The following is a 72,089-nucleotide window of genomic DNA, read 5'->3' on the forward strand; positions in this document are numbered from 1 at the left end:
CTCCTCCTGGTAATACTTGAGAAGCTGAGCTCCTCTCCGCTGAGACTCCTCGATATCGATGAAAATCCCGGGAAAGCGTCGGATCCAGCAGTTCTTATAATACGAGGTCGGTGAGCACCTCGACTCAGTGTGGCACACCAGACTCAAAACCGTCAGCAAACCCCATGTGACATTCATCGCGCGTGATGGAAATCAGACCATGTTAAATTACAATCTGGGCAAAGCATCGACATATCTGTGGAGCTGATTGCTTGGAGGTGACAGGCATGAAGTGGAGCCAGTGGTCTGGTTTTACTGGTGCCAGTCTCTCTTCAGGTGTGTCACAGCTACGCACCTGGAGGAGGAGGAGACCGGTGTTGCGCGTAAAGCTCAGCCACGGCAACAGATCAGGCTGTCTCTCTGACAGAAAGGCACCAACTACTGTAGGATTTTTAATAATTAGTCAAATTTTATGACTATAACAAACAGCACACAAAATCTGCCTCATATTCATACAAATGTAGGACTATCATATGATTATACAGGGGTGGGACACAAAACAGTAACACCTTTAGTAGGCTATAATAAAGTCAAATATCTCTCAGAATATAATCTCCTTCTGAAGTTGATCATATCACACAATCGTCCTCAGCAGGTGGAAACTTTCCATTTTTATTTTATTCTGAGCACTTTAAAGAGATAGTGCACCCAAAAATGAAAATTCAGCCATTATCTACTCACCCATATGCCGAGGGAGGCTCAGGTGAAGTTTTAGAGTCCTCACATCCCTTATGGAGATCCAAGGGGGGAGGGGGTAGCAACACAACTCCACCTAATGCAGGCTGACGGCGCCCCAGATTCAAACGTCCAAAAACACATAATTGAAACCACAAAATATCTCCATACTGCTCGTCCGTAATGATCCAAGTGTCCTGAAGCCCCGACATAAGAAGTTGTTTGGAAAAACTTCATTTAAACAGAGAGCAGTTAGAGCTGCAGGCTACAATGAGGCTAAAAACAGAGTTCAAATGACGTTTTTCCAAACAACTTTTTATGTCGGGGCTTCAGGACACTTGGATCACTACAGACGAGCAGTATGGAGATATTTTGTGGTTTCAATTATGTGTTTTTGGCCCCCATTAGGTGGAGTTGTGTTGCTACCCCCTCTCCCATTGGATCTCCACAAGTGTGGTGAGGACTTTGAAACTTCACCAGAGCCTCCCTCGGCACATGGGTGAGTAGATATTGGCTGAATTTGCATTTTTGGGTGCACTATCACTTTAAGGACTTGTTTCCTTGTTGGCTTAACAACTGAGACTGGAAGTTCATTCTTGACTTGGAAAACATCAGTCGACAAAAAGACTAGCTCTTTAACATTTGTCATATTTTTCAAACACAATTTAATTGTATAAGGTCAGGAATGAACTTCCAGATATTTGACTTTATTATACCCTACTAAAGGTGTTACTGTTTTGTGTCCCACCCCCGTATACCCTCCCGAGACCTGAACTTTTGTTAAGTATGCATTTTTAAAACTTCCTAGCTATTTGCCTGTGGATATTCTCATTTATCCAGGTCATAGTTATCTCAAGGCAACTGAATCGAACGCAACTGGACTTAGTTTTGTCTTAGAAGACGTTTCACCTCTTATCCAAGAGGCTTCATCAGTTCATGCTTGTCTGACTAGGCTGGAACTAGTCTGACAAACTGGTGTGGAAAAACCCAGGTATTTAGCCTCTGAGGAGGTCTTCACAAGGCCAATGATGTCACTGGTTCGTTAGTGCTCCAATGGTGTGTCAATGACAGTCGTTGAAACTCCTGGATGAGTGGTGTAGGAGAAAGTACACTCCTTTGAAGACAGCAGTGTGCACATTTTTGACAGGGAAGACAGATGGTTTGAAAGAGGTGTAAAAGAAGCCATCTATGTGAAATTGGAAAAACCATCTCTCAATAGAGAAGGAGGTCTGCGACACCACCTATCCCCCACCCATAATGCTGTCCTTTCATCCTTGCCCAGGAGATGTAACAGCTTAACCTCTAAAAACAACGATCGTTCACAAATGGCCTCATGTGACTCTAACGACTCCATCGACCACCGTTGCAGCAGGAGTTTCAACGACCGTCGTTGACACATCATTGGAGCACTGACGAACCAGTGACATCATTGGCCTTGTGAAGACCTCCTCAGAGGTTAAATACCTGGGTGCTTCCACACCAGTTTGTCAGACTAGTTCCAGCCTAGTCAGACAAGCATGAACTGATGAAGCCTCTTGGATAAGAGGTGAAACGTCTTCTAAGACAAAACCAAGTCCTGTTGCGTTTGATTCAATTGCCTTGAGATTCCTAGCTATCTGGCATCAGTATGACCTTATAAGTATAAAAAACTAAATATTGTCAATGATAATTAAGTCCCAGTGTCTTCAAACGAGATAACAATAAAGTCCCAATGTCCCCAAATGAGATGATAATAAAGTCCTAATGTAAAAGGAGTACTTCCTAATTAACAGCTTCTTATCTTGTTACTCTTGCTAACATTGGTCAAATTGGTTGCCATGTCAAACTACAAACATTATCAATCATAAATAAACAAGATTAAACCATAAAATCTGATCGCATTTTGTCCACTTTTGTGTAGTGCTGTTGTGTTTTGTGCAGACTGACTTGGCAGAGATGGCTGCCATCTTGTTTGTACATGTATTAGTGTGCTGTGTTCTTGCTACCACCGGACGGCACAAAAAGTGTCCACGAACGAAGACAACAAGTCTAAGTGAAGTAGAATGACGTATAAGGTCATGTAAACCCAAAATGTGACGTCTTCATTCAATTTTATTTATAAAGCCCAATACAGTATATTCTATGCTTTACAGTACATGACATCCCTCTGTCCTCGGACCGTCACAGCGGATAAGGAAAAACTCCCCAAATCACTCACACTAACTAACTCACATACATCTGAAGGCAGGGGAGGGAGGAGGTGTGTAATGTTAACGTCCTCAATGACTTGTCTCTCTTCTTTCTGGAAAAAGAGTTTTGGTGTTTTGAAATTAAAATACAGGAAGATGTTCCTGTAATTCTGTCCACTCCTGTGTATGTGTGCATTTTGGGCATAACAAGGCAAGACCTCTAGACTGCTGACCGTCTGTAACATGTAGGACAAAGTCTCACTCTTTGATTAGGCCTGTGAATATTCCTGTCAATGGGTTTGGATGCAGGTATTACTGAACCACACAGTGACTCACTGTAAAGTAATTCTTGCTCAGGAACCAGGCTGTAACTCTTCTCTCTTTGAAAAAACAGACGATCTGTTTCCAGCGAGGTCAGACACCTGAGAGTGGATTGCCATAACTGGAGCAATCTGACTGAATTCTTTCAATTGGGATTATCAGAATAAGCCTTCAGCTCCTTGGTTTGGGATTTGTTACACCTGTTAGGCTGTTTGTCTCACCTTTTGTGAGCCTGTCTCTCCGTCACTGTGTGCCACGTTCTCGGTTTACACCTGGAAGTTGAAAGCACCTTTCTGAGTAAAGAGCTTATGGAGTGAAGAGTGTGTAGGATATGATTTACGGGTAAACTATTCTGTGGAAATAGATTCAAATAGAAATCATTCATACTCCAATGGACAGATATGCTTTTAATCAGATTCCATATTTTCGGTAGTTTGATTTTCTCTCATTTGTATGAACAAAAAATGTCTAAAAGATGACACATCCCACAAATATCAGTATAGTGACTTAGACTGAAGAGTAAAGACAGTGTAAACCTTACACCAAAACTCATTTGGTTTGGAACAAACATTGGTGGATTGTATATTATATTGAATTATACCAGCATGGCCTCAAAGAAAGAGTGTCATGAATGTTAAACTCAAGTAACCAGCCTGAGAATTAGCGCATCATCAACCCAGTCTAAAGTTTCATCATCAAAATTGCAAAGTTGATGTCGACAGGAAAAGAGTAGTAATGTCTCAGCACCACCAGATGGCAGTGTTCACCTCCATTAAACAGTAGCTGAGTCCCACTAACAGTTCACAATATGTACCATACACTTATGGGGTACTTTTTTCCATTAAAATTCAATTCAAAATATCAATATATTTTTGTGCTAACATAATAATATGAAACTCTGGAATGATACTGCCAATTAAACATCACAAAGAGGGACTTTCTGACAGGGTTAGCTGAGACTGACAGAAACTGATTCACCAACTGTTCCATTAATGGTATCAATTAATCGTAACAGTCATTTATCAGCTTTCTCCACTCTCTTAAATGTGAGGATTTGCTACTCATACTGGAATACCTTTAACTTTGTTCAAACGAAATGAGCAATCAAAAGACATCTCCTTAAACTCTGGGACCTTGCAACAGGATTTCTTTCCCATTTTTTGACATTGTACAGTCTAACAATTTGACAAGATTAATCAACACATCAACCAGTATTGAAAATAATTGTAAGCTGCAGTTCTGTATGCTTACCTTTTTGTTTTCTGACATCTTCTTGGAGCTGTAGCACCTCCATCTGCAATCAGATTTAATGTCTTGCAGCTGGAAGCCTTCACTTCCTTTGTGTGCATTGCATTGTGGGACAATCAACAGCACTCTCAACAATTGAGCAGATTCAGTATAGGTGACTTTTGTCACCTCTTCAAAAACCTGCTTACCATTAGTATGTAGCTAGTGTGAAATTAGGACAGAGCTTACATGCTGCTGTGAAACTGCGCCTACTTAGGGCAACAAAAAAGTTTATTTTGGGTGTGTCCGTGCGATGGACAACCAAGAAAGGACAGCAGAGGACCCACACATCAATACAATAAAAAGTGCACTGATGATAGTCAAGGACTGAAACATTTGCTGCTGTGTATTAATTTCTGCACTTTGAGCACCCCTCTTTTCGTGCACGGCTGTTCTAAATAAATTGACTTTTTTTTTTTTTGCATTGATCTCAGCCTGTGAACCTTTTTGGTGGCTGTCCATCCCAGTTGTATTGGTGTGCCGGTATCTATGGAGTTAGATTTGTGTCTTTATTACATGCGAGAAAATAATTGATATGAGAGAAAAAAAAATGTTTGAGAGAAAAGTTTTCACACTGATAGCAAAAAATAATAATATGAGACTAAAAAAAGTTTTGAGAGAAAGTATTTTGTCATAGAATAAAAAAAAATAATAATTTGAGATTTAAAAAATGATTTCCGGGAAAAAAAAAAACTCTTAAAAAACTTTTTTTTTACTCTCAAATATAATTTTTTTTCTATCAGTGTGAAAACATTTTCTCTCTCAAAAAAAAAAAGTTTCTCTCAAAACATTTTTCTTCTCTCTCTCAAAACCCAAGTCTTTGCTCTCGTGTCAGGATTTTGCTTTTTCTGCGAAAATAATGTCATAGACAGGGCCACGTTCCTATTGGCCAGCTTCAATCGAATTGACAGCTGGGTGAGGATCGTCTTGGGAGTCGAATTCGACTGAATCATTCATCCACCATGGTCGATTCACCGGCATAGATGCGCTGCGTTATTTGGGAGGGGAGACTCCAGTGTTTGGGTAAGATGATGACACAGATGATGAATGATTCAGTTGAATTCGACTCCCAAGACGATCCTCACCCAGCTGTCAATTCGATTGAGACTGGCCAATGGGAACGTGGCCCCGCCCATGACATTAAGCAAAATCCTGACACGAGAGCAAAGACTTGGGTTTTGAGAGAGACAAGAAAAATGTTTTGAGAGAAACAATTTTTTTGAGAGAGAGAAAATGTTTTCACACTGATAGAAAAAAAAAAATATTTGAGAGTAAAAAAAGTTTTTGAGAGTTTTTTTTTCTCGGAAATTATTTTTAATATCTCAAATTATTTTTTTTATATTCTATGACAAAATACTTTCTCTCAAAACTTTTTTTAGTCTCAAATATTATTATTTTTTGCTATCAGTGTGAAAACTTTTTCTCTCAAATATTTTTTTTTCTCTCATATCATTTATTTTCTCGCATGTAATAAAGACACAAATCTAACTCCACAGTATCACCTCTGCCATCCTTTCTTGGATGACAACACCCTGCCCATCATGTACATACTGTTATAAGTGTGCTACATATTGCAGTCAGTTGAACAGATGGCAAAAAAACTCAGCGACAGAGGAGTTATGTAAAACACTTGTATTTTCATCTGACACTTCAGGGCAAGTTATGGTTACAGTCAACCTCTGTAATCAGCTTACAGATCTAAATCTGGTTCAAGTTAGCAGTGTTATTATGTGCCTTTTGTTGTAGTCAGATCATTTTCAATCAAAAACAGTGAGACAATACGAGAAACATTTAACATTAAACATCAAACAAAGTGAATACAATAGCTCTTTTAAATCATTTTAGCCTCTTTATCTTCATAACTCTGTGTAGAGGAGATGGATGTGGCACTGTACATAATTACTCAAATAACACAAACGATTGGCACCAAAAACAGTGATATTTTATGGATGTGCAAAGGAGGGATTCTCAGTCTACTTTTATTATCATCTCTTCCCATTGTATTTCATATTTAAGTCACTAGGTGGCACCCTGAGGCAGCCAAACTCCTCCTCAAACATCCCCTGCACATGCATGTGTGTAAAAGAATCTAAATCAAAAACAAGCACTAGTAAAATGAGATGAAAAACACCACCAATTACAACTTTCTCATGCAGGTCTTGTTGGCTAGGTTTGGCTCCTTTGGTATAGAGACCACAGCGCATCATGGTCCTCTTCTTCTTTTTTTTCCTTGCCACTTTTCACACAAAGGCTGTTTCAGCTTCCACAATCCCAAATCCACCTCTTCCTCAGCAGTAGTAGTGTTCCTGGGCATGCTGACAGAGCCAGCTGTTCTCTGGGCGTCTGACCGAGTTGTATGGTTTCAGCTTTAAGCTTACGGAGGAAGTAGTTCATTGTTTAGTGTTGTTGCTCACTGAGGTGCTACAATGGGTCTAGAGCAGGTGAGTTCCAACTGTGTCAGTCTTTGACTAGCCTGTAAATATGATGCTGTGCGCCGTGCTCACTGGTGGACACCTCGAAGACGTAGGCTATGCACAGGAGGGTTTCCAGTGTGTCCCTGTTAGTCACCACCTGTGGACAAACACAGAGGGTTCTGATCAGTCAAACTGTGGGGGTTAAAAGAAGAATCACGAGTGTTTTATGCAACCAATTTTATTTTGAGGAAATCTTACCTAGGACTTAACGAAAATCTTAACTTGAGGTGTTTTGTTCAACCGGCCCCAAATTTTTAACCCAAGCTTTATTTGTTATAAACATTATTATAAATCTGTTGGTAGGTGTTCAGTGATCTTTTCTGTACCAACACTTTGTGCAGGCTGTTAACAAAAGCAAAATAAAAAAATTATCCCATTTTGTATGCCTTGGACTTTTTTCTTTTTGTCATGATGTCAGAAGACATAATGAATATCTATTTTTAAAACCAGTATTGTATCAAAGTGTAAAATTTCTGTGAAAGTTCTTAACCTTTTTTTACTATGACGCCTGTTTATACACTATGTTGTACATGCCTTTAAATTGTATTCAAATGTAAAAGAAAAAAGCAATGTCAATAAAGCAAATGTGTTATATAAATTTAATTAAAATTTACTGACAGTATATGATTCAATTTCTTTGCTCTCAAACATAATTCAGCTACTTCTTTAAAAGCAGCTCTTTAAATTCAGTCACCTTTTACAGCATGATTCATTACCATTAAGATCATTTTTCCCCTTAAAGGAGCATTGTGAAAATTTAGTGGCATCTAGCAGAGAGGATTGCAGATTGCAACCAGCTGAAACTTCTCCCAAGTGCCAAGCATGAACTCCCAGTTAAGATTTCTTAAGTGTTTATTGTTCAGGAGGTTTTTACTGGGAGCTGCATTACTTTCATTCAAGCAGTTTCACGTTACAAATCAGTGTTTTTTCTATGCTGTCCGGCATGTCAGAGACAGGCTGCTAGCCCAGCACCTGCTAAAGCTTGATCACCTTTTGTCTCTGATAACTTAAGATCCAGACATTCAGGACGTTTTTACCAGGAGCCCAATACTAGGAACAGAGGTTTTTTCCTCTCGAAAACAAATGGAAAAGGTGAATTAAACCATTAAAAACACTGAAAAAAGCAGTTTTACATTAAAAAACTAACAAAAAACAACATTTTTTTCACTGGTTGCAGTGGGGCTGCTAACTATGATGAGCAACACGGACATGCAAATGGCCCTATCTACAGCCAGTGTTTAGTTTGTCCTTTCTGGGCTACTCTAGAAACGTGGCAGGGCAACAACTCTGCGGATGGGGACCCATTCTCTATGTAGGTATAAATGGCTCATTGTAAGATAATGAAACACAGCAATTCTCATTTTTTGGTGATTCCAGGAAATATACTCATTATATTATATTCCATTTCTGCCTCGCGAGGGGGCTGGGATAGGCTCCTGTACACCCTGGACAGGTCACCAGACTATCACAGAGCTGACACATAGAGACAGACAACCATTCACACTCACATTCACACCTATGAACAATTCAGAGTCACCAATCAACCTGCATGTCTTTGGATTGTGGGAGGAAGCTGGAGTACCCAGAGGAAACCCACGCTGACATGGGGAGAACATGCATCGCAACAATAATTTTATGATCATACTGTGACATCCTCCTTTACCATATATGTATATGACCATACTGGGCTTTCTGAAATTGAAGATGATGACAAATCTATGACTAACAGTAAAGTAACTTTGATTCAGTAGACAGAATTGTCTAGTCTCGAAAACTACGTAACAAATACAAATAATGATAAATAATATATAAATGAAACATGATCTCTCTGGTCAAAATGTTGTTATTCCATGTGTTAGACTCAACTGTATCTGCAAACACAGCGGGGAGGAGTGTGACAATGCAACAAGCACAAAACAAGCACACAACTTCATAAACTGGTTATGTGTTGCATTGAACACAGCACTTGTTACATGAGACATATCGATCCATTGTGCTCAGCCTTGCAATGTGGAATCTGTGAGTGCACCCATCTGTTGTCTATATGCGAGTGTACATCTGTGCCCGTGCGTGTGCACATCTGTTTAGGAGCTGTTCATGGTTAATAAGAGCTAAATCAGCCCATTGAGAAACCTAATGACATGCTGCCATGTAGTCGTCAGTGTGGGCTCAATATGGTCATTGTCCCTTGGCCAGTAGGAATGCAGCCACCAATGGAAGGGACAACAATGTCTTTGAACCCTGGTGTTGAGGACCACTTTGTTGCTATGGTGATACACTCTACTCTATTCACTCCCCTCTCTGTGTCTGCTCTCTGAGGAGCACACCGGCTCATTCAGAAAAGTCCAACTTACAGTAAAGTGGATGAAATGTTTCAACTCTGCAAGAAACCATAAAAAATGCTGTTCATTGCCAGTGAAAAATTGCTACCAGCTGTTAATGGTCTGTCAAGGTTGTTCATAGAAAATATCACATCGAACCATTTTTATTTAGAGATGGAACAGTTTCCTGTTTCACACCATTTATGGCATGTTGACACCCAAAGCAAGTACACATTTTGAGCCTTCATATAGCCCTGTATGCTTCATCACCTTATAATGGTATGAATGGAACTACATGAATGATGAATGACGATGAGTGTGTTTCAATGCATGGAGGTGTTGCAGACAAATTCATTTTAGTGTCTTGTCCAAATGTGCATGAAGAAAGTGTTTTGCCTCCTTTAATCTGAAACAAATCCTGTCACACAAGCAAGGTTTTAAAAAACATCTGAGTAAATGAAAACGCAAAACACAACTGAGGTGCTGTGAAGAGCACGCCAAACCAGCAGGTGATGAAATGATCCTGACCCTACAGCCATGTTGGCCAATCAGAAGCCAGAACAAAACACTGTTATTTGAGGGCTACCTGGTTGCAATGCATTGTGGCACAATCTGATGCCTCAATACATTCATTCATTACCTTTCCAGCCTTCCACGCGCCTACGTGGACAGCTTTAAGGCTGAGAGAGCACACCTCTCCACCATTCCACGCGCCTACATGGAAAGCCTTAAGGCAGAGAGAGCACACCTCTCTGCCCTTCCACACCCCTACGTGGAAAGCATAAGGCGCCCTTCCACGCACCTACATGGAAAGCCTAAGGCAGAGAGAACACACCTCTCAGCACTCGCATGCCTATGTGGAGAGCCTAAGGCAGGGAGAGCAGCAGCAAAGACCCCCCGGAACAGAACAGAGCAGCATCAATGACAAACAGAAATGACATTGATAAGTCAGACACAGCATGAAAAGGAGGAGCTGGGGTGGAGGCAGGTTGCAAAGCGGCTTGCAGAGGAAGCAACAACAGTAAGCAGGCCAGAGCAGTTTAAATAGGGCGCCCTGAATGAGATTTGCTAATTGGTTGCATAGAAAGGAATCATGTGGTCTATCAGCTGACTCCCTTCCATCAATCAGCTGCTCCATCAGTTGACTGGGCTGTTTGAGATCAGCTGGTGTAGCTGGGATGTGAGCTGAGCTTGACATTGTGTCCTGCCTGAACTAACGCTACGCTCAGTGTGGGGCATTTCCAAGCAAATATTGATATATGTGATTGCTTGCGATTAAATCAGCATATACAGTATTTATTTCTGCCACCCCTAAAATCTCCATGCCAGTGCCACCCTCTTGATGAGCGACTGCCAGTCCTATAAGAGTCCCACATTAGCTCTTGAAACGGGCCCCCAGATGCTTAAGGTCGCCCCTGCTCAAAAGTGTCTTGTCAGGCACAAAGCCCCCTTTGGTTTTTTTAAGGATTCAACATATTGAATGTGACATGACATGACGTACTGGTGAACCTCAGAGATGCTGGTAGGTGGATTTTTTATTTTTTTTTGCTTTCAACAGGGCAAAGCTAGCTGTTTCCCTTGTTTCCAGCCTTTACGTTAAGCTAAGCTAACCAACTATAGCTTTATATTTTGCTTGAGTTCTAACTTTCAGCAATGAAAATAGACATATTTTCCAAACTATCACACTTTTATTTTAATATTTAGGAGAATACCTGAATGACTTTTACAATACTACAAGTATAATATGCACGCAAACAGACTGAAGCACTGAAATCCCCAGCCTCTACACACATGTACTGTGTATCTCTGATAGCTATGGTTACCTGTAGGATAGTGAAGTTCTCCAGTACACTGTTCATCATGTACTTCTCCGGCAGGTGTTTAAGCTTGTGGATGAAGTTGATCATGTATTCACATAAAGGGGAACGATGGATTCGAAACACGTAGCGTCCATTCTCAAAACGTGCATACTCCGTCTAGGGAAAAAAAGATACACAATAAAAGCACACGGTTCAATATAATGAGAACATATACCATTGTGTTAAGAGGATTTAAAACATATTAAAGGATGAGATGTGAAATCTATTGTAAAAACAATGGGGATACATATTCCACTGAAGCTCAATTGGACGCATTAGACGTGAGCATCTATGTGATAAGCTGTAATATGTGTAACATAATATACCTAATGCAGCATATGGCATGCCAGATATGACAATAAACATATTTCTCGTGACAACAGTAATCAAATGATGAAGCCATTAAATATCATCATGTGGTCGACTGAGGCAGATGGCTCTACCTAGGGATGTGTGTGTGTATGTGTTTATATTGTACAATCCATCAGCAGCAGGTGGGGGCAGGGCAGCTATTCTGTCTAGTTAACGGGAAGCATAACAGTTAGTCATGCTGGGGAGATTTGTTAATCACGTCATTTCCCTGACCACAGATCAGTGGTAACTGACTGGAATCCATCTCCACCAGTAGCAGTCATTCACTCCTCTGGGTGATAGTAGTGGTTTTGACCTCTTAATGTTGAAATGTCACAAAGATATTGAGCAATCAGTGATGCAAACCTCTTGAACTGTGCTGTCACAGAACTTAGGGGTTTTCCTTAAAATGTGAAGCACACAAAGGCATGGTTTCAAAGAAAAAAAACATTAAAAAAAAAAAGACATTTACTGAATTTATAGGCAACTAACACGTTATAATGGGCTTGGTCACTGCCTTCAATAATAATAATAATAATAGTCTAATAAAAGAATAAAATATTCTGTGTAAATGTCTGTAAATATAATATCTTAATCCCACTGAACTTTTTATTTAACACCACAAAAAAAAAGCAAAAATCAATCCTTGTATCAAGAGTCTGTTACTGCCGTAGCTTTGTAGTTTAATTTTTTTCAGAATAATATTACAGTTACAAACTATTAACTAAACAAAAATAGATGTTTTTTACCCAAACTAGAATAACAGCCTTGTTGCTGTATGCTCACGCAAACCAGTCAAATTGCAGTTTACATCCAGACTCATATGTAGCCATGACAGTTGACAATGCTTCAGATATGGACACTGGTGCAAAGAAACTAAGTACTCTAAAAAAGAAATGCTTCACACACATCTTCAACGTGGCAGCACAGCAGATCTATACAATCAGCACAGTTTCAAGGTGGACATCCAAGATTAGTGTCCCCGATTCAGTGTCCCCTTCTGTTCCTGAGATATGGCATTAAATAATGGCCAAAAAAAAAAGTGTTTTTGCAGAACATTGGGTTGTCACAGTGAAGTTGACCTTTGACCTTTTGGATATTAAAGGAGCTGTATGTAAGAAATCTAAAGCAAATAGTCGTAAAATCCTCCTAATATGTCACAGAGACTAAGGAATAATGTTAATATAACATACTGATCTCACCGACAACAATAGTACAGCCAGAATATTCACATTTTTAAAAAAAATTTACAGTCTGCAAATCATGTTTATGTTTTGAATTTGTGTTTTGGCCTGTTGCGCCACCCACCGCCGTCTACCAGTCACGCAGTCAGTAGAGTCTCAGCATCAGTTACAGTTACGACTGAGCTACAATGGCTGACGCCGGTGCGACTAAACCCAAACGACCTCGTTATGTTTCCCAAAAACACCAAGACAAAACTCGAGGCAAAGTGAGGATCTATATAGGAGATGCTTTTGAACGGTGGAGACGGTTGAAAGCGGAGAAGAATTTGAAATCGGATGTCGAAGTGGCTACTCTTCTCCTCGACAGGTAAGCTTTAGCCAAAGTTGGCTAACTAGCATCATAGCTAGACGGGGATGGACATTTCGAATACTTTCAACTGTTATTCATTTTTCGATCATACATTGTAGCCCATGTGCAGGTGGGTCACCGACCCGACTGATTTTTTTGAGAAACAAATGTTAGCAGCACGGCAAGCAGCATTAGCAGTGTCCCGGTACAAAGTATTAGCAGCCGGCTCCTCCTCCGCTGTATCCCGGCAGCAGCGTTAGCAGCAGAGAAGCCAGACTTGCTTGAATGGTCCGCTGGAAAACCGAAGATCAAGGATATATACGGCGCCTTTAATTGTCATCACTCTATCATTTTATCCTGTTGGATATTTATATATAATTTTGTCATAATTAGTGTATGAATTATTGAGTTTTGGCCAAAAACATGTTTTGTGAGGTCACAGTGACCTTTGACCACCAAATTCTAAGCACGTCATTGATGAGTCCAACTGGACGTTTGTGCCAAATTTTGAAGAAATTCCCTTGAGGCATTCATGATAATAGGACGGACAGATGTAGAACCTGAAAAGATGATGCCTCTGGCCTCAGCTATCATCATCGTGGAGGCATAAAAACATGTAGAGGAGGACATTGAACATTTTTCATAATTCTGGGTAGCATCTACGGAGCTTCCTGTCTGCTGTGAGGCCAATCAGGCCCAATGGCCACTGTCAGAATTGCAGATAAAATACCTTTACGCTTACATTATCATTTCGACAACTGTAACATAATGAAACATTTTTCTGAGTGTCACAAAAAGTCTTGGGGCTTCCTAATAATATGGGAATTTGATCCTTTACATTCAATAAAAATGAATTACTCTGGGGCCCAAAAACTTGGAGACGGACAAAAGAGTCCACACACTAGTTAATGCTCCCATAAATGTTTCACCTGGTCCTATTGCCCCCCATAAGACTAATACACACATACATGTAAATACATATTCAAGCTTGACCTTTGAAATGTCACCTCAGTGGTTAAGTTTAAAAAATATTAAAGGGAGCATTAAATAGTGTGCTGACTCTGTCTTTCCATGTCCTTCTGATAGCACCTTGTCTCTATCGTCTAGATGTGCGGGCCTTTGTAAAACTTTTTCTGCCCCAAAATGTGGAGACCTGCTAAAGCCAGACAAAAAATAATTTTGGTTAAGCAACTTGGAGTGAATAGGGCGCCATCATGGAACACCAGTTCTCTTAAAATATTCATGATACAGTCCAAACAAGCACAACCGACTGGATGGTTAGGGCTGTCTCTATTAAGTCTTAAAAGGTCTTAAAGTCTTAAATTAATTAATATCTTTTAATCTACAGAGATCAATGTGCCTTTTCTGCCAGTGGAGAATCTAGTGTTAATCTTTAAAAGCAAAACCCAGGGAATATATGACGCAAACAATAACAAGGTGACAGGAATGAGCATATCTAAAGCTTCACTGGATTATGATGACTTCACAGAATAGACCACTGTAACCACTGTGAACTGGCTGCAAATACAAGTAAGACTGCTTAATTATTTTAAGGTTTGCTCCCTTTTCAGTGTCAGAAATTATGAGAAATAGCTGGAGAGCTGGGAAACTGTGTCGCAATACATGTAACCTTCCAGGAAAATTAGTAATGTTTTATAATTAATGAGCAAGTGTATGACTACCAGCATACTCCAGATTAAGTTTACCTATAAATACAATATCAATGATAACCCTCGGTATCCTTACCTCCACTTTCTCCACCACCTGCTTGCCAAAGGAGCAGACTTTGGTGGATGAGGTGATAATCATGTTCTCAGAGCTCTCATACTGACTGGAAACACCATAGAAGAAGCTGCTATCATCCTGCAGGTTTATGCTCAGGTCCGCCTACAGAAGAGGAAACAGATAATATGTCAGGATCAACTAATATCAAAACACACCTGCCAGTCAGACCCAAGAAAAAACAGCCCGGTGGTGTTTGAGCATGTATGAGGACACATGTGTGCTACACCACACACTGCTACACACTAAGCATCTAAAACCTCGAGGATATACAGCACTAGATCCATAATCTATAACACAATATCAACGTCTACTTTGCTGCTCGCAGATAAAGATCTCAAGGAACACTTTTGACAGTCTGACAAAGACACATCACCCAGGGTGCTACAGCTCAACAAAGCTTCTCAGTGTCTCTCTGTAAAGCCAAGAGGCATTCACTGGCCAGAACCTTGTTGACCCGGTGTAACGCTGTCAAATCCAGCCTCAAGATTCCCAAGGTGCTGTGTATCTCTTTGTGTGTGTGTGTGTGTGTGTGCGCGCGTCTGTTTTGTTGTAAGGCGATAATACAGTGGAAGATTTTGATCTTTGACCTATGTGGTGCATTCAAGTGTTGTGCTTTTTTCTTAGGGGTGGCCAGAAGGGGACACTGAAAATCTTGGGGTGGCACATGAAAACCAAAAGCAATGACTGAATTTCTGGAATTCCATTAAGCTGTTCAAGTACATAGGCTAGTTGAAAACGTTGTCAATATGTAGAGTTAAGAAATCGTATACTGATATTCTTTGGTTTTTAAAATTACTTATTATCTGATGTAGATAGACCAATACAGACACAGTTAACATTTTGCGTTCCACAACAATCCTGTTTTAATGTGTTATGTATGTATGTGTTAGGCGATTCATAGTCTTGCAAGGTTAAGACCTTTCTCCACAGCACTGTGTCAGTGATAGAAAATTGAATCACAAGTTATGTTTCAGCTTTAGGGGGTAAAAATGGTCTGGCTTGTTTTTGGTCAAGCCAAAATCTCATAGCACACCTGTGCACAATAGCTTCTGTAACATGTGTTATCACTCTTATCACGACATGAGACAATAAAAATTAGTGATGTGACGTTCGCGAGAGAGCCGAGTCTTTGAACCGGCTCTTTAGAGTGAACGAACCAGTTCCTAATTTCTTTGTTTTTTGCTTTAATTTACTCTGTATCCATTAATTTCAGATTATTTGATCCGGAACAAGTTGAGAGAGACTAGTTTGTGAGGGAGAAAGACAGTGCAGCCGCTCACCCGTTCACTTCAAAGAGCAGATTCAAAGACTCGGCTTGTTCGCAAACGTCACATCACTACTTGTTGTTCATAAAGGCTGTTGCTATGGCTACACCAAACTTTATATCTGTGGAGTCTATTCTGGGTCCACGTTACAATATCTATCTGTGGAGTCTATTCTGGGTCCACGTTACAATATCCGTGATGCAATAAATCACCAATGCGATTCGTCGTTGAATCCACTAACACCCCCCACCACACACACACACACAGAAAAAAAAAACGAACGAACGAACCACATCTTTGAACCGGCTCTCACAAGTGAACGAGAAATCCCATCACTAATAAAAATAAGAAAAAATAAGACAGGTAGCTTTTGTGATACTGTCTACTTTCTTTCTTTTCTTTCAGTGGTAGGTCGTCTTCGCTGGTGCTTTGTTGTAATTTGCTACGTACAATAAAGTGATCCATTGTCCCACTCAAGGCTTTCTCATTTTAAATTATCATCCCTCAATCTAGCTGCCAATCAGGGCTTTTGATGTGTCACACACTTATAATTTCCATGCGCAAACGGTGACAAATCGGTTTCCCCTGAAGGCTTTTACAATTAAATTAAATTAAATTGAATCAAATTCAATTCAATTCAATTAAATAACATTTTTTGCCTCTTTATTAGGATATGAGTGCGCATGACATACTGATACAGTTAATTAAAAATTCAATCATAACTTTTTGTATAGGCCCAGTTGAATATTGCAATAATAATGTGTGGTTATCACAGAGTCCCACGCACACCTGGACTGGCATCACAGCACACCATTTAAAAACCACTGCTTTAAACCAATCACAGTAGTCTTGATAAAAACGACAAATAAAATTTGATAATCGACACCCTGAAGGTGAAGCCTGACTATACTTTAACTCTGGAGGAGCTCACTGGACCCATTAAAAAACTAAAGACAATTTGCTAGCTGTATGAGAGGGGGCCAACAACTGTGCTCCCCTTTGGCCAAATTATTCTGAGAGCTCACACTCAGAAGAGCCCAAATTACTTTTTACATGTATATAATAAATTCAAATTCCTAAATGACTTCCTAATATTCAAACCCAGTAAAGAAAATTTCTTTACCATTTTTGCAAAAAGAAAACAAGGCAACATCTATTTTGTTGTCAGTTGCCTAGCAACAACTAAAACGAATCAAATGCCAAACATTTATGTACTCAACTTCGCAAAAATATGACCTCACAGTTCAATTTAACGGCCGAGTCAAGTTTCTTCATCCTCATGTGGATGCAGATTCACCTTCTCTGATCCTCCCACTAGTTCAAGTCTGAATTGAGGCAAGTCTAATCTGATTTTAGATCAGACTGAGGTGTCGTCTCCTCCGTCAGACAGCTGGGCTGTTTTACCTTTTCCCCTGTCGGGCTCTTGTCTCCTAATGGGCCATTGAGACACCGCTCAGCCTCCTCTCATCTCTTCATCGCCCCGTTCATCTTCATCCCTGGCTCATGTAATTCCTCTATTTGTCTTCATCCCTGGGGCCTAGTGACCCTCCCCGAACCGCCATTCCCTGCTTCCCTAACAGCCTGCGAGGGAATTCATCCAATTACAATCAGCAGCATGCAATTGGCTGATTAGATCATGGTGGGCAGGCTGGCTGTGTAACAATTTAGCAGAGCCAGCTCAAATCGGATTCCCTCGGCACTTCAAAGGCGTGAGACAATCCGTTAGGACAGGGCCACGGGCGCTGAGAGGGTGAGGAGGAAGGTGGGGAGCGGGGCAGGGCAGCCAGCGGCCGACAGGGGGGTTTGCTGGAAATTCAATCTAGAATGCCATAGCTTTGGAGGTGGGCCAGCCGCCTGTCACCGTCACCATGCCAACCTTCGCCTCAGCACACCCCCAAGTCATGACCTACCACGTGGCTGTACCACTGCGGCGACATCAGATCGGCTCTTCCCCTCTTTTACAACAGCGTAAATAAAGTTATCGTATTTTCAGACGTGTTGAGGATTTCATTTTGCTTATTTTCATGGCCAAGAGCATTTTTTCCGCAGTACAGGCGTTGAAATGTCCAGCTGTTTTGTAGCATTTCTGTGTTTTGTCATGGATGCCTTGAGAATTGGAGGACCCCCTTGGGATACAATAAGATGAACAGACTGAGAGGGGACAGTGTTATGAGCTTGTTTTCCTCTAGCGGGGAGTTGCATAAGTCATAACTGTTGACTCCACGGGGCTGTGACATGAATCAAGAGAGTAATATTTCAATGATGAATGACTTGTTGCTCACATGGCACCCGCTGTTTCTCCTGCCAGCCCTATCTCTTGTGTCCCTATTTCTATCTGTTTCCGTTTATTACCGTCTTGCTCCCCTTTTCTTTATGATATATGACGGGGCTACTCATCCCCTCCTTCCCCTCCGCCCTGAATCAAATGCCACGGCTTGACCAGCTGCTCTTTCCGAGGACCGGAGAAGACTACTTCCAAAAAGGTGTCACTCATCAATGTCTTTTATCTGTCCACAATAAATAACGTGACAGTCAAACATGTGAGAAGGGTAATGTCATATATACAAAGCCATCTGGTGGCATGAGATTGCAAGGCGGCACTTTGAACTTGACATTCAGTCTTTGGCACTCTGAACCGCAGCAGTTAAAAGTTATATTACACATCTGCTTTGCAAGTCACCACATTTTTGACAAAGTGGATCAGAGGATGATGGCAATCAAGTTTGACCACGCTTAATAGTGGTGTTGGTAGTGATGATGGTTGGACATTCTGGACTGAGGCGACATCAAGGCCCTTCACCATCAGCATCTCCAGACTTGCACCAAACCACAAAGGATCCATGCAACTTCTGAAGGTTGCAGAGAACCTAAACAACTTCTCCTTCAGGGCGCCATATATTTAAGACTCGCAAAACACTGTGGCTGAGTTCAAGTCTAAAGGTAGTCCCTCATGGGATATGTTGAGACTGCTCCCCAGCGTTGTGTATCAGACTCTGTTGTGGCAGTGTGTGTGCATGTTGATGCTGAAGACAGACACTGTTCCCTGTGGTTTCTCTGGTGCCAAAAGCTCATCCCTTGGGCTGGATGTTTTTGGGTCACCTGGTATGCACAGCAGCTCTGCCGTACATGATTCAGGTGCCACTGAAACAGCACCCAGTATTGAGGGAGGTTATCGTAGACCGAGAGCATGGTAGGCATGATGCCTAACCTAAGACAACCTCTCACAGCTCTCATGACCGCACATGTCCTTTATAGATCAAAACATTGGGAGTTTATTTAGGCTCAGTTACGTTCAGGTCGGTGCAGTCTAACCTCCCCCCATATGTTAAAGAAAAATTCACACTGTGCCCCGTGTGTGTGTGCTGGCAGGTCCCCATATAAGATGGTTCCAGAGACTGTGCGTTGACTCCTTTTGTGCACTCAGAAATAAATATGGCAGCTTGTTTAATGGAACATATTCGGAGGAGATTTGTGCAGCAGAGCTGTAGTCAACACTCTGCCAAGACATCCAGTTCTACCTGCTGGTTGATGTGTTTGGGTCCTTTTCCCTAGGGCTGTGCTCAGGATGAATTTAGCATGAGTGAAATGTTGTTTGTTGTTGCTGCCCGCATCGCTTATAAATAGAGGAAACATAGGTGAGGGGCGCCCATTAGCCCACTTGGTAGAGCAGGTGCCACGTGTACAAAGGCTTTGTCCATGCCACAGTGGCCGCGGGCTCGATTCTAGCTTATGGCCCTTTGCTGCGTGTCATAGCCCTTCTTTCTCACCCCTTCACGCTAAAACAACTGTCCTATTGATTAAAGGCAAAAAAGCCCTGAAAATATCTTGGTGACGCTTTGTCAGTGGCCCTTAGCGTCAGATACCGATGCACCTAGGCACTATGTAGCCGCAGTATGAGACACACCAGACAACTGTCGTGTAAAGAGCAAGATCGTCTGCATAGGGTGTGTGGGAGGCGAGATGGATTGATCAAACAAAATCCAAACTTTCATCCAGGCAGACCACGGACGATGTCCAATATGAAATCAAAACAGCAATGTAGTGTGCTAGTGTGTGTTGCATACTACACCAGTGACGTATTGTTCCACCAAGTTAAAGTACTTATTTTAAGCCAAGGCATTACATTTTTCCTAAACCTAACCACATGCTTTTGTTGTCTAAACTTGAGGAAGGAAACCTAGAGGCTAAGTTTTTTTTACAACAAGCAGAAACTAGTTATTTTGAAATACACATCGGTATCACCCAAATCTATGCTTATGTAATTAAATAGAGTATTTTAAATACTTTTTTTAATCTTTCAATTATAAGTCTTGATGGTGTGGAAAAGATCTAAATCGTATGTTTTTATTTTGAATGACGAAATGGCATTATTACTTTAATACAGATGAGACTTTTTAAAACCACAAGAAAAGGTTGGGGACACATTTGTTGAAGTACAGGTCACAAAATCCAAAATGTGAGTAATATATTTTCCCTCCATTGTCTCATTAAAATGTACGCACAGGTTTTATTTTCATTAGCAGCCCTTTTTTTTCCTCCTTTAGTGATGAATAGTCATCTGTGACATCTGTCTTGTATTTTCTATTACTGGTATCTTTATTGTTGAGTGAAGGGACTATCACTAAGCACGCTATCCATCAAGTATTTATATGGTGTTCATATAAGACATTCTCCAACTCAGCTCTTCATATAACAGGAAGTCCTTAAGCAATTCTCTAACAGTAGAAGCTGCTACGCTTGGATTGTGGGTCGAGGTTGCGCTGCTGCCGTGGGCCTGCCTGATCTACTACTACTGCTATTATTATTATACACATATGATTATTATTGTCACATACATATACTATCGCTATTTTAGCTACTATGTTTGCAGTGCATCTCTCTCTGTCTCACTTTCTCTTAATGTATTATTATTTTCTCACATGGATCACTGTATATTTATCATGTTAATCTGTTCTGCACACACGGCATCTATTGCACGTCTGTCCGTCCTGGAAGAGGGATCCCTCCTCAGCTGCTCATCCTGAGGTTTCTATCATTTTTGGGGGGTAGTTTTTCCTTATCCACTTTGAGGGTCCAAGGACAGAGGAATGTCAAATGCTGTAAATCCCTCTGAAGTAAATTGTGATTTGTGATCTTGGGCTTTATACATAACATTGAAAAAAATGTACAGTGAGTCGGTGCATGAATTTCAGTTAGTTCAATGCTTCTCTGACATTCATTGTGACAACACTGCTGTGCAATCACAGCACACTGATTTTAGCAAGAGTTTCTGAAGTACATGTACTTTCGCTTCCCTTTATCGCGCTTACTGTCCTCTGCTGTAAAACCAACATGCCCACAATATAAAAAGTAGCAAAACTGGCCTTTAAAATCCACTTCAATAAAGTGGGAATGTATGTGTGGAGCGAGGTACCCTGAGGTAAAGAACAGAGTGGGTTTTGAAAGTGTGGACGTGTTGTGCATGAGTCAAATACCAAAGGTCTTGTCCTGAGGTATAAGGCAAGTGGCCTGATCAGCAATGAACAAAATGGACGTGCCCAATAACACTCTCGTACTCCCCTCCTGTCTCTGATCTCTTTTGTCAGTTTGCATATTTCCCCTGTTTTCAGTGATATCACACATTCTCCTCCACCTGTCTTCATTCCTTGACCTGCAGCAGCTTAAGACGACTTTGTCATCATGCTCTACTCTCTCATCTCTCTCAGTGGGTAATGGTGAGCTGGGGGGCGTTGTGTGTTTGTCTGTGTGTGTGCGTGTGTGTTTTGGGGGGGCTTATCTATAAATAAGTATATGGAGGGGAGGGGGGGCATGAGGGTTGGACTCAGTCTAATAGCGCCAAGACAGGTGGCTGGGCTCACATTTCCCCTGGTGAAAGATCAGGCCTGCCACTCTCCCCAAGGCTGCTGTCACACACAATCACACACACAAACACACACACACATCACAGACATATACAAATACGCCCACGCCTAATGCCTGCTGCACGGCAATGCCTTCTTTGCCGGCATATAAACCAGCAGTCGGGTCACAGGAGCAATGACTTTCCATTCATTCTGGCTTTCAATCGCACTTAAGTTCCTTTAACTCCGACGCTTAAGCTATCTCAACACAGTTAACACCGCTAGGCCATTAACAGCCGACAGGTGCTACAAAACATTACCGAGAGTATTCACTGTACTCTCACTTCACCTTCATGACTTGAGTAGGCTTATATGCTCTGAGGTATGAGAAACAGAGTATTAGACTGAGCTTAACTTAAATAAAAGTGGGTTTTAGTTGAAGTTAGTGATTTATCTGTTGAAATTATTTAAAAAAGGTTCAACTGAATTTAGAGGAACTTGACAGAAGATTTTCTAAATAAAGCACGATAATATTTTTACCCAGAACTTGACGAGAAAGAAAGCGTTGTGCGGCCCTTTGTCGAACAGCTCCTTCAGGCCTCCTTTCTTCTCCGGGAACTTGTCGTAGATCTGTCTGATGTCCACAGACTCCAGATAGGCGTCGCTGTAGCTCGGGTTGGACTGGCCGATGTGCACAAACAGGTGCTTGTTGAACTGGGGAGACAAAAGTGCATAACAGGACATGAACGGAGCCAAAAAATGACAAGTGTCCAGTTTGCTAAATTGCCATTAATGCCAAGTGCATTCACTGTAAGGCGCTCCAGGACATCTGTCACACTGCGCCTGCTGTTCCATTGAGTCATGTTTTTTGTAATTTCCCGTCACCTGTCTCAGAGGTCCCACCCTTTTCTTCCCGCTTGCACCATTCATGATCATGTGTTGTGCTGGTGTGTATTTTCTTAATGTGTTAATACACATTATCTCGTGGTCTTTGTGGGTTGCTGTCATACCCTGACACACCAAAATACCCAAGTATTTAACAACAATATCCAGTCTTCACCAAGACATCTTTGTCCTTTTTTTGTTTATTTTCAGTTAAATAATGTCATTTTTTGATTGTATGGTTGCTGGCCATTACTTTACTGTGTAGTGCAAATTGTTCTCCGTGTATTAGAAAATAAAATTTTGAATCTCTAAATTTTTAGCACCTGAATCACCGCTTATGCTAACTAGGTTCTTCATCTGTTTTATTTCAGACAGCTCGGTGCCAGAGTAGTTTTTCCCTGAAAAGACTATCCAGCAACGAGGGTTTAGAAAAGCATGTGTAAAAGAAAAGCAGCAACCTTTGAGGCTGAGAAATAATGCCAACACATAACTGCAGTTCTTTGAGCGGCCACTTGAGGCTGGCTCCAAAAGCAAGTTTACCCCCATTAGTTTGAGTGGGCAGAAGTTCGCTGCATAGATCAGCCTCTCATTGGGCAGAACGAGCCACCCGCTGAAGTCCCGCCCTACCACCTCCGGTTGTGTAGCAGTTTTCAACCGTTTTCAACACGTCCTTTACTAACTTTTGCGGTGTTTGATCTTGCAGAGATGTAGCCATTTTTCTGCCATGCGTTATTTTTGTGGGCGTGTTACACCAAAACCTGTTTCCCCCCAGCAATATTTTTGCAAGCGCACCGTTGCTGTGGCACCGCCAAGAACGATTGTGATTGGTTGAAAGAAATACAAGCAGCCGGGGAGTTTTTTTCTCCATTCTTAAAGTGAGAGTCGGCCCAGCCAGACCTTTCTTTTCTTGAGAAAGGTCTGGTGAGCGAGACTAACCCCCATAGACTCCCATGTTAAAAGACCCAACTTTACAGCAGAAATAAACATGTTTACAGCCTGGTACGAAACATGGTTTTGGTCTTTATCGCTAATTTTGACATTCATGACAACTGTACAGGGGGTGTATTTTTATATAACGCACCCATTTATATTTTTATAAAGGCTTACTCGTATGCATAATTAAGGGTGGGGCTGCTTTGAGTGACAGGCTGTCTGTGGACAGTGTCCTCGCTCCTCCACAGCACCAGCCTCTTGCCCAAATATGGTCACTTCTGACTCCAAAAAACCAAGATGGTGACCAGAATGCCTGACCACAAACCAATGGGTGATGTCACAGTAGTTACGTCCATTATTTTATGCAGTCTATGGTAAAATATTTCCACACCAATAAATGGAAATATACAATTTTAATCAGCCATAGAGGACAGCAAAACACTAATTTAATAATAGAAACACAAGCACGTATGAAAGACTTGTGTTGAAGGAAATCTTTTTTTGCAGGTGAATAAGCAGTTTTGAGAAAATAGAATAATTTATCGAAAAGATAGTAAAAAGCACCATATCTAAGGAATCTGATGCCCCTGTCAGTTAAACTTCCTGGTGGGCAAATACTTTGCAGTAATTGCAAATAAATAGATAATCAAAAATTTGTGTGGGGAATAAAAACCCTTTTGCAGTATAGATAAGACAAAGCTATCTCCTGTCTTGTCTACTCACATTCTCTGGGTCCTGAGGTTGCTCCAGGAAGGCGGAGAACTCCAGCATTCGCAGCTTGGAGCTGGCAATACTTCTACCCTGCCAAGGGGGGGCACCGGGAGACATTGACAGCCCCGCTGTGCTTTCATAACCTGCGGACGAGAGGGCAGTGAGTGCGTTAAGTGTGCTGTGTAAGTGTGACAATGTTAAAAACCTTAAAAGAAAATGCAGCGATACTGTAGCTATTTCTCTGAGCTTTGTGCATGCGCTTCATCACAAGCTGGGCTGTCTCATCACTTTGACGGCATGAAAGCCCTCTGTCAACACAGCAGGGTGGAGAAAGAGCACCCACCTGTTATAGGGGTCGGGCCGGACGCTTGCATGGCGTAACTCTGCTGGGAGAAGGGCTTAATGCTGGAGAGACGAGACAGACAAGAGAGGGAGAGGCATGTTATGCACCGTCCCGGCCTTCATGACCCCATCTCACGTACTAATTGGACTACGTGACCTCTAAAGACGCAGGGGGCAGAGTGGTGTGCTGAATGTCAGACAGCTGAAGACTTTTCTTTATAATTGCACTGATATGTTTTAATTTGTTCTAAGATTCAGTCCCTGACTGAAATTTATCTGATGGTTATTAAGCTGATCACATGAGGAATGACTGACGTAGCACTAGAGAGCAGGAAAAAAAAAGAAAAGTTACTCACTCTTCATGGCCTCCTGGCTGACCTGGAAGTGCCCCGTGCCAAAACTGGGAAGAAAAGAGTGCAAACTATATTACACAGTTCCACGTTGACACTAATTCTCAGATAATATTCTGCTTTTTTAAATAGAGGCACAGAGCTGAGAGGGGCTTCTTAGTAAAAACACAACCATCAAGCTCAAATATATCAAATCAAAAAGACGAAAATATTGCTCTCAAAGTTTAACGTATTTTTGAGACACACACACACACACGATTAATGAAATACTTTTGATGAAAAAGAAAAATTAATTTAACTCTGAAGTAACTTTATAAAAGTTCTAAAGAGGTCAAATCATCCGTGGCTAAACAACAGGTTCAAAGATCTATAGACAACCAAAGTAATCCCTCACAATCATAACTTAAGTGTGCAGCGGTGTATTTTTCTGCAGAGACCCTGCCCTCTGCTTGTATTTTATTATTTTCCTCTTATTCTCCTGTGTTCGGGACGTTCCTGGGCAGAGTGCACAGGTGAGGTTGGGACTTTATGAAAAGGTAGCGACCAGGTGCCAAACTGTAAGCAGCACACATCTGAGAGGAAGCTACGAAAATCACAGACACAGTGCTGAAAAAAAAAAGCAAAAATACCGAGGTGAAACAGCACGCGAACTAAGCTCGTTCCATGACACGAGTGAATCTGGGGTTAGCTTTCATTTTTGCTGGCGATACTGTTAATAAATAGTAATCAACAATTACTGCGTAGTATACCTTTAAAGGTCCAGTGTTTAGGAATTAGAGGCATCTATTGGTACATAACATACACAGGTGTGTTTTCATTAATTTATAATCACCTAAAAATGAGAATTGTTGTGTTTTCATAACCTTAGAATGAGCCATTTATATTCATAAACAGAGCAGGTCCTATTCCAAGGAGTCCGCCATGTTGTTCCACAGTAGCCCAGAATGGACAAAGCAAACTGTGGCTCTAAATCAGGCCATTCCTGTTTTTGCTGATGCATGTCAGCCACCATACAGTAATTCTCCTACACGCTTGACACACAGGAAAAATTTAAGTTCTGCAAACTCACAGTTAGATGCTGCCAAATCCTACTGCTCAGCCTTTTGGGTTAATGTGAATAAGAGTGCATAGAGGACACATGTCAGTGACTCACCCCACCAGTAGTGGGATAAGCTGGCCTAGACAGACCCTGGAGAGCCATCTTGTTCTGGAAAGCCGTGGGTGAGATAATCTGGGCTGAGGACATGGTGGCCATACTCTGCAGGGCCTTGTCTTTGGCAGCCTGATCCTATGGAGAGGGACAGAGGAGCGAGACAAACAGACAGTTACGCAAAAGGGTGAGCACTCATCAGGCTCCATTTAAGTCGGCGCCCCACTTCACTGGTAACACAAGCAGGGCCCTAAAAAGGGAAATGAAGGGCCGAGGCCAGCTTGCATCATCGGCGAATCCCTGCCAGGCAGAGAGCTGAAGAGAAGGTGATATTACCGTCAAGGACCTTTGGGTCAAGAGTTAAGTTTATTGCTTTGGCACGGGCAAGCCAGTGATGACAACCAGCTTCTGTTGGAGGTCATACTGGAAGACCGGCCAGGCAACAAGCTAATATGCTAATAACTGCATCAAAACCGCTAAATGCTAATGCCATTGAGTTTAAAATAGCAAGATAGCAACAAATTGTCTTTCCTGTCCTATACTGAAAAGTGATACACCTCTTGTTTTTGAATCCACTCCTTCAGCAGTTTCCAAACCACAGAGGACTACAAGCACTTGCCGCCCAGCCCTAATGGGCAAGGCCACACGGTGCATTCTTCTTCCCAGAACTGGCTAACACAAGGGCATAGCTGAAATATGGGGGGTACATGTGGTAGGGATCTCAGTTACACCAAAGACGCATTTAAAAGGGCCGGTCACAGGGGCCAACCCTGTGACCGCTGCCGGGCCCTGCCAGCTGAACCCTTGTGGCTGCCGTCCAAGGTGAGGGAAGAGTCCTGTTGCCTGCTGCGGCTGCGAGTATGTGGGCGTACGTGGATGAGAAATGTAAACTGAGAAAGTACTCGGGGGACAGGGATGTGTAAGCTCTCAGCGTAGCACACAGGAAAACTTTTATTGAGGTACACTTGATGTAATACCTGGAAGGAATAATGCAGGGATTAATTTGTTTCCTGACAATTGCGTTTGGTTCATCTTGCTCATAATCGTGCACACTGAGCCTCAGGCCTCCTGAAATATGTTCACATTTCATCGAAATGTGTCAGCATCCCATTTAAAACCAGCATCAATTAGAGGGTGCAATTAAAATATCCAATCGTTTGTGCCTTTGTGTTGATGGGATGTGAATTTATGGCAGCGCAGGAGCCATGGATGTTGACATACCTTTAACAAATCATGAAACTTCATTATAAGAGAGAATAATATAGGGTAATAATGTTTTCACCTTCTTTTCATCTGCTGCTGCTCAACTTGATTAAACTCAAATAAAAAAGAAATGCAACATACTAATCACACCCTTAACACATCTATGACTATTTTCCTCTCTGGTGGTGAGCTCAGGTGAATCTGTGCAGTAGGACACACGCAGATTTGCAATTATCGATCTGATGAAATCCACATCTCCTTGTTTTTTCCTTTGTTTTCTCGTATGTGCATTAAAATGAGCAACACATACGGATTTTTCAAAAACATTTAGTGAATATAAAAGAGCAGAAAGGGGTTGACTCACGTAGCGTACCTTCAGCTTCACCTGGATCTCTCTGGCTTTCCGTCGGGCGAGAACCTGGATGTGACTAGATACCTGAAAAACAGAAAACAGACAACACAGCATTGTATTAATTGGACTGCAGTGTTAGCTAAAATGGATGACTTGGTGGTTAACGCTGTTGCCTCACAGTGACAACGTCCTGGGTTCAAACCTGACCCACCCTTTAACCATGTGTGTCCACGTTCCCTTCCACAGTCCAAAATCATGCAGGTGAGTTTGATAGTCATAATTGGCTTAAGGTGTGAGTGTGAATATGTTCGTGTGAAAACCTGACTGCAGGGTAACCTGCCTCTCAACCAGAGCACACTGGCCCCCAGTGAACGTGCAGGGGATGAGCAGGTTTAGAGAATGGACTGAAGAATGCTCACAGGGCATTAATTTAACTCAAAAGCGGGATTTGCAAAGAAATCTTACTTTTCAATGCTTTGAGAATCAGAAACGAAATTCCATTCACTTCTATCAGATGATGGAGGACGAAAACTTTTATGCTTGGCTCGATACAATAAAAGCCAAGTAAAAGAATACCCAGAAACTTCAATTAAAAGCCTAGTCCCAATTAAACGCCCAGTCCTATTTACTAGCCCGCTGTGGCTACACATTAAGACAAATAAAGGCCTGTCTCAATAAGACACCTGGTCTTGTTGCCAAGCAGTTCTTGTTTATTTTTATAGAAGTTCTTCGGATGTATAAAAGCCGATCTTTACTGAGCAACTGTTTTGTGTGAAAGGAATTAAAGGCCTGTCCCATGTAGAGGCCTGTCCCAAATATAGGCCTGTTGATTTCAGTGATTTAAGCAAATAATAACTCAGGCTACTAATTGAAGTTTTATGGGTATGTCTTTTTGTAAACTGTATACATTTTCAATTCTGCAGTTCACTTTTGAAATTCTCCATTTTACAGGGAGAATAAAACAGGGTGAAGAACATTTTTGAAATAACCTTACTAAGCAAAAAAATATACAGTCTGAAATCTATACAAAACACAAATCATTTTTAATGAACAGTTTGGTTTCTTTTGGGTTAAGGCAGCTACTTCAGCCAATATGCACACAGATTTTTTTTTCTATGACATGGTTTGTCAACTCAACTCAACTCAACTCAACTCAACTCAACTCAACTCAAGAACCAGTGGAAAACCTTTTAAGCCTCTGTTTCCCCTATTCTACCATCATAAACCCGGTTCCATTCCATCTCCCGCACCTAATTTTGAACCGTTCAGAGCCTTTTGGTCAAACATAAATTGGTTCCGAACCCAAAGAGTTGGTTCTCAGCTGGAACCAAAAAAAATAGCAGGTTTTCCTTGACCTAAAGTGTGAACAGCGAAGACATCAGTGAGCGTGTCATATTCCACTAGTTGGAAAGAGAGGATGGAGAAGTCATGTGAGAAATCATCAAAGGCCTGTTTTTAGGTAAAAACAAATATCTGTACCAACAGAACAAAAGTAAGCAGGTAAACAATGTAATTCACGATTTTGCTGCTATCGTTTACTTCTGTTGTGCGTTTTGCCCCGCCCTCCATTGACGCCAGGTCCTTAATTATAATAAAGCTGATCAAAACTGGTGGTGATAGTACCAAGGCTCTACCCTGGAAATCCAGAGTTCTTGCGAGAGCACAATTTGAATTTGCTCAGTGAGTCACTCTGATCAGTAATGATGCTCATTACCCATGCCGTTGGAGCCGAGCTGCACCAATCACATCGGTGTATCTGATATAGGCGGGCCAGAGGCGAGCTAAACAGATGACGACAGCGCTGCGACGACGAAGTCCGGAATCCGTCAGTAAACACTGCAAGGTGGCTACGGATGAACACCAGTTGTTTGAAACGGCTTTGGCCGCTACAATGAACGAGTTAGACTTGGCTTTTTCTCTAAAAGAGGAACAGAAGACGGTGCTCGAATCCTTCCTTTGCAAGGACGTTTTTGCTGTTTTGCCGACCGGATACAGCAAGAGTCTAATCTACCAGTTAGCTCCGCTGGTAGCTAAGCTCTGGATACGTCACCCTGTGTATTGTTCTGATTGGTCGTAGTGTTATCCAATTGCGTGCAGTGATATTTACAAATGCATGCTTGGTGTCGCCCCTCGAGTTGGGCCATTTGCATTACTCATAGCCAGACCCTAAATCTTTCTAGATTTGAGTCTGGATTTCCAGGCTACCAAGGCTCCAGGAATCATGAACAAACCAGTTCAAGAACCAGCTAATTTGATGGAAAAGGGGTATCTATGGTTCTTAAGAGGTTCTCTACTGGTTCTTTCCCCAGTAAATTCAACTAAACTAAACTAAACTAAGCTATGCTATGCTATGCTATGCTATGCTATGCTATGCTCAACTCAACTCAACTCAACTCAACTCAACTCAACTCAACTCAACTCAACTCAACTCAGCTCAGCTCAGCTCAGCTCATCTAACTAAACTAAACTAAACTAAACTAAACTAAACTAAACCAAACCAAACCAAACCAAACCAAAGAACCAGTAGAGAACCTTTTTGCTGGTTCTTCAGCTTAGCTTAGTTTAGTTTACCAGGGAAAAGAATGGAAAACGCTACATGAAAAGCCTACAAATAGCCTAAATAAATAAATAAGCATAAACAAATACAAATACAAAAAGTGTTCTTCCAGAGGATAACATATTAAACAAGTGTTGTTTTTTTTCAAAAAGAAAAATATTCCAGGTCTGAAAAGGTAACGTATTTCTCAGTACGCATTTAGTCCAGGATTCTGAACCTTTTTATTGAACATTTTATATGTATATAAAGTTTATCTATTCTAATCTATAGCAACTATGTGCCTCATAGCACCTGTTTAGCACCATTTTTGTTTGTGGGCCACACCTTTGATACACTGGTTTGAGATATAACAATTAAAATATTATATTAGCTGAATTGTTTTTATTTTATGAAACACTGTTGTTATTTTTAGTCTGCCTAGTCCCATCTCACAATCTATACTGTGATGTGGATTGAGTATGTATTACAAATACATGAAATGGTTTTGTTGCTCTGTCTTTGTCGGTAACCTTTTCTGTTCCTGTAAGAGAAACTTTCTTAAGAAGCTGAACTGCAACACAGCAGTCTGCCAGTTCACTGCTGTTGGACCAGCAGGTGTCCCTCTATCCCTCCGACCTGTCCCACCATCCATCTCTGATCCCTCGCTGCCCCCCCGCCACCCTTCCTCCTCTCATCTCCACTCATCTCTTTTCATTCCCACACTGAGTCTGCCAGATGACTTAGCAGGGACCCTTTCTCTCCACATCCATCACTGCCCATACATCAGTCCTTCCATATCAGATGCCGTAGTGAGGATAGAGTTCCAAATCCCTTGCCCTTCCCGCCTCAGTCTCCCATCCAGATCACCATATTCCCTGGCTTCTTCCCCCTTCTAACAAGCACCAGATCCATGAGGTGGTGAAGAAACAACACCGACACATGATCCTATAGCATCTGTGCATTGGGCCCTGGCCCTAAATCAATCGTCATGTCCAGCCCCCCCAAGTGAGACGGAGTGAGAAATTGAGGGGTGGGGGTCAGAGGGGGTGTACCCAGGGTGTTGGGGCATCACTCAACAGGGGAGGACTTTTTCTGGAGGGGTTCAAAAATAGGGGCTGCTTTAAATGGCATTCGCAGAGGAACTCACCTGCTTCCTGGTCCGCGTCTTCCCCGTGCGGAGTTTGATGTACCGTGCAATTAACTCGTTTCGTCCTGTGAGGGACCAGAAAACATCATTTTAGTATTTAGTATCATTTTGTAATGCAGGTTTTCCTTAAAATTAGGGACACAAGAACAGTAATTTGTCAAAAATTAAAAGGTTAAAGGAGAAGAAAATTACACAACGTGCAATTCTGTAGATTCCCCCTGTCTTATGTTACATAGATATTTACAGTAAGTGTTAAAAAGTGACAGTTAATGAGTAAAAGACAAGTAGTTTTAATGTGGAGCAGGAAAAGTACACATTGGAGAAGTAAAATAAGCATTATTATTGTATATTGTGTATTTGTACACAAATTACTCTTACCTTGTGACTGAGTTTGACTAAAATTGATTTTTTTTAAACATTTATATCATGTGGAGCATCTTTGAATTTGCTTCTCTAATGTTTTAAGAACATCGATATATGTATTTATGCTTTGAAACATTTTTTGTTAGCATAACATTTGCATACTGTTTGCTTTTATCTGCTTTATCCCACTCCCTCGCCTAAAATAAATCATAAAAACAATCTAAATTACAAAACAAAAACTGGAGAAACATAATAAAGTCTGGTTGTCTGGTCTGTTGAAGTTGAACTGAAATAGAGAGGCTAATGAGGAGCATGTTCTTGGTGTGAAGGGATTAAAATGTTTACTGAAGCTGACTATTAACTCATCATCAGTGAGCCTGCTCCGCATGTCTGAGGGCAGGCTGAGGAAATGTAGACGCACTGTATATTTCTGTCCACATATTTATCCAAATACTTGTGTGCTGCAGTCACTGAAGACGCCGTATAATTAAGCAAATTAACTGCTATTCATGTCTGTGTGCGCACATATCTGGGAGAGTTCGCATGCATGCACGTAAAGATGACATGCAAACACACGTGCCCAGAGCAAGAGTCAAGGCTGTCAAGTGTGTCAACGCTGAAAACTGCAAGTGTAAGTATATCCTTAAGTACATACATCTGTCTGTGTGAGAGCTTGCATCAGTCTGACCCCCTGAGTGTACACTGAGCTCAGATCTCTACAGTGACCGTGTGTCTGCGCGCTGCCGCTGCTGACAGACAGGTCACATTGGCAGAGCAGGTGGAGGCTGCAGCCATGCGATCCTCAGACCGGACTCAGGTCAGACACCACTACAGGCCAGTGACCAAAGGGGGCCCAGTCTGGTGAGGCAGCCAGGCAGCTGGTGTGTGTGTCAATGTTTATGGAATATGCCTTTACGCCCGCAGTAAATCTTGGGCTTGTTCCCCCCCCCCGCCCAGAGTCTCCGGTTACAGCGGAGGGCAACGGTCATGTGGCTTCTTTCACCCTCTTCTCCAAAACTAAACCTCCAGTGAAAGATTGAATAAAAACTCACAAATAGATTCAATTATAGAGGTACAGTTTTTGGAGAAGTTGGAGTGTGATTCAGGAGGATATTTTAAGCGTTTGTTGTTAATGTAGTTGTAGAAAGGAAACTGTGGTTTGGGGGCTCTGTACTACTGCCATGCAAGTCTTTGCACTGTCGACTCAGTCTCGAGTCACAAATTTGATGATTTTAGACTCAACTTGACAAAATCATTAAAGACTTGCAACTTAATGTGAACTTTAACACTGACTTGTGACTTCACTTGGGCTTGCAAAACGTTTATTCATTCATTTTCCGTAACCGCTTATACTGTTGGAGGCCGCGGGGGAGCTGGAGCCTATCCCAGCTGACATTGGATGAGAGGCAGGGTACACCCTGGACAGGTCACCAGACTATCACAGGGCTGACACACAGAGACACACAACCATTCACACTCACATTTAGAGTCAAGAATATGCATGTCTTTGGACTGTGGGAGGAAGCCGGAGTACCCGGAGAAAACCTCCGAACATGAACAGGAACATGCAAACTCAACACTGAAGGGCTCCCCCACCATAGGTTTCCAAATCGTTTACCAATGGGAAGGAATCCTCTTACTGTGAGGCGACAATGATAACCACTGCACCATCATGCCGACATGACAAAGTCAAAAAAGACTTGCAACTTCATTTGGACTTTAGTACCAATGACTTGTGACTTCACTTGTGCTTGCAAAACATTACAACTTTCAACTTCATTTGACATTATAAATTGCACAAAGAATGGAAAGTCAAGGCTAATATTAACATAGTGAGCTACTGCTTAGCCATTCTCGGAACCCATCGGCTGTATTCGGCGTCTGACTTCCGGCAGACAGCGATACAGCCTTTGGGGGCAGACCCCGATTGTTTAGCATTCCGTTTTGATTTGGACGGAGGAGGCGAATGTCCATTTCTGACTTCCGTTTATATATAAGTAAATATGCTGAACCATTGCGATGGATTCAGAGTTTGCAGCGACGCCAATTATGTTCCTCGTTAGTTCACCGCACGGGCCGTTTAACCTGGCAACACCTGCAGCCGGCTCAAATGTGATTGGTCAATATCACGCGGACTACAAACAGCCTACAACCGGAAACCAGGGCTCTTCCGCTCTTCTTCCGGAAGCAAGATCTCCGGGGTTTGCCTACAGACTCTACATTCACTGAATGTAGAGTCTATAGAGACTAAGCTAACCTTAACACGCTGCTGTTAAAATGGCATTATATTTTTTTGAAAAAGGGCATTGTGACTTGAATGCAAGACTTAATTGGGACTTGCGAAACAATGACTTGGTCCCAGCTAGAGCTGCTTTTTGCTGTTTTTCTTCGTTTTATATAATTAGCATTTGGACATCTTTCGGTTTAGAATAGAAAATAGCTTTATTATCCACCATGGTTGGAATTTGTCTGCGGCTCACCAGACACAAAAGACAACATTGTAAAAAGTGGACAAATAGTCAATAAGACAAGCATATAAAGTCATTACAAAACACTTACGTACATTAAATCAGCTCATGGTCTGTCTGTGGTTTAAAACTCACCAGTTACTTTGTTGAATTAAGGATATTAATGGCACTTAGGATGTAGGACTTCTTAAACACATTTTTAGTTGCCAGAGGGACTCTATAGCACCGCCTGGAGCTCAAGAGTTCAAACTGGTTGAAGAGAGGATGGGAGCTACCTGCCAAGAGTTGGCTCAAGGGCTTTTCAACTGTTTTACATGCCATTGTTAAAATCCTAGAGATTTTATTCTCTGATGTACGGTTAGGATGACCTTACCAGACAGGAAGGTGAAAAGTTAAAACGCTCTCAACCATGGTTTTGTACACTAATTCTAAAACCTGCTGACTAACACCAAGCCCGCTGAGTTTCCTACGAAGATAAAGTCATTGTGAGCATCTCTTGACACTATACTCAGTATTTCCAGAGAAGCTAACGTGGGAGTCCAGAACCGTACCAAGGTATTTAAAACTTTCCACTGTTTCAACACGTTAGTCATGGAGTGAAACTGTCTCGTCTTCAGACCTTGTTTCGTGCAATTAATCAAATCTTTAGTCTTGGCCGTAATTATTTCTAATTTGCTGAAGCAACACCATGTTTGAAGGGCCTTAATGTGGGCCAGGAAGGCAGCTTCTGTAAAAGACCAACTAAGGCTGTGTCATCAGCATATATAAACACTCTATAATTCTGATTGATTATAAATTCATTAGTGATCAGAGAGAATTTAACTGTTGTTTGGACAAAACAAGCACACTGTGCTCTGGGAAAATTGTTGTGGGCATTTGTAACACAATGAATGATAAGGTAAAATTAAACTGATGATACTCTCTTTGCTTACCACTCAGAAAAAATAAACTGGGGAGCAGGCTGGTTTGCAGGGCCGTACTTTAAGGTGCAGACTCTTTGCATGATCTAAATGCGTAGGGGGGCAAACACAGAGGTACTGCATGCATGCATACGGGTGTTGTGTCAAAGTCTGTTCCCCCGTCAAATAGTGTTTCCCATCTGTTAAAATGCTGTTGCCTGTTGGGCAAACCCCAGAAAATATGACTGAAAACATTTAAGACCTATTAAATCTAAATTTAAGATACTTAAAGCCACCCTGTTCACACTTTTTTGGACATTTAGTAGTCCAAAATAAAAAAAAGTAAATAATAATAGATTATCAAAAATGTGAATAGCTGCTTGTTATCTAAAGAACAGCACCTTTAAAAACAGGCAAACGATCAGTTACAGAGTGAATCACATTCAACTCTTACACTCTAAGGAGATTTCTCATGCTCACACACACACACACACACACACACACACACACACACACACACATCAAACACACACACAGTCATACAAGAGTTTGCTAGACTTTGCACCACCTCTTAAACACGGTCATTTTTCCCTTGGCACCACATCTCCATGTGAATTAACACACACATCAGTCACGACACACAACCTGGTACAAACCCGTCAGATTTTCCCTTACATAGTGACGCTTGGGTCAGACCTCACACTGCTTCATAAACCGACCAATCGAGTGACCCCAAATGGTGAAATGAGGAAACCTGACGCTTGGCTGAAGATTTCATCAGCCAATAAAAGTGATCAGATTTTGCGCGGAATGCGAGACACCGTCTCCTCCTGGCGATCATGTGCACCGCAGTTTGCTCAGACATGAATTTCCACTTAATGCTTTTTGAAAGCATTTGAGTTTTGTTGCTGAGTCATTAGAGAAGCGCCTCAGGCTGTCAGCTCATGTACCCAGTGGGGGGAAGTCTATCAGCCAGACGTCTGCCTCTATAAAATGTTGGGTACAACTTTTCAAGGCTATAAGAAAAACAGAGACGGGTTTCCCAAATATAATGCACGTGATTATTGAAAGCACTAAGGCTGATCGGCATGAGTTGTGGATGACATTCCTGTCTCAAAAAACTTTATTACATTAGTTTTGCTTTCATATTATGTTCATACTCAATAACAAATAAGATGTACATAAAAGCACACAGATTTCAGTAACATGATTAGATGAAATGGTTGCACACAGACAGCCTGGACTATCAACTGATTTCACCGGGGTTTTAAACTTATTCAAGGTCACCATGTCTAAAATATTAAACCATGATCATTTAAAGGGATACTTCGCTGATTTTCAACCAGCTTTGCATCATAACAATGTGACTAGTATGTGTAAATGAACTGTGGTAAATTTCCCTCCATCTTACCAGTTCCCAGATCTCCCTGCTCATCTGCCAGCAAAAATTGATCTTCGCTGGCTCTAGAGCTGTTGCTCGAACTACACATTGACCCTTCGCTAAGCCCCGCCCCTCTGTCATGGTCTGACAAGCTGTCAGAGTGGAGCTCACACTGTACCTAACTGCACTCCCTGAAGAAATATAATCATATTTTGGAAAAATGAAAGAGTGATTCCAGAGAGAAGCAGACAGAGGGGTCTACAGTGTGTGTTTGAAGGATATATCCAGGATGTCAAACTGACTCAGCAGCAACAACAGGTTAAAAANTCAGTAGCTAGCTAGCTAACCCTACACTTTTCAGGGTTTGATTTTGGTTTTGGAACAGGGAAGAAACGTATATCTTTTTCCAACCTCTCCAGGTAACGAGTATCATTAATACACGACGTGCCCCAGACTTAAGCTCTATTCAGACGGCATTAGTTTTACATAGGTACGTGGGGTAAAGTAATAATTACCAGAGATTTTAGTCCCGTCCAAATGTGCCATGTCAGTAATCATTACCGCACGATGTCAGTAAAGATTACCGCGACTTTTACCTTCTGTAAAAGGGTCCCGGACAATTACCTCAGGTAATACTAATCCCGTGCAAAGAGACCAGCAGTAAATATGTGTGTAGATATTTCGTCATATCCTGTTTACAAGTGTTTTTTTGCAGATTTTCAAGCATGGAGGCTCTTGAAGAAGCACTCAGTTTTTCACTTCACAGTCGGACAAGTCCGTGTGAAACCTCAGGTACTGTGGGCCTACGACGAACACGATTCAAGTGTGTTCGAGTGTGGTACGCACAGGAAGCAACGTCATACACACATGACGACAGGAGGGGACAGCGGTGCGTGAATGGATTTACCCCTCCCACTTGTGGTAGTTTTACTGATATTTCTTATCCCGTGCGAATTGGCCATTAATATTACCGACGTCCTGTGGTAAAGTGACATTACCCCACGCGCCTATGTAAAACTAATCCCGTCCGAATAGTGCTTTAGTTTAGGGTCACTTGTACTTTTAGTTTTCATATACCTGCCACCATGTACACAAAGAGTATCTCTCTTTCAAACTAAGACCAAACTCAGTTTTATGAAAAGACCATCTTTCCAGCAATGAAATACTTCCTTAAAGGGTATCTCTTGGTTTCACAGTTTAGGCTACCATTTCCACTGTACTCAAAGTAAATGATGAGACCCTGAAACACACCGTTATATGAAGTTTGTTGTTTAAAGTTGTTTTGATTATATGGATGCAAGCCTCCGTGGAAAGCAATACTGATACTGAGTGGATTATCCTGGGTAAATAATGACTTAAAAAACTCTAACTTAACACTTGATATGTAAAAAGTGGACTCTGTCATCCGCAGAGTGCTGTCAGCAACATATGGTAAATTAAACATGCTCACAGTACACAGCGAGGTGATTTTATCTGTGAATCAGTGAATGAAGCAGCAGGTTTGGAGAGCAGAAGGGGAGAAAGTGGTCGATCTAAGTCATTGTAAAGTTCCAGGCACACACACAGAAACATGCGCACACATATACACACAAACACACGCACATATTACCCAGCTGTAGAACTGCCTTTGTGTGAGGCTTTTGTGGACTAAACCCTTCTCTCAAATGCCGTCTACTCCAGTTTATACACACAGTCGCACACACACCGTAGACATAAACTCACACACACTTCAGCCCGAGTCGCGGCATTCATTCCGTCTCAATCTTATTTTCCTTTCAGGGCTGTAACTCCTCAACCGTTTAGTGTTTATCGGGAGGTGCACTCGCCGGCCGATTGTTTGAGCCCCTAAATGCATATTTCTTTAATTCCCCAGGGATTAAGAAAGTGTTCCACATTTCCTCGCAATCAAAACTCTTGAAAAGACGAACAGAGAGCTTTGTCAAAGTCCTCACAGTACTTGACCTCAAATGAACATTAAGTTGCCTCTATCGAGTTCCTCACGTTACAGCGGCAAGTTCTTCCAGTTCCCACCAATTTATCTGCGGGAAACTTTACTCAGTGTACAGTGAGATGTACATTGTGTATCCAATCTAATAGGGATTTTCAAAGTAGCAGACACAGATGCGTGAGCATGTCTCCACAGATGAATAAAAGCGTTCATGAATTCAGAAAAAAACAGACCATCTTTTCACTTTCGGTGGTCAGACAGTCAAAACTTTTGAAGCCTTTCCTGGGCCCAAACTTCATTAACCCGAAAACCAGATATTTGTCAAGTAAAACCAGGAAATACACTGAAATGAAAGGTGTGAAATTCTTCTGTGAAAATGCAAACACACGTGTCGGACAGGATTAATAGATTCCTACATTAAAATGAAACAGGAATGATGATTAGAGAAATGTTTTATACCACCAACAGAGCAAAGGACAGGACACACTGCTTTATCAATAGGACGGTATCCCCATTCAAAATTAGCCAGGTATGTATCGCAAGCATGTAAACAGCTTCATTAATGGGCTGTCAAAGGGGCTTCGCTTCATGTGCTCGTATCAGATGCCCAGCCACTCCTAGTGCGAGTGCCTGGGGAAGGGCCCCAGCAAAAATACCCTCCAACACACCCATGAGATCAGAGAGGGGACTCAGTCACACAGCGATGAGATCATGATATCCAATGGGAGTAGCACAGACGGGGAGCAAGTGCCAGCCAAGGCTGCAGGAAAGTCAGTAGGAACATTATACCATCACCCACTGGTCCACAGTTTGATGTTGTTTATCACACTGCCTGCAGTCACGGACTTGTCTCGGGGAAATCTGATTCTGGAAACATTTCTTAAGGGCATGAAAAGTGACCGACCGCAGCCGCAGCAAAGTCGGAGTGAGCCAGAGTTCACGGGATTGTGCAACTTAGAAAACATTATAATTTTTAGTTTATGGGGAGTTTAAAGGGAATATTTCTGTTGCAGGTCAGCAATTTATCCTAATGGCATACAGCAGGACTTCCCAAAAAGCATTTTGTCTTAGGCCACCATTTAATAAAGTCACAGGACACCTCGAAAAAGGCACCAAATCTTTCTCGGGGCTTAAAAAGCCACTGAAATGCACATCTAAAACATTGTAACAGTAACTCCAGGAACCTTCAGGCTCTGCAAACTGATGCAGAAATGTCAGATACAAAGAAATACTTAATGCTATTTAATATTAACCACTGGTCAAACACACACCAGTAATTTCATCAGTGTACTTTTGTAAAGATGCACATAAATGTTTCTGCAGATCTGTGTAGAGAAGTTTATTTTGGGCAACCAAGGAGCTGAAGCACACATCTCCCTCATGTGCAGCCCTGCCCATCAAATAAACTCATTGGTTTTTAAACTTCCTGTTGGGGAGGGGAGTTCACAACTAAACACGGGAACTCAATATGTTCACATTATACAAAATAGGTATGACAAAAGTGTCTGCATGTTTGCTTACATACAGAACACAGCCTTATTTTCAAGGTCTGGATGTGACCGAGGACGAGACACCTCCACCTGGAGTAGTATCCAGCTGGGCTTTATCTAGAGCTGGCGAGATTTCAGGCACGGTATGAGATCGCTGCTTGTTCTCGCGATATTTTGGCCGCACTTTGGAAAGCAGAGCTAGATGGTAAACAAACATGGCAGCACACCGGTAAGGTAAGACAACACGTTTACATGTCGTTTTCTATATGTTCTCTGACATTTATCCTAACGATATGAGGCGGTCTTTGTGGAAAAAAAGCTTGTTTAGTGGACTAACTTTGCACTTGAAGGTTGCCCGTTCACTTACGTTTTAACAGGTCTGACGCTACTATGCGCCCCGGCTGTATCTAGGCTAACGGCTAACATGCTAACTATTATTTTTATGTCATTAATCACTTGAAACAAATTTAGGATGATAGGAGACAGGTTGAAATAAACCGAAATTTCCCTTTAAAGGGACAGCACATTTTTGTCCTCTTACCTGTAGTGCTGTTTATCTATCTAGAATGTTTTGGTAAATAGTAAATGGACTGTAGAGCGCCTTTCTGGTCTTCCTACCACTCAAAGCACTTTCATACTACATATCACATTCACCCATTCACCCACACATTCACACACAGGTGGGTGAGGCTACCATACATGGTGCCACCTGCTACTCAGTAACCATTCACATGCACTCACACACTGATGGAGCAGCCTTCAGGAGCAATTTGGGGTTCAGTAGACCACTGATCATCCGATTAGTGGATGACCCACTCTACCTTCAAGCCACAGCCGCCCCCGTTTGGTGGGAGTGGCAGTGTGTTGGAGATATTGGTCTGCCTCCTCTCAAATATAGTGTAACTACATGGCACTGGGCTTGGGGTGCTCAAAATTTTAAAAACTCAACAGCAATGTCTCTTTCCAGACATCATGACCTGGTTACTGAAGATAATCTACAGACTTTGTTCTGAGTAGTTTCACATAGGAATTACTTCTTTCTACCGAACTCCACCAACCGTATCACTACTCATGAACAAGAGGCTTGTGCTGGTTAATAGCGTCCTTCTCGGGTGAGCTGTAATGTTAGCTAGCTCAGTGATGCTAGGTGAGCTAGCAGTAGATGTGCGCTTCCTTCTGAGCGGTGATGAGGTTGGTGATTGTAGAAAGAAAATAGTTCCTCTATGAAACTGCTCACAACAAGGTCTGTGGATTATCTTGAGTAACCGGGTCATGACCTCTGGAAAGAGACATTGCTGTTGAGTTTTTCAAATGTAATTTGTTGGTGCTTAGAGCACCACATGCCAAGTGCCATCTAGTTCCATCATATTTGAGAGAAGGCAGACATCTGTATGGACGATATCGCCACACACAGCAACTCACACCAAAACAATCTAGACTGATAAACAGCACTGCAGGTAAGAGGAACAATATGTATTTTTGACATTGGGGTGAACTGTCCCTTAAAGACCCTCTGAGAGTAATGAATTGACTAGAAATTAATTTGGTTACATATTAAAACAACTTTTCATTGCTAATTACTTTGGTCATAAATGAATACTGCACCCTGCAATCAAAAATGTCAAAACATAATAAAGTTTTGATCCCTGGAGTTGTGATGATCCTAAATGTCCTTACAAACACTGTTTCACCAGTTCCCCCTCTGCCTCTCTTCCTCCTCTTCCTCTGTTTGTGAAGGTCAGGGAGAGGTGGACGGGGTTAGTGAAGGCGTTCTATAGTATCCTTTCCAAAGTCAACCCTGGAGCCTGGCTGGTCATAAATCTGCCCTTCCCCAACGGGGCTGCGGTCATCACTGGCCTGGTCTGATCTCTCTCTCTCTCGCTCTCTCGTCTTTTCAGTGTCTCCATCTCAGCCCAGTGCATTCCTGACATTCCTATATACTGACTGGTCCGCAGCGGGTCCTGCATCTGCTGCTCCGACATCAGCCCATGTCCTGTTTGTGTGTGTGTACAACAGCACCCGTTATGTACATAAGCACATCCTATGGACCGCTATATATCACAGGAAGTCATCAGTTTATCACCCTATTCCATACTTTAAAAAATGAAGTCTTAAATTGTTTAATAATTATTATTATATATTAAAATGATATAATAATCTCAAAAGTAATTAACACCTTAAATCATAAAGCCATCTCTGTAGAACAACCCTGCTCCTTGTGTGTGTGCGGCTGTATTTAAGCTACAATGTTTACACAGTTTAAACTATAATTAAAATTTGGCCACTGTGTGCATGTGTACATTTGTGCCTGCATGTCTGTACAAACTGCCATCCTGTCTGAAGACACATCTGCCAGCCATACGTTTTCCCTCAACAGCACATATGCCCCACTGTGTCTGCTCTGGAAAACAAAGGTCACATTTAGGCTGCAGGAATGTCTTGGCTGGGTGTTATTTCCCCTCCGAAAGAGCCCACTGAGCTCTGAAAAGACCTCTATCAGGCCTCCATACCAGCAATTACTCAAGAACTACGACAGTATAGAGTCAGTGATGCAACAGCTTTGCTGGTCCAGCATAAAAAGAGACACTAAGCAGACCTGGTATATCTCAAAAATTAGATACTGGCATCAAAGCCGAGCATATATTTCATCATAGTTTTGTCATAGTATATTGAATTGCTTTTTTTTTCTTTCACAAATCAATAAAAAGAGAGTCTTCCCCTTCTCTCAATATATTAAACACACAATTGGGGCGCCTGGTGAATTAGTGGGTAGAGCAGGCGCTCCATGTACGAAGGCAATGTCCTTGCCGCAGTGGCCACAGGTTCGTTTCCAGTCTACAGCCTTTTGCTGCACATCATCCCCTCTCTCTCAGCTTAGACTGTCCTATCTAATAAAGCCAAATAAAAGCACAATGACTGTGTGAATATAATAATGTGGAACTTTTATAATAATGCCAAAAAAAACACCAAGCTGTGGTGAGGTGCGGCCTGCGGCAAGATGCCATGCAATTGCTATGCTGCGGCTGTTTGACTCCACACTGAAGTACAGCCAACAAATTTGAGGACAGTTTAACATTTAGTTGCTCATTGTGGCCAGAATATACCCGCAGCCAATCAGTAAGCGGAGTCCTGTGACTCCTGTGACATGTTGACCTATGTTACAAAGAATTTCTTCCCGCTTAACACACATGAACTGAAGAGGCCTCTTAGATGAGAGGTGAAACGTCTTCAAGAAACTCAAGCAACTCCAGTTGCCTACGATATAGCACTTGAGATTAACATGACCTGGATGACTGAGAATCTTCACTAACACATGAACAGGCCTCCCAGCCACAGAAAAATTTATCATTGCAGCGAGCCGCACTTTGCTGCTGCTTGCTGCTTTTTTCAGTGAAAAGGAAATGTTTTACCTCATCATGACAGGATGTGTGGAGACATTATAAGAGACAAGCAGCAGTTTGAAGCCAGAGAGATGCAACAAGATGCAGATGCATCTCAAACACCAGCGATACTCTTCTATATATCTATTCTTTCATTTGGGGAGTTCAAAACTTTGAAAATTCATAACAAATCAACCATACGTGCTACAACTTCACAACTTTCACCAAACTGTAGCCCCAATACTGAAGAAACTTTTGTACATTTAAACCTATTATAAATTATGAAGTTCATCACTCTGTTTTTTTCACAAACTGTAAAACTTCTTAAACCTATCTCCTCCCACAATTTTTGCTCAATTGACACCAAACTTGCTACAGAGCATCTTCAGACTGTCCTACACGAACTAAGTTTCTCAGATTTTTGATTTATCAAAAATTGAGCCTACAGTGCATCAAAATGTTTGACTGTAAACATATACATGCAAATTCTTGCTAAATAAATCTTCAATGTTCATGAAAAAAAGACAAAATTCTAGAGTCATGGTAGATGATGTGTGGCAAATTTCAGAATTTTATCTCAAAAACTGAATTTTTGACAGCATTTTGAATTTTGCTCTAATGTGAACAATTGGAGTCAATGTAAAAATGGCAATTTTAAACATCAGTTTTTCACTTATGGAGCAAATCAATCATTGTTACAAACAAATTACCAACATCTCCATGCTGTCTAGATGCAATATGTGTATTTTCAGATTTTTGTCTTAATAACTGAATTTTTTACAGTGGTTTGAAATCTGCTTTTCCATGCATGGACGGCTGCTAAACCTGCACGTCTGGTTTAGTCAATTTGTGAAGCTACACATACACTGTCACTGACTAATTAGCTCAGTGAGATAGAAATTGATTCTTAGTCTCAAAGGTTGTGAGTTCAAGCCTCACCTGATGCAAAAGGCAGATTGTGTTGCTAAATGTCTTCCAATTCTTCTACTTGTTGCTCAGAATTGCCTAAAAATGCCCGGACCCGACCCATCGCTGCGCAGCTTATGCACGTTATTTTTACCCCAACCAAAACCTTGAAACAAAAACCCTCAAACATTAACCCAACTCTTCACCAATAATTGACCAGTTAATATCCACAAATGTAAGTATTTTTGAAGTCAGGTCTGTTATCTGTTAAGATTTTTTTTGAGTTTTCTGGAAAGAAGTATCCGATTTGGGAGACACAGTTTTCAATTGGTTCACTACCAATTAAGTAATCAATTCATTTCAACTGCATGGTTAGCATGTGCTCAAGTGCTTTAGTCAGTAGACAGCAGCTGAAATAAAAATGAAAAATACAAATAAAAATAAAAATAAAATATAAATGATAAAAATAATAAAATAATAATAAAAATGTGAAATCTGTCCACAGGCAAACAATTCAGCATATCTACAAGGGCTGCCCCCTAATGTCAACCAAACTTAAGTCGACTAGAAAACTCACTAGTCGGCAAGATATATTAGGAGCTGCTCCTTGTCAATATAAATCAAAACCTATATGACTGGACCATATGGCAATTTAATTTGAAGAGGCCACGCTCAGCAGTCAGACAGGAGTCAGGTTAACTTCCAGGNGGCCTATATTAATGAAGGGTCATTAGTACGGTGTTGTATTTCTCTGTAATGTAGCACAGTGTTAACAATGTTACTGATACTATTCTTTCTCAGACCCTGAACTCAAACCATTAAGTGTTTCCCTCACCTATTTTGTCTCATTAGTTGGTTTCTCGGTATGAGAAGAAGCTGTGGTCCTGCACTCATCTGCATAGCAACCAGTTACACTGCTGTCTGAGGCAAATCCAAAAGTTTGCTATTGATTTCTGACAAAGTATAATATTTCGAGCAGAGGAGTAAATTTAACAGATGTCATGTTATATTAACACAACCAGCCACGAGTGTCTGTGCAATTACAGAGATTTATGCGTAGGTAGTTTGCGCGAGGCTCGACGTATTTTAATCTCATAGACAGATCGACAGATGTACGACCCGTTAGGATCCTTTTACCTTTCACCTTGCTGTCCTGTCTGTCTAAAGTGACAGTGACATCTCTGTTACATGGCTGTCACTGCTCACCGTGTCCTATTGGTTACACTGGGAGATTTAGAGAAGAGAGGTACAGACAGAGAGTGAGTGAGATGGATGGAGCATGGGAGCGGAGATTCCCGGGAGGACACCGTCAGCAGGGGGTTTCCCTCGAATACCCTCCGGAGAGCATCAAATCCCATGAGAGTCTGAAAGTCAGCGTCAGGACTAAATGGTTGGAGGTTCAGGTTCATCCTGCGGTTCATGTGAGGCTCGGGTGTCCCCCACCAGTGTAACACAAACCACTTGTCTGCCATGCTAATGAAAAAAAAGATATGCTAGAAAGCATGAGTATAGAATGATGCACAAGACATCGAGAATATTTCCATCCGACAGAATAGAGCAGCAATAACAACCATGGTTTAAACATTTCCTAATGAGTAAAGATCATAGAGCTTCAATTAAGAGTTGAAGCAAGCTAATGCATAATAAACACTCAGTTTCCAGTTTATTTGGTACACCAAGGTAAAACTAATAGGCTAGTCTATAGCAGTTCAGCTCAGTGAAAGAGAAGAGAAACTAAAGTGAGGAAACCAAACAAAAACCTTAAGTCAAGAGGGCGTAAAATCAAGACTAATTTTTCAGGGTCGGAGGATTTTTTTTCAGCCATTCGGCTCTTTAGCAGAATCGCTCAAAACTGTTTGCCTTAATGTTCGCTAGTACACATCAGGTTGTGTTGCTAATGTGCTAACTCACTAACTTAGCGTCCTGAATCCATCCCATCCGTCTTCCGTTGTCCCTTTTTGAACAACAAATACAAACTATCGCCACCTGCTGGTTTGAAGAGCTGCAGGAATGAGTCCTAAAACCAGGATATTAGTTAGCATTTTAGCTAACTAGCTAGTTAGCTCTCAGCTCCCTTGTTTCAAGATCAATGTCTGTTTTTTGTTAGATGCCTGAAATAAGGTCTGAGGGGAACACAAGCTTGACAAACTTCCACATTTTGTTCTAACATATAAAATACGTCAGAAAATACTCCTCTCATGAAGTTTTATGCTTTTAGGTGTCTTAAAAAAGGCGGTTGCTAACAAATGAGACGACAGAACGTCATTGCGGTGGCGACGTTATGTCATGAGACTGCAGTGTAGTTTGTTTACAGATGCTTTTTACTTCCAGCAATTGCATTTACTCTTCAAAAATCATAAAAGTGGTGTTCATTTGTGAGGATTATTTTGCTGAAGCATCATAAACATTTGTTTGCTACAGAGTTTATTTTCGGCAACTAACTTCTACGTCTACAAGCCCACAAGAAAACGTCATCCCTGGGGATTTATTTCTTCTCACGCAGGTGCAGAATGTTCACACTGACTGGAGTGTTTAAGTGCAACTTTCTGGCCGAGACACAGCTGATGTGAGGCAACGCAACAGTTGGCCGTCATCAGCACTAGTTATATGGAGTCGGTGTGGTGTTACTGGGCCTTAACACAACAGTCCCGCAATAAATCCTTCATGAAGGTTATAATATTCAGTTTTTGTTGAAGCTGTTTTACAGAGGTGTTGATTCCACTTTACGATACACAAATAAACAGTTATAAGTCATACTGAACATTATAATCCTCTGTCCCTACTAATGTCATCACATAGCACTGTCCTCCATTAGCTACACATAATGCAGACGTATATTTCTTCAAGCAGGGAACTGAGGCATGGTTATAAAGGGAAACCACTTGAAAACACATGCCCCAGAGGCTTCTTCAAAGGTCAGCAGGTCAAGGTGACTGGTGAATCTCTCACTTTACTGCCAAAGCTTGTGCCCGGGTGAGGACTCGCTGTTACTTTCCACTGACCTTTACATCACATTCTTAATGAGAATGAGTTGAGATGAAAACATATCCCCGTCGCCCCGACAAAAACCGACAATATTGCACAAGCAAAGCTCAGTGGGCGCATGATTCATGGTGTGGGTATTCTTTGTTCTGCACTGACAGAAAAATATGCCACTACTGAGGGGAACATTGTTGTCTTTATCCACTGCACTAACACAAGTTATAAATATTGTTTTTTTACAGGAAGCAGAGCCCATCAAAATGTGAGAAAAGTGCTCCTCTCACAGATGTTAGGAAATCAAGTGTGACGAAACCATAACAGCTGCATAAAACATGTGATGCAAGATTTAATGCTGCCAAATAAAAAAAATTAGTCTGAAGACATCATAAAATGAAATTGCAATTGCAAAAGCGGCACATAAATTAATATAGCAGTTATATGGCAGTAAATAAAAAGGGTAGATAATCACATTTCCAGTGCCACATTCTTCTAGTGAGAGCTGTCAGCACATTGGTTTCCACTGCACTACAAGTTTGGGACTGTTTTTCCATTATTGCAGCATGAGGCCTTCGGTCAGACCACAGGGCACGTCTCTCGCTGAGAGCCACACAAGGCAGGAAATGTTTTCCTTGGCAGATGCATGTCGAATTACCGCTGGAGCACATAACCGCCACAATATCCGTGACACCGTCCCTAATAAGCGAGCTAATAGGTCTGTTGAGTAATGGGCGCGAGGGCCAGCGCTATGCACGGCATTATGGGAAAGAAATGTGATGAATGTACGCGGAATATGGGCTAAAAAACATTCCATTCAATTGAGGAATTTACAATGGATAGAAGCACACATTCCCTCTGTTTCACTGCTCGGAGACTCAATATCATATTGTTTAGCAGAGAATGGCATTCATTCCTCAGAGGGGAATTCAACCTAAAATTCAGAGTATGCCGCTCTCGGCCAGCGCACTCAGTTATTTTGCTGGAAGTTTGTTTTGTCTATGTGTCCATATTTAGCCCATACAAGAAGACAAAGTAACACCTAAAAACCATCAAGTCATCGCTTCACCATTTCATGTATGCCTTTAAAGATATTCTCAGCTGATATTTGATTTGGCTACCTGATTTAAGACCACCTATCAGCGTTCTAACAGCATTAACAACACTAAAGACCTTCAAAGTGGCTTTGCATTGATTGTGGTTGCTTGAATGACTTGAGTTGTTGGCCACTTGTGACCCCGCGGATGGTGATAAAAGGGGAGGACAGGGGAGCTGCAGGGGCTGTAAGGGATGGGCTGGTGGGGCTGTTATGGGGGCACAGTGGGCCACGCACGGGCTCGCTGTTGCCTCATTTCTCAAGTCATAAATCTGGATTTGCCGCAAGGCTGTCAGGTTGAACTCAGAGAGCAGCTGGAGGTGAACTGAAAGGCAGACGGACCAACTGACAGACTGACAGGAGGGAGAAGAGGTTGTTCACAGAGGACAAAGAGAGAAATGGTGTCTGAAACAAAGAGATACGAGGGAGGTAAATCACAGAAATAGCTGGTACGCACAACCTTTACCTTTCTCACTCTGAAACACACACACGTACACACACACTAACACACATACACACACGAGGGACAGGTGTGTGAGAGTTCTGCCGGACCCTGAGGCCATGCAAGACACCACTGCCCACCTTGGTGTTTATTTGTCCACCCGTCCTCCTCCCCTCCAGGCGCTCAAAGGGTAAACGTCTATTCTGGTTTAGGGTTACAGCCGAGCTGCCTTGAACCCCCGGGCTCCCGAGCGCACATGCCATTCCTGGCGGGCCAACGCACTCCCTGGCGCGCATCACCTGCCCCTGACCCCCACAGGGAGGAAGGGGCACCTCAGTGCCCGCCTTGCCAAAAACCCCACCATCACCACCTTTCCCCCATCCAATGGCCCCCCTCATCCCCGTGACACAGAATGAGCCACCTGCCCCGCTCTCCCCTGCCCCCCTCCAACTATTATTACAGGCTTTATAAGGATTTAAGTGTTGATCAGAGGATGGCCATGACCTCAATGGGTGGCTAAGCTAGGCTAGGCAAAGCCAACAGTTAAAGGAGCTGTCTGGCACAGTGACAAAACAAGGCGATGACAGAGGCTGTCTGATAGCGCCGCTACCTCCGTCCGCCCGTTTTCCACCGAGCAGATCCACTATCAAACAGTCAGGCAGGCAGGACGACACACGATGGCTGAGCCATCTGTTCCTAAACATCTTTCAGCAAGATGTCGCAGAGGAATGTCACCTCACCTTCCCAACACCTGTTTGGAAATGACATTAGCCAAAGATTCAACAAGGAAAGACCTACAGTGAAGTCATGTTGCTGCTCCAAATCTCAAATCATTATTTTAGTGTTGAGTAAAAGGAAAGAAAATATCTCAGGGCGGCCAACAAACAACAACAAAGAATCAATGATCTGTGGTTTAACACCATGAACAATGTGATATCTCATCAAGCTGAATTTAGAGCGGAAATCCCCGGGAGAATATCTGATAGATTACATGAGGCGACAACACACAAAGTTAGCATCCACGCCGTGTAATCACAACTGGGAAGGAAGTGAAAATTATCCCCCGTTCCTCTGAACCCGTTTGGGGTTAGGGATTTGGAGCTAATTTTGGCAGCAGGAATACTGTAAAGTGCCTCTCAGCTATCACTGCCAGAAATACAATGGGACAAAGGTCTGGCCCAAACAACTGTGTGTGTTCATGAGGCTGACAATCACACTTTAATGCTTTATTTGTCATTGTTATAGATCCTGAAGGCTTGGATAGAAATGCAACTTTGCTTTGTTGGGAGAAAACATTTTTCTGAACATGTCAGGTCATCATTTTTATTCACTGTAAATACCATGGTTTCTGACAGCTGAAGAAACTGAAGTCTGCGTAAGAGGCATGCTGTGTACGCACATGTAGAAGAATGAGTGGTTTGAGTGTGTGCGCCTGTTTCTGACACATCATGCCATCATACTGTACACTATGGGACCAAGTGAAGCTAACAGCTGTGCAGGAAACAGGAATGATGTGAAACATGAACACGAGGAGTGGTGGTGAACGGGTGAGTGTGTGGGAGAGAGCATGTGAAACAAATTGTACGTCCACATGAAGAGCAGTTTACAGTGGGAACTGTGTGGAAGCGAATATTTGTCTGTTCGTGCCCCACAACGCTGCAGATGTGTGTTGCACTGTGAGTTTATATACAGTAGTGTTTTACAGCCTGTGACTGTAATGTCAGTGAAATAGCTTAACAGACATTTAACAACAGCTTAGGAAAGACTATTTATCACCATTTCTTCATGCTTACTAAGCTGTTATGCGTAAAACAATTTTTTTTTTTTGTTGCCAATGATGACACTAACTTCAGTATTTCACTAATGTTATTCTACAGCAAAGCAAATACAGTGAGAAAACAATGACTAAGAGATAATGACATAATACCAGAGGCTGGAAAAAGTAATTGTTTGGCAAAATCAGGAATGATGACATCTGGAACGTACAGTTACAGTAAGATCTTTTTAATCTAAAATTAGAAACACTTACATCTATCAATGAATTTAAGGGCATCATAAAGGCCACTATGTTTGATTAGTTGTTGTTTTATTGTGGATTTTTGTATTATATGTTGTATTTGTTGCATTTCAAATGTGTTATGATTGGCTGCTACCTCGGCCAGGTCTCTCTTGTAAAAGAGACTTTCAATCTCAATGGGACTTCCTGGTTAAATAGAGGTTACATGAAAATAAAATAAATAAGGTGCAACTTTGTAAACTATGATGACGTATGTAAGGGTGTGCGCACAACATGGCAGGTATGGTGGAGTGCAAGGGCATTAACCATCAAAGATCACCAATGTTACTAACTGACTTCCAGATCCGTGTGCTATTAGTGAATAGGTAGAGGACATTAGCAAGTCGCCCAGTCATCAGTGGCCAGATAAATGCATGTATTTGGTAAAGAAACCTAGTCTGTAGACCAGCGAGAAATTTCAAGCATACAAGTCACTAACATTAGATGCTTATGGCTAAAGGCCCATTTATGCTCACCGTTAAATACGGATACGGACAGAGCCTTCTGTCCGTGCTCCGCGTTCATTTCGTCCGTATTTCTGCACGTTTCCATAAAGCTTACGGATACGGGCCAAATGGAGCAGTACCACCAGAAACCGTGGGGGCAGTGTTGCTGTCACTACCCGATACGTAGCTCTAGTGAGGCACGAAGAAGAAATAACAATGGCGGAACTTTTTGAGGAAAGGAATTCTCCGTCCTCCAGTTGCAATGTATTTAACGGCCTTACCGACCACCGCCTCCTACAACGCTGCCTTTGTTTTTGTCTTTTATGCAAGAGGTACATTATCAATATCTCCTCCACAGTCGCCACGTTTGTTTTTGAGTTTGTTTTTGTCATAAACTTTTGACGCTGGGCTGCCCCCTGGTGGATATATTGGTTAACATCCATGCCAACGTAAAGTCCACATGGAAGTATGTGGGCAGTGACGGTAACATCGTTTGAAACGGACGTATACATTTTCGTACGTAAAGGGAGCATAAATGGGCCTTAACATGTTGTTATCTGTGGTCATGTACAGAGAGTCAAATACCCGCACAGACTTAGAGTTTCGTGTCTTGATTAGGGCTGCAACTAACGATTATTTTCATTGTCGACTGATCATTTTATCGAAAAATGTGTTGAAATGTTGAAAAATGTCAGTCTGTCTCTCCCAAACCCCAAAATTATGTCATCTAATGTCTTGTTTCGTACTCACGCCAAAGGATTTTAGTTCACCATCATGGGAGAGTGTGTAAAGCTGCTAATATTTGAACGTAAGAAGCTGCAGTAAGAGTATTTTGGAGTACTTTTATTGTACTTTTCTATGAAAAATGACTAAAACCGATTAGTCGACTACTAAAATAGTCACCGATTATTTTAATAGTCGATTAGTCATGGATTAGTCGACTCATTGCAGCCCTAGTCTTGATATCAGAAAATCCTTCCAATCAAAGACAAGGACACAACCCTGTGTGTGAGACTTAGGTTTTAATTTAAGAAACAGGAAACTAACGTTTCATCCTAACAGGGAATAGTTCCTGCATTTTGTGTCGGCTCTCTAGCTAGCATAGTTCAGAGCTCGATGATAAAGTTGTTATGCAAACATCACTCTGCTTCTGTTTGACTGTTACACGAGACTTTTTTTATCGTGTCCTCAGTCCTGTGACAGTCAACACCTTAATTATCTTAAATGCAGCCAGTGTCCAGCCCTCTTTCCACCAATGGCTGAGGGAGCTGACATGATTCATGTGGAAGGCCTTTGATATAAACTCGCCAACAACATCTTCCTGAAAATCTGGAAAACACTTCCCGACAAATGGTCTTCAACACAGCAGAAGTGAATTGACTCATAGCTTATGTTCTTAACGTTAGGTGACTAGGGCCTATCCATGGTGCATCACATCCTCGTTGTTGTGACATTTTGGTTGCCATGGGGTGAGCTTTTTTTTCCACTTTCTATAGTTATCTCGACTGGACATTACTTTATCTTGCCTTTGTGTGGCATTCATATTGCTGTCTTTGTAATGAACACTTTATCTGCCCTTAAAAATCCCAATTAGGACAGTTGAAAATATAAATGCAGCCAGTGTTTCGTTGTAACGAGTGACCACAGTGTTAACTGGTGACTTTCAGCCAAATGCGTCTATGGTTGCTCATCGTACCTTACCTAAACAGTTGGTGTAGATCAGGGGTGTCCAAACTTTTTTGAATGGGGGCCAGAAAAAAAAGTGAGACAAATGCAACCATTTTTTATCTTTTAATGATTTTTTACTACTTGATGCCTGTCTAAAAACTGTATGATAGTGCTATCATTGTGAGGTGAAAGGTAAAAATGCGAAGTGATCTTGCTCGATTAACCATTATTGTGTAAAGGGCCACATATGGTATATTTTGAAAGTCAAGCCGAGGGCCAATTAAAATTGGTCTGCGGGCCACAATCGGCCCCCGGGCCAGACTTCGGACATGCCTGGTGTAGATAATAAACACAGATGAGTACGTATTTAAAATTGATTAAAGGGAAATTGAAGGTTTTTACAGGGGCCCCTAAATGTCATGTTCATATTTTCAACAGCTGTTGTCATTACAAACAATCACCAGTCACCAGTTAACACAGTCACTCATTAAACCGAAGCACAGTTGCCGAACACGCAACAACCAGACATTTTGATGCTGGTAACAGTTTTAATTCAATGTTTAAAGCTTGCTAGCTCATCTGGATGGCTGGGGGACAACACTGCTTCCACTACCAACATGTGCGTGCATACTGTAGATAATGTCAGCCATAAAAGGGTCTATAAACATGCTCTTATTATAGTATGGCTGTGGTGGTCTTATCATAACTGTCTGCAAACTATTGATCTTTTGTGGAACAGTTTTTACACCGTCAGAGGAAGTTAAATAAAAGTTGATGTTGCAAAAAAGCTAATAAGCTACGACAGCTTCCTCCATTATAGAATTGTTGTTAATAATATTATTTATGGAATGAATTTATTACGCCGCAAAATTTGCAATTATTTTTTGCAGTGTGTTCAGGCCCCTGGAGCTTATTAAAAAACAATTACTGTAACCAATCTACTGAAAGATTTCATCATGCCAGATCCTGCCCACAGCTGAAGCATGGAGATTCCTTCATCTTCATTGTTTCCCAAGTCACAAGTAAGTCTCAAGTTTTGCTTGTGATATTGTGAGTCAAGTCGTATTGTCTGTCCCAAGTTAAGTCCAAGTCCTAAAATTGGTGTATTGAGTTCCAGGCAAGCCATTATGCACCCTACACCAAATGTAATGCCATTTTAACATTTAAAGAAGTTAGTGTAGTAAATAATAGATGCATTAATTTTTATAATATTAAAAAACAACATGATCAGTGAACCTGTGACACAATTACAATCATTTGTAATTTCTTAGCTGACTGTTCTGCATGTTGTCGTCCCATTCAGGTTTTGTGTTTATCATCCTGTTCGTGAGGAAAAAGGTTTCATGATAGTATGAGGATAGGGGTGGGCGTACCGTACATCTTGCCCTCATCAGAGAGGATGATCTTCCTGCGGCCACAAGGTGGGTAGATGGCCAGGGCCTCCTGGAAGCTCTGCTCGATGTCGGGGCTCCACACGCCCTCCGCATCATTCTCCAGGGGTTTGTCGAGCCCGTCCCCCAGCTCCTCACTCCCACCCCTTGGGGAGGGAGCCGGCACCCACTCTGCAGACGTGGTGGGACGATGGGAAGGGGACCACGGAGCAGGGGGTGGAGGGTCTGGGTGGGGGGAGATGATGGGATAAAGGGAGAGACCAGCAGGACTGCCTGTTTGGAATCCACAGAGGTGATGATGATGATGATGATGATGATGATGATGATGGTCGGGATGTGGCCGAGCAGTCCTGGGAAGACAAGAGAAGGAGGATGAAATTGACACAATGCTGTTCAAAGAGAAACTCCTGATTTATCCTGGGAACGTTCTACAATTATGTTATTGGTTCTTCTCCACATATTTGTTCTACTTTCTGACAAGTGTCTTACTAATGCATATCATATGTGCTTGTAAATGTTCAATATAATTTATAGTTTGAATAGCAATTCATGCTCTGATGCATTGAGCATCAATACTTTCACAAAACAAAAGTTACAACACAAAGAAACCACAAACACATAACATTTTAAAGTAATAAAGAAGACTGCAACTAACACTTAAGGGTCATTATCACTTAATCTCTTCATATTTTTGATCAATCAATAAATTGTTTAAGCTATAAAATGTCAGGAAATTTCCTGAAACCCGAGGTGATGTCTTCAAATTGCGTGTGTTGTGTGACCAACAGTCCAAAACCCAAGGACATTTAATTAACAATAATGTACACCAGAAGTGAAGCACATTCTCACAATAAAGAAGCTGGAAACCTCAGATGATTAATCAATAACCAACAATTAGTTTTGATCTATATATCAATCGATCTGACTAACAACAAGGATTAGGTGGTTTTAGGGCTGAGCAATAAATCGATATTATCTATGTCGTGGTATGAGACTAGATATTGCCTCAGATTTTGGATATTATAATATCATAAGTGTTGTTTTTTTCATTATTCTAAAGGCTGCATTACAGAAGAAGTGATGAAATTTTCTGACCTTACCGAACTGTTCTAGCTGCTCTATTATTTACCTTTACTCACTTGGACATTATATTTACAGTTAAACTTCAGTTAAAAGCCTAGGCCTTGACAATAAGACCTATGGCTAAGCCCCGCCCTGAAACACGATGAGCCAATCACAGTGCGTATAGCCATTCCCATGCACTCGGACATTCTCTGCCTGGACGTCCATTGAAATGCATTACAGAAAGTCAGTTTTGTTCGGTTTTATGAGCTTTTTCTGAGATTTGAAGTTTAAAAATGGTCAAACGGTGTGCATGGGGTACATGCAACTCTGACACAAGGTATCCTGAGAGGCTGGGCGACCAGGTGTATTTTTTACACTTTAAACCACATCTCAACCGAGAAAAGTGTCTCCTTTGGATAAAGTTGTGTGGTAACGTTAGACCACAACATCAACTCAACGTGAATAAGATTAACAATGATGTCTACATCTGTTCTAAGGTAAGTCAACATTGTGTTTGAGGCAACATATTGTCACTTTGCTGGAAAGAAATATAAAGTTATCTTTAACATCTCTAGCTAACGTTAGCTAAAGTTAGCCTAACGTTAGCTCCTAGCTGCGTTGTTCATCATGTCACCTTGTTTGCTGGGAGTTCATTAGCCTATTTTGTTCTAGTTTTGTACTTTGGTGATCGTACATCATTGTTAGCTGTTGTCCAAAGGGCTCTAGTTAAGCTAACGTTAACTTCTGGAGCTTAGCTTCATTAACTTATCTGTAATGGCAGAGATAACAAAGGTTGGCAAACGTTATGCTGAATGATTCAGTGTAAATACTGTAGCACCAAACTAACGGAGAGACACTCTTGGTAAAGATGGTAAAAAGGCCGTTATCCTTTTCTCATATTCTGAGCCAAAAACCTTAACTTCAGTGGCACTTTAACTTGTTGTCTTTGATGGTGACGGCAACCAGATGCGGTTCACAAGCGTACACTGTGACCTGTAAATTTTGGCTTGTAATTTAAGCTTTTCATCGACCTTCTCAACAATAAAATGATGAATATATCCCTCCAATGTGTAGTTTAGGCCCTTTTGGTTACTTCTCAATGACATCTGATCGTTATGTCCCCAAAAATCATCAATTACCTCCTGCGAAATGCCGTGTACTGTGACACCTGCCATAGCGCCGCTTATTGAATGTTGATAGTTTGTCCGAGTGAGTGGAGGGGGGCGTGGCTTAGCCATAGGTCAATTAGACGCCGGGTCTGGTTGTCAAGCAGTTCATTTTTATAGAAGTTGTCTGGATATATAAAAGCAGATTGTTGACTACCCACTTGAGCTAACATTAGTTAGCGGTTTAGATCGCGCATAAAAATATATTTTAAACTTTTTTCAATATAGAGATGCTACATATCTTTAGCTCGGTTCATTTCATTTTACCAAAACCATGAGCACCAGAGATAAACAGTAATTCATTCAGATTTACCAGCATGACAAATAAAAAGTGGTGACTTAAAAGAATATGTGTCCATTCCTCAATACCTGCTAAGTTATTTATGTTCCTTTAGTCCGTAAGGATCCACTGATCAAAGGAATCAAAAGTGTTTTTATAAAAATTATTCCAAGTTGTGAATATTGTTTTAACAGGATAAAGTGGTGTTATCCTCAGGTGCCGTGAAACAACTTGCATAACATAACACATGAGAGATATGTTATTCGAAGCCTAATTTTTTAAACAAGTAATATTCATACGGGTTCACCTAAGCAATTTGATTGTATTTCCCAATGTTTACTGAGAGCCAGTTTTGTGTAAAAGGAATTAAAGGCCAGCCCCAAATATAGGCCTGTTGAATTCAGTGATTTAAGCAAATAATAGCCTGGGCTACTAATTGAAGTTTTACGGTACGTTACTGTTGATTATTAATCAAAAATCTCATTGTGTAAATGTTTGTGAAAGCACCAATATTAGGGCTGCGGCTAACAATTATTTTCATTGATGATTAATCTTGATTATTTTATTAATAGTTATTTGCTTTAAAAAATATCAGAAAATTGTGAAAAAATGTCTATCAGTGTTTCCCAAAGCCCAAGATGGCGTCCTCAAAAGCCTTGTTTCATCCACAACACAAAGATATTCAGTTAACCTATCTGTCATAGAGGAGTAAATAAACATTTTTTTACTTAAAATATTCCTCAAACCGATTAATTGCTGACAACTAATCAATGAATCATTGCAGCTCTCACCAATACTCAACTCTGCAATATTATGCAATATTGATATTGAGGTATTTGGTCAAATATATCGTGATATTTCATTTTCTCCATATTGGTCAGCACTACATGGTTGGTTAAATAAATGTCACTGATAACAGGTGACACCCTGCTGATACATTAAGGCAGTCAACAAATGAGGAGGCACATTAAAGTGGGATCACCGTCCTCAGACACACTTAGACACAGATGCCATGGAGGATCATACCAGGATATTAAGGCCAGGAGGCTTTTTGGGTTGCTCATTTCTTCATCAGTACTGCAGCGGACTGTATTATTAAACTTAGAGATCCTCAGCGGAGATTCTAATCAATGTGTTTGTGCGTTGTTTAGGGTGTGGGGGTATTACAATAACCAGCTGACTAATTAAAAGGATTAACTTGACATTCCTTTGGCTCCTTATGACAGAAACGTTTGACTTGCAACATGTCCAACAGCAGATTCACATCCTGTTTTCTCTACGCGCCACTTTGTTTAGGATGTGCACACAGTGCTTATACATTTGGGAGGAGAGAATAAGACCGATGTCGCCTCCACCTCTTCCTCTCAGCGGACGTGCGGGATGGACGGACATGTTGAAGAAAAGAACCCAAACTCATGAGTCAACACAAGCAGAGCTTTGTGTTTGTCATTTTCCTGCTACTGTGAAACCACTCAACCTCCATGTCCATTTTAGGGCAACAGAAAGAAAAGCAGTGACCATTACGTCAATTATAATCCCAAACATGAGTGCATGTGTTACATGTGAAGGTAGCACAGGGGTCTACAACTCTGAGGCTACAGTTGTAACGATCTGGTGAGTGACTCAGTGTGTTGTATAGAGTGAGTAAGACTCTCCAACCAGCTCGGTTCCCTCCTCGCTCTTCCTCTGAGACCCCTGATGTTCCACAACGCTTCCTGTAAAGCGTCCGGCCAGTCAGCCGTTCTCCCCATCTCTTTCTCTCTCTCTCACACACACACAAACACGCACACACACATACTGTATTCAGATGTAGACACAGAAGCACACAGTGATAAAATAAGCTCATGCCCACACAAACAAAACACCAATACTCAGAAAGACTTTCGGAGAGCAGACTGGACAAACTCAAAGCTGCATTGACCGCACAGTCTTCACACACATATACAAAGAATTGTTTTTGACAGTCTTATGATATATTCCCTGCTGATACATAATTCAATTCAACTGTTTTCCCCCAGAAATGTATTCCTGTCCAGTTGAAAAGGGTAAGAGTCAGGGAGTTCAACAGAAAATTTAGTTTAAATACTGTATCACAAGCCATAACTTTGAGTGTCGTTACTACTACAAGTTGGGGGAATTCAAGTCACATCTAACAGTGTTCATAGTAAACAATCACTGGACTGAAACAAGTAACATTTGTCGATCAACAAATGGATCAATTAATCACTTCTTCATCAAGCTAAAATGCCAAATATTTGCTAGTTTTATTTTCCCAAAATGTGAGGATCTGCTGCTTTTTTGTTTTACATAACTGTAAATTAAAGGGACAGTTCACCCCCAAATCAATAGTTTTCCCCTTACCTGTTGTGCTATAAATTGTTTTGGTAGGAGTTGCCGAGTGTTGGAGATCGGATATCGACAATATGCTCGTGCTTGTGACAGTGCGAGATGTCAGTATAAGTGGCGTTCTCTTTGGCTGAGCTGTAATGCTAGCTAGCGCAATCATACCAGGTGAGCTAGCAGTAGATGCACACTTCCTCCTGCACAGTGATACAGTTGGTGGTTGTAGTTCAGTCAGAAGAAAAATAGTTCCTACATGAAACTGCTCACAACAAGAAGTGTTTTTGGACTAGAGGAACTATTTCATACTTCTAAGAATACCCCTTTTTATCGTGTCTGCGTCGTAAGAACTAGGAATGATCGACCATTTTGAGGAACTTTTTTTTAAATATCACCACGCAGAAGGAAGAGTGCATCTACTGCTAGCTCACCTAGCACCACTAAGCTAGCTAACTTTGCAGCTCAGCCAAGGAGGACGCCATTAATGTTTACATCTCGTGCTGTTGGGAGCAGGAGCCTCTCGTCCATGCGCGTAGATGCATGCTTCCTTCTGAGTGGTGACATTGTTGGTGGGTGTAGTTCGGGACAAAGAAAATAGTTCTACATTTAATTGCTCACAACAAGGTCTGTGGATTATCTTGAGTAACCGGATCATGATTTCTAGAAAAGAGACACTGCGAGTTTGTCAGATGTATTTTTTAGTTGTGGCCCTTAACTTAAGAAGCTCATTACTCTCAGTCTTTTACAAAATTAAAATATTAAGACCTGGAACGATTAATTACGTAATCAATCAGTTGATCAACAACCAAATATTTATGGGGTATTGCTTGGCCCATTGGTTGGACAAAACAGTGGAACTGAAGACTTTTCAACAGAGAAATTGTGACACTTTTCAGTATTCTCAAACACTGACAGATTTATCAAAAATGAAAATAATCATTAGTTGCAGGCCCAGAAATATTTTCCATGACCTGGTACACAATACGAAAACAACAGTCTGACCTTTGAACTCAGTGGGACCCTAAAATAAAATCTGCACTGACAGTCAGACACCACTAAAGTGAGTGTGACATTGTTCATAATGAACTAGTTAACAGTTCTACTCTGGAGATGCTGTGAAGATTTTAGTAACTGATGGCTTTTACAGCTTATGTTGAAAGACTTTCAGCAGCAACTGTAATGTTGCTGTAAATATTCAATAGGTTTTTTGCATACTGAGACATCTGCCTTTAAGAAACGCAACAAAATCACTGACATAAAAAAGCTCATTAGAGAACCAAAGCAAATGACTTAAATCACAACCTGACCAATTAAAATAAAGACTACATCTAACAGTTTTCCCCATTATGCTAATGTGTTGTTGTGTATTTTATATCCCCCTAAATATATCCTTATTATTTAAATAGGAAATATTCCTGCAATTAGAGCTACGTCAAGACTGGGATTCTCACCTGTAATGAAAGCAGAGCTAAACTAATATAAATACAACTAATCTGAATTAAAACACAAACATAAAAACTCAAATTAGTTAATCTCTCTGTTGCACAATCCAATAAGCCCTAATCTTGATCACGAGCCGACCAGCCACTCCACTGTAAGCCGGTGCCTTCATTAAAAATAACAACAAAACAAAATTCTCTGCAGTAAATTATAAACCATGACTCAAATCTGACATTTCCACTGATTTTGTAACTGATTTTAAACTAACTGCAGCTCCAGCTCAGGGTCACTGCAGGTCACTGTGAGATCTGTGGAGGCCATAAACCATTAATGTGCTGCTCTGTGCCTCCGTCAAAGTGTCCAGGAGGTTAATTAACCTAAGCCATGCCTTTAAACAGCCCCCCTCCACCTACTCCACCATCAACCCCCCCTCTGCCTCCCCTCATCCACCCACAGCGAGGCCCCTCTTCCCTGGATCCGCTCAACGGGATAATCCCCCAGCTGGTGCTGTGGTCAGGGGGCCACGTAACCCCCCAAACTGTCCCCCACCCCTTGACACAACTGCACACACACATGTGCACACACACACACACACTGACCAATTGAGACAAACACACTCATGGCATCAAATTATGAGGAAAACAACACTTGAACAAAGAGGAGCCCACACATGCACATCACACATGACATGAGTCACAGATGCTTAAACACACACTCACTGAAACTATCCAGTTCATATGCAACGCTGACAGACATCACACACACACACACACACACACACACACACACACTGTGGCGAACAAACAATAAAGCCTTCAGCTCAACACACACACAAACCAACACAGAGCCAAAGACCACTGACGCTGCAGGTAGCTGAGCCTCTGTTCACCTTCGGCCTGGACCCTTGCCAGCCAGGTGGGAGGGTAGCTCGGCTACACGAGGGCACTGAGTGCATTTTATATTTTTTGGTATTTTTAGCATGGCCTATGGACAGCAATGTCGACCGGTCATTTGGTCCACCCATAGATGTATAATAATAACTAGATAGCCTACGAGTACTAGTAACACAACGCATTCTCACTCCCAACTCCTCCCATAGCGCCGCTTGGACAGCAGACTTTCACATCTACATATTACGCGCTAGGTATCCTGGGTGCGTCTGTTGTTGGCGTACTGGGATGACGTGCAAATGCATCCAGTCTTTCGTCAACATTGGTAAAACACTGCATATTTAAATGTATTTCATTGTGCAACAAATGCACATGGTTAGGTTTAGAATAAAACATCATGGGTTGGCTTGACATTCACAAGGGAAGTGAACATCGGCCTCCTGGGTGAAAGTCCAGTGTTGTTGGACCCTCCACCACCTGTCCCGCCCACCCTATAAGGACACTTCACATCCTTAAATCACTATGTTGTCTGCTGGCATTACAAACTGACGCAGTCTGGATGCCTATTTTCCATCAGTGTATGACGCGAAATCAATGACCAAGCGGTGGACTTCGGAATGAGACCGAGTCGTAAAATTTGACCATCTGGCTAATAATGACCACCATAATGCATCCAATAGTTTATGAAACATTTCACCCAGAATCTCAAATATGAACCTGCTGATGGCACTGAAGGAAAAGTCCATGAATGTCTGTAAAAAACTTAAAATAAATTATATATCAATAAATTTTAGTCCAGACCGAAGTGGTTGATCCAGGCCTCCAGTAAAGTTCCTCAGCCTTGATTCCAATTTTTCCCCAGTGGCCACTCATGGTATTGCAGCGAAAAAAGCATTTTCCCCACAGACCACCATTATAGAAGAGATGTTGAGGACACCTCGATCTGTTTTGTACAAATTATGTTTTGTATTTGTAAAACTTCCTCAAGTCAAGAAAAACTATTTAGAAATCTGTGATGTCATCACAATGTAACGTCTATGAGCTGAGCGGGATCTTACAGGCGGGACCAGCAGGAGAAACGCTACTGCGCATATTCAGTGAGCCGCATACCGCAGAAGTAAACCCGCCATATGTACCAGGCAACTGGTAGGCGCCATCTTTGGGTCTGGTATGTAGTTATTATTATACGTTTATGGGGAAAGATAACTTCAAGTTCAGTTTATTGCAGTGCAGGGAACTGCTCAGAAAAGCAGCAAATTAAGGCTGTTTTCTTACGAAGGATGAAATGGCTGGTGGCCTTTAAGAGGGCTCATGTACACACCCGGTCCCCCAAGTCAAATCACACTTATGTCTGCTCTAACTGTTTCATAACAGGTGAGAATATTAAAGAAATCTCACACGTATAAGTCATAATAATGGTGCAAAAGTAAGCCTGTGTGTGTTTGGTCTTACATTTTGGCGGTCATTATTGGCCAGTTGGGAAATTTAAAGTACTTTACTCATACTTGTAGGCTACTATTTCAGCTATATTGGTGTCATGTACTGTAAAACCAGACAAGAGCAAGTTTTCTCTCATATCTCACCTTACAGTCACCAGAAATGACTTCAAAATAGTCGAACGCCATGTTGGCTTCGCTATTTTTCAATCAAAATGTAACTCAAGGTTTTGAAATTAACCAGGAAGAATGAAAAAACGAAGCTCATGCAAAAATTTGCAGTGTACAGACTGGAGAATACACACCCCTTTCCCCCAGACAAAAACGGTGGCGATCTCATGGCGTCACATTATGCTTTGTTGGCATTATAACTAGGAGAATGTTAGCATCTTGACATTAGGACTTCGCTCAAAGCACAACAGTGCCTTAACATAGACTCAAAGATTGGCTGGCATGGCTGCAATGTAAACTCTTTGTCTTGCTGGTATTTAATCATTATCATCAATCAATATGAAGGAGTGCAAAGGTCAGAGCATAACACAGTGCAGATCAATATTAAAGTAAGAACATAAAAAATTGAAGGGTGAACAAAACCTGAATGATTTATGTAAGTTTGTGTTTGTCTGTGCTTTTGTTCAAAAACTCCAGAAAACTCTAAACTCTGCTCCCACTCATGCACTGCATGTCTGCATGTATGTCTGGGTGTATGTTTGTGTGTGTTTGGTAAGTGTGGGTGAGTGTGTGTGTGTGTACTCAACTGGTCACAATCTCCACTAATCAGGCCGGGAATGTAAAGGCAGGAAACACAGTCTGAGGATCAGGCTATGCCATGGAAAGTCGCAGTGAGAGCCGGCAGAGACAAACGGGTTTGTTTTGTTGGGTTTTTGCTGAGAGCACATGTTCTCTGGCACCGAGTCCCACTGGGCTGCACCAGTGGGAGTCTCCAAGCTCTGCACACTACACACACACACACACACACACCCTGCATGTACTAACACACACATGCATCGCCATACGCATATACAACAAAGTTTAGATGTTACAGATTCATGTTCATGTGAACATACAGGGAGCAAACACCTCCTTAAAACACACACATGCACACTCTGATATACATTATACATTAAACACAAACACTACAGCACAACTACTTTATCAATAATTGGTCAATAAAATGTTAAAAATATTAATTAACTCCCATCACACTTTCCTGAGTTTCCCTAGATTTGTCCAAATAACAGTCCAAATCCGAAAGACGTTCAGTTTATAATCATATGGGAAAAAGAAAAGCAGAGAGTTATCACCATAGAGTAGCTGGGAACTTTGATTTTATTTAAATCAATTATCAAAAGAGTTGCCACTTCTTTTTCTCCGCCATTTATCATGTCAGCTGTTTTGGTTAACTCTCATTAGTCTCATTTTCGGCAGCAGCAGGCCGCTGTTTTCAGCCAGAAAGCTCCAAAAACAACCCAATCACCAGAGTAAATGTTGCCGTTCATTTCTGCAAATCACAGATATGTTAAAAGTTTTTGTTTCTTTATTGTTCGATTTTCAATTTCATGTTGTCACAGCCCTGGGTAGGTTTAGGCACAAACCCCACTTGGATATGGTCACGAAAACATCATGTTTGGCTTAAAATACACGGTTTGGAAGCCACAAACCTGCTGTTTAGCAGCCGTCTCGCTGTCTCACCATCAGAGCACTGAGTTCAAATACAGTAAATGTAGTCTCAACTATGTCATATGTATGAAATGTTGAGAGTGAATAATTAAATGCACATCGCGAAAGTGCAAAGCTATTAAAACAGTGTATATGAGGAAAGAAATATGTAATACATGTATGAAATGTTAATGTAACACATACATGGTTTTCTTAAGTGCTATACCGTCAGCACTTGCTTAGACTTGCTTGGGTTCTCAAAAGGCTTCTTCAGGTCTGAGACTGAGAATCTTCACCAACATATCCATGGTTTGCATTAACATACAATATGCTCAGCACCAAACGGCACCAAAAGTTAGCTAATTGATGATTTCTATATTATTTTTCTGGCAATCAGCAAAGACTTTGTTGATCGATTAATCATTTTTTTGAGCAGAAATGTAAAAATATATTTGTTCTTTGTTTTTTAACTGTTGGTCAGACAAAGAAGACATCATTTACCGTAACTGCTTATCCTGTTAGGGGTCGCGGGGGGCTGGAGCCTATCCTAGCTAACATTGGGCGAGAGGCAAGGTACACCCTGGACAGGTCACCAGACTATCACAGGGCTGACACATAGAGACTAGGGCTGCCACGATTAGTCGACTAATCGATGACTAATCGACTATTAAAATAATCGGTGACTATTTTAGTAGTCGACTAATCGGTTTGAGCCATTTTTCATGGAAAAGTACAATAAAAGTACCCCAAAATACTCATACTGCAGCTGCTTATGTTCAGATATTGGCAGCTTTACACACTCTCCCGTGACAGTGAACTAAAACCCTTTGGCGTGAGTACGAAACAAGACATTAGATGACATAATTTTGGGGTTTGGGCGAGACAGACCGACATTTTTCAACATTTTAACACATTTTTCGATGAAATGATTAGTCGACTAATCGAAGAAATAATCGACAGATTAGTCGACAATGAAAATAATCGTTAGTGGCAGCCCTAATAGAGACAGACAACCATTCACACTCACATTCACACCTATGGGCAATTTAGAGTCACCAATTAACCTGCATGTCTTTGGACTGTGGGAGGAAGCCGGAGTACCACAGGGTTCGAATCGGGAACCCTCTTGCTGTGAGACGACAATGCTAACCAGTGTATCACCATGCCGCCCAACTTAACAATTAATGATTGGCAAATTAATCAATAACGAAAATAATCCTTAGTTGCAGCCCTAGTTGACTGGTGAACATAGTGGAGCATTTAAAAAGGCAGATATTTCTCTCAGGGATTGGTGGTGACCAAAACAGAGCTAAAAAGCAGAGTGAATGTTGGACTCACATTCTTTGGGTGGCCAGAAACAACTTCAAATGGATGCTTATGTTACTCCGTACCTGCTGGATGTGTAAATTGGCGCTAACAAGTTTGACATATTATCACCTTGTAAAGTTAATATGGCCATGTTGGTTTTACAGCTTGTTTCTGCTGCCCCCAAGTGGCCAAAAAAATCAGTTCAAAAATGCAGCTTCTAAAAATGATACAAGCCGCAATTTGTGTAATTCCACTGCAGCTTCAACTCCCCATCTGATGTGTCAGGCGAGTCTTGACCCTATGTCCTCTCTAGATGTCATTGACAAAAGAATCGGAGCCAAAGAGGACAGAGGGTCCATCAGATCAGCCTCAGATAATCCAACAGAAAGATCCATCAGACAGGCTGGAATCAATGGACAACACAGTCACACACTCTGCACAGAGCTGTGGGTGCAGAGCGCTGTTGGTAGAGAAGGAGAGGGGGGGTGCAGAAAGTCTTTGTTCTACAAGGCTCATATCTGAGGCATTATTCGTTTCTCTCGTGCGAGCGGAGGAGGAATGATCGCTATGTGGGATGAGCACAGCAGAAAAAAAAAAAAAAAAACTCCTCCGCTGTGGAGAGGACCTGTCTCAGGGCAACGACACACACACAAACACACACAAAAATTTTCCAGCTTGCTCACACACCTTTTCATACTTTCATTTTACCTCCCTTCTTGCTTGCTCCACTCATTCACCCACACAAACATACCCATTCACCTCTAGGCCCAGTCACATCCACCCACACACAAACAGATGCACACACACACACAAATGCTACTGCAGTGAAAGCAATGCAACCTTAGAGTTCACATGACCATATAACTCATCTGTCTGAGCACAAAGCCTTGAAAACAAAAGGGCCAAGGCCTGGAAAAAACCCAAACTCCTCTGGCTGTCAGACACTTCAGAGGAGGCTTTGACAGGTGTGTTTTTTACCCCCCCCCCTTCCCCTCGTCACACTGTCAACATGCTCCAATCCACCTGTTGCCCCTCTGGAAAACACACTCTTCTCAGCTGCCCTGTGGGACACCATAACACACACAATGCACGAACACACAACCCGGCAAACCCTGCGTTAGTCATCTCGGACCCTGACCAAAAATATTCACTCACACACTGCCTTTTCAGCTCCGCAGTCGTACACAGTAGTATGATACTGTCACACACAGATGTACGGTATCTACACAATGCACGAGATGGATTTTTGAATTCATTTAGAGAAGCGCAAGTTGAGTATAACATGTCGAGTCCATCACAGGATCTAAAAGTCATTTTCTTAAGCGAAAAAAAAGCCAAAAATCCACTGGATTCAGCTTCTCACATGTGAACGTTTGCTGCTTTTCTTTGTCTTCTATGATAATAAATTGAGTATATTTGGATTCTGGACAGATGGTCGTACAAAAACTGGTATTTAAATACACCACCTTGAGTTTGGAGCTTGTGACGGCCATTTTTTTCACTATTTCCTGACATTTTATAGACCAGTGCACAAGATGGTATTGTGAATTCATTTAAAAGGAGTGGTTAACCACATCACTCTGCGAGTTATGAAATACAGTGACGTCTGAGATGTTGCTCATTTTAATTAAAGCGCTCCAAACAGGTTAATCAAAGCTGAAAACCTTCACTAACAAGTTTTATTCACGTGTGTATCACTAGTATGAAGCAGCATTTAAACATTGCTCTTGCAGTCATGGGGTTACTTAAATTCTAATGCTGCTTTTGGAGACACGTGCATGAACTCATCATTACATATGTCTCAATTCCATTATTTATTAAAGTACAAGTAGCAGCAACACAAAGTAGAAATACTCTGCCACAAGTAAAGTCCTGCTTTCTGAATCTTACTGACGTGAAAGCACAGACGTGTTATAAGAGGTACTCATTACGCAGCAGAATGACTCCAGTCAGTGTTATATTGCTGTACGATATAAAAAGTGATTATTGTTGAAGCAGAATCTTGATAATGTCGTTGGTTGAGGTGCTAGTTTTGACTACTTTCTATCATTTTGATGTGTTAATGGATAACATCAAATCATATTTTATAAACTGATCACATACGTCGTACATTATCTGCAGAGTAACTTGTTACCATGGGTCTCAAATAAATGCAGTGAGGTAAAAACTATAATATTTCCCTCTGACATGTTGTGGAGAGGTGTGCCATAAAATTAAAACACTTATGAGTTACACTACTGCACAGTTACCTCCGAAAAAATTCAAAACAAAACCTCTGAGCACCTGAACACAGATGCAATAAAACGTAAGTTTTCACTGCAATATTTATACATATACTATTTGACAGTTAGTTATTTTGTAGATTTAGATTATTGAAAACAAATCGAGGGATCAGTTTACAAAATGTGATAATGCTGCTTACACTTAATTGAATGCATAACATTTAGGAAGGAGTGCTTTTACTTTTGACGCTTTATTTTGCTGATGACACACATTATATCTTCAGCTACGCTTCTGTACTGCTTGCACTTATATTTTAATATTTTACCTGCTGCTTCTGTGTACTTCTACCCCACTATATTACAACATAATAATAATAATAATAACTTAATTTGTAAAGCACTTTTTGAGCTGTACACACAACATGCTTTCCAAGGTGCAGAAAATACAAAAGTGATACTAATAGAACATGTGCATACACATATGTACCTGTTAGCATACATACATACATACACACAAGGGGCTGCAAACACATACACTTCCATACACACAATTAGTCAGGAAAGGAGTTAGAGTTACACGAGTGAAGAACACTTTTAGTTACTTTAAGTTAATTTAAAACATTTAATTAATACATGATAAAGACAGCGGGAATCAGCTCCACCTTGGGGAGCTGCAACATCAGAACGCTGCTTGGATGTTAATGCATCCAATATGATAATTAAATAGCCTAATATAATAATAATACAACTCTGACATAGACCATCTGCATGCATAGTGAGTCCTTTTACGCCTGAAGTACATGTTGCTGATACTGCTTCACTTTCATTTAAGTAAGGACCTGAACAGAGTCAAGATTAAAGATTAACTTGGAAATTTGTCTTGGGCTCTACACTCATACAACATACAACATATAGTAAATAGACAATAGACAATATACCCAAAGTAGCAACAGGAAACACATAAAGATAAATAAGTTTTCACATGGTGGTATTTTACACTGAAGTAAAGGATCTGACTACTGAAACGCAGGTGACTTTAATGACCTAAAAAGATAATTAAATCCTGGCACATATTGAGAAATATAAAGGCAACCAGAGCGGCAACACCACTGCTGTTTGCTGCGACAACCCGCCTCAGTGTGCTCACACTTGTTGACAGAGGAGGGAAACAAACCTCCTGAATTAAAGCTGCGAGTTAATAAATACACAGTTTAAATGGTGCGAGTTTCCCGGTGTCAAACTTTACCAGACACACGCTAATGTTTGACTGCACGGCTGTGACGTTATTCCCTCAAAAGACAAGAAAAAGTTCACAGGCACAGGAAGTCCAACCACACACACACACACACACACACACACGCACTCTCACACTCCAGTGCTGGAATTAAAAGAAAAAAATGCAGGAATTTGAGCGAAGAAATGTGAGATATTTGAGGAATGTTATCTCCGACAGTGAGAGAGAGAAAGCGGTGTCAAACACTGACTGGACATCCACAATATCCAACTAAGTTACACTCGGACTGAAGACGCAGTTTGAATCTCAACATGACAGCAAGACTTTAAATATTATAAAACACTTGTAGGAGCTTACCTGGCGGGACTCTGAGCGGGCACACAGGCAGGCAGCTGCTGCAATATTATATATTATTTTTAAAAAATGAAGAGTAACTCTGTCAGGTTTGTCTTTTTTTGTTTTTGTCCCCTTTTGTTTTGTGCTGCCTCGTCTCCTTCCTGGAGCCGTTTGTTTGAAGCGAGAGGAGGGCAGGAATTTCAGGAATTAGCCGTGGTATGACATGAAGCCTGGAAAAAGCCAGAGAAAAAGACCAAGGGAGAGAAGGAGGGGAGGTGAGGGGAGGGGAGGTGAAGGGAGGCAGGTCTGACCGGTCAACACGTAATGACGGAGGGGTGGAGAGGAGGAGGAGGAGGGAGGAGGAAAGGAAAGCAGAGGAAAGGGTGGTGAGAGGAGAGGAGAGGAGAAGAGGGGGAGTGCAAAGGAAATATCAAGAATAAAAAAAAAATACTGTAAAAGCCACAGCCTTTAGGAGGAGGGGGAACACACATGACGTCATGGTTACCAGAAAGCACCAACTTCTTTATAATGACGTAGCTATCATGTGTGCACACAGCACAGTAGGTGACAAGGATCTTACACACTGCACACTGAATAAAAGTACTTTGTAAAAAAGCTTTGTGATGTTTCATTTACAATTGGAGAAAATCCGTAGTTTTATTATTTGCCAGCTGGCAACCATTTTAACTTTTGTACCACATGTGGAAGCTGAAAAATTGTAATGAAACATGTTATTATATTCTTAAAATTCCCTTTCTTTTATATATTTTTTGTCTTTTTGATTCGGGGTTTTGCAGGGTGGTAAATCAAACCCATAATTTTTTTTTTTTTGTTAAATTGTATGATTTATTTTTTAATTTGCTTTCTCAGCATTAGAACAGACTTAAACTTAAAAAAAAAAGAATTGCAGTGTTGTATCATATTGCTTGTTATGTTCTTCCAGTTAGCATTAACACATTAAAGTTAATCATCACTTTATTAATCATCTTGACGTTAAACGTCCCCAAACAGGATCCTAAAAAAAATACTTCTGAAAACCTTTACACAGTTATTAACTTTGTGGATAAGCTGCTCAAAAGAGCCTATCCTTGCCAGCTCATCATATTATTTAAATTTTAATTAAGTATATTAGTAGATATGATTAATAATGGGTACACTGAATCTATTCTACCTGTGTGTAAAAACTGCAAAAACATCATAAAGTATACTCCAAGATATTGTAAAATCCGTGTGTCAGTGCCCATGCAGCAAGGCCAGAGTCAGGTTCATTTGTTGGGCTGGAGAGTGTTGAGCTGCTTTCAACTTAACTTTCACACTAACATGCAGCCCAAAGTGCCTCCCATGGCAAGACATAAAATATTAAAAAAGCAAATCAGCAAAAAACTAACAAAAAAGATAATGAAAACTCCAAAGAATAAAAATAGAGTAAATAAATAAATAAAACAGAATAAAAATAGCAAAAATCAATAGTTAAAACTTAAAAATCAAGGTTGTAATTTTACTCCACGTTAAAAGCCAGATTAAAAAATATAGGTCTTTAATTTATGTTTAAAAATACCGAGAGAGTTTGCTATTCTAATATCCAGAGGTAATGAAGTCCACAGTTTAAAAACAGAAAGCACTCTCATTTAAGTAAAGCAGGGGTGGTCCTTAGTGATATTGGCTGGGACATAAAATGATAGAGAGGCAAGGTCATTTAAAGCTTTATAAACAAGTAAAGCAACTTTAAAACCAATTCTGAAAGATACAGGACAAACAATGTGCACTTCTCTTGGGCTGCTGTTTCTCGGAAGACACAAACTAATAAACTGAGCACTGTGTATAGTCAGTTGGTCAATTTAAAAAACTGACACGATCAGTATTGTCTATGAGCGGCAAGGTGGTAAAAACTTAACTTATTTAATGTGCTGAAAAAATGTTAGGTATTCTTTACCCAATAAGTTTTAGTGTGTCACAGTAGTTAAATTTAGGTACTCTTTATTCAAAACATGAGATAAAATCTAACATGCAAATTGTTCCCTCACATTTATTGAGTAGGTTTTGAGTTTTCTCCTTGTGAGAATAAATTGTATTCATCTTTATCTGGGTTTGAAATGAACAACTGTCCAGCTCTGGCCAAGATGAGAACTAAATTAAGTACTAAAATGTGCAAGATGTGCAGTAGTTTTGCTTGTTATTTATAGCTATTTGGGATTTTATCACCACCTGACATTAAATTAAGTGGATTGTTTAGATTTTTTTGAACATGCAAAATAAATAAAAATGAATCATATAAG

At 41.2% G+C, this 72,089-nt stretch overlaps 2 protein-coding genes across 3 annotated transcripts in view; both read right to left on the minus strand.

Annotated features, from left to right (window-relative positions):
- LOC126408210 (MANSC domain-containing protein 4-like) overlaps window positions 1–177 on the minus strand; it is a 6,545-nt gene extending 6,368 nt beyond the window's left edge. The window contains exon 1 of the mRNA XM_050073647.1: window positions 1–177. This exon is cut by the window's left edge and continues 43 nt beyond it. Coding sequence (XP_049929604.1) covers window positions 1–177 — 177 coding nt within the window.
- A 5,915-nt stretch (window positions 178–6,092) lies between these two features.
- On the minus strand, window positions 6,093–54,565 carry LOC126408212 (transcriptional enhancer factor TEF-3-like). 2 transcript variants are annotated; one of them, XM_050073649.1, is made up of 11 exons: window positions 54,425–54,565; window positions 31,528–31,592; window positions 27,857–27,928; window positions 26,293–26,427; window positions 25,146–25,189; window positions 24,791–24,852; window positions 24,460–24,590; window positions 22,459–22,632; window positions 14,775–14,915; window positions 11,109–11,261; window positions 6,093–7,061 (listed from the first exon to the last, which is right to left on the minus strand). In XM_050073649.1, exons 4-11 carry the CDS (start codon window positions 26,392–26,394, stop codon window positions 6,948–6,950), a joined length of 921 nt encoding a protein of 306 aa, XP_049929606.1. In that variant the 5' UTR covers window positions 26,395–26,427; window positions 27,857–27,928; window positions 31,528–31,592; window positions 54,425–54,565; the 3' UTR covers window positions 6,093–6,947. The 2 variants fall into 2 exon arrangements, with proteins under 2 accessions (XP_049929606.1, XP_049929607.1); XM_050073650.1 differs by lacking the exons at window positions 26,293–26,427; window positions 27,857–27,928; window positions 31,528–31,592; window positions 54,425–54,565 and adding an exon at window positions 26,209–26,278.
- Between the last annotated feature and the right edge of the window lie 17,524 nt (window positions 54,566–72,089).

This window comes from Epinephelus moara, chromosome 20, assembly GCF_006386435.1.
Source record: "Epinephelus moara isolate mb chromosome 20, YSFRI_EMoa_1.0, whole genome shotgun sequence".
In the NCBI taxonomy this organism is placed as follows: Eukaryota; Metazoa; Chordata; class Actinopteri; order Perciformes; family Serranidae; genus Epinephelus; species Epinephelus moara.

Bases quoted from the DNA above. Each gene is read 5' to 3' on its own strand.
- LOC126408212 (XM_050073649.1), bottom strand. From the start codon at position 26,394: ATGGCCACCATGTCCTCAGCCCAGATTATCTCACCCACGGCTTTCCAG. The intron at 25,190-26,292 runs GTGAGTCACTGA...TTTTCTTCCCAG, and splicing joins CTTATCCCACTACTGGTGGG to TTTTGGCACGGGGCACTTCC. The intron at 14,916-22,458 runs GTAAAAATATTA...CCTCTTCTGTAG, and splicing joins TCTTTCTCGTCAAGTTCTGG to GCGGACCTGAGCATAAACCT.